At 39.0% G+C, this 72,089-nt stretch overlaps 3 protein-coding genes across 3 annotated transcripts in view; all 3 read right to left on the bottom strand.

Annotated features, from left to right (window-relative positions):
• LOC134532121 (protein takeout-like) overlaps positions 1 to 1,337 on the bottom strand; it is an 18,758-nt gene extending 17,421 nt beyond the window's left edge. Inside the window, exon 1 of the mRNA XM_063368440.1 lies at positions 1,236 to 1,337. Coding sequence (XP_063224510.1) covers positions 1,236 to 1,314 — 79 coding nt within the window. The 5' untranslated portion in view covers positions 1,315 to 1,337. The remainder of the gene's footprint in view (positions 1 to 1,235) is intronic.
• Positions 1,338 to 23,967: 22,630 nt separating this feature from the next.
• Positions 23,968 to 41,173, bottom strand: LOC134532120 (protein takeout-like). Its single transcript, XM_063368439.1, has 6 exons — positions 41,072 to 41,173; positions 37,532 to 37,624; positions 34,676 to 34,832; positions 33,366 to 33,499; positions 27,603 to 27,752; positions 23,968 to 26,208 (listed from the first exon to the last, which is right to left on the bottom strand). Exons 1-6 carry the CDS (start codon positions 41,133 to 41,135, stop codon positions 26,057 to 26,059), a joined length of 750 nt encoding a protein of 249 aa, XP_063224509.1. The 5' UTR covers positions 41,136 to 41,173; the 3' UTR covers positions 23,968 to 26,056.
• Positions 41,174 to 48,281: 7,108 nt separating this feature from the next.
• Positions 48,282 to 66,217, bottom strand: LOC134532322 (salivary glue protein Sgs-4-like). Its single transcript, XM_063368741.1, has 4 exons — positions 66,187 to 66,217; positions 61,953 to 62,171; positions 61,299 to 61,541; positions 48,282 to 48,340 (listed from the first exon to the last, which is right to left on the bottom strand). Exons 1-4 carry the CDS (start codon positions 66,215 to 66,217, stop codon positions 48,282 to 48,284), a joined length of 552 nt encoding a protein of 183 aa, XP_063224811.1.
• Positions 66,218 to 72,089: the final 5,872 nt, after the last annotated feature.

The raw sequence follows: 72,089 nt of genomic DNA, 5'->3' as shown, positions 1-72,089 counted from the left end.
AATCCACCTAAAATATACTTAATATATTTTTTGCGTGATTAGCTGCCAAGTTCTGAAAGTAATACTAACCACAAAAAAGTAATTGGAAAATAGAAGGGAAACTTTACATTTTAAAGTCAGTATTACTGGCTACATAATTTATAATTTATATTAGATTATTGTTAAACTTATTATACAACTGTGAATATTTATAAAAATGTTAAAATATTTTGTAACATTTAACAAAAAAAATTCGCTCAAAATCTGTAGGAGTAAATAAAATTGTTATTATAACATGAGAATCTTCAAAACTGTACTAATAAATAATTTGGACATAAAAAAATCGTGTTGGACATACGCCATTGCTAGTTTACACTGTATGTCGTATAGAAAACTTTGAAGATCGGACAAACAAAAGATGGATACGCAAACGCACAGACACACACAGAAAACCAAGCCCAAGTAAACAGATGTTCAAATGATGAACGCATTGACAGCACAGAGGATTCCGCAGAAGGAATGCCTTCAGAACAATATCACAGCAGAGACGAACACAGCGGACTAAAACGGTTGTGACTATAACGGTAAACACAAACAAACAAACAACCTAGGATAAAACAGTGACATACGGAGAAACCCAACGAAGATTCAATACAGATAACCTGGACTGCACGACGACGACAATACTGAGACGTACGCGCGAACACTACGGAATACTCTGCGCTGTCTATGAATAAAAAAAATTTGACATCGGAAGGTTTCGGCTTGGTTTCCTTTGCGAGTTTTCTCGTGTATTCATATTTTGTTTGTTTTTTTTTCCGAAACACAGTGTGAACTGAAAATGGAGTATGTCTAGAGACCGGAAAATTTCGCGGATTCATTTCGTGATAGGCTAAACTTCAAACACGTGAGCAATTCTGCTGGTTCTGCTGTCGGCTCGCAGTTTAACTGGAGCTCTCATGGGCCAATGGCAGACTATTAATGACTAACGAAGCGTCGAATCACGAGCTACCCAGTGGGAACGCCTCACAAGTTAGCAGCCGATGGACAAGCGTGTTTGCTTGAGAAATGCAGAGGATAATGGAAGCTATACTATGGAGGTCAGTGAATCCGCGAATATTTCAGGTCTCTCTAAGTATGTCGAACTTCCCCCATCGCAAAGGGTCACGCGACTCTGGTTCTGCGGTGGCGTCTGTAGCTGTTTGTAGCTGGGCTAGACTCGCGGTGAGGGGAGGGGGGAGGCAGGACGCACTCACGCATCGGGAGAGCGGCCTCTGCCGCCGCCAGTAGCGCCACCAGCGCCACCAGCACCATCAGCACCACAGGCAGCACCATGCTCGCACCCTGCACTGCCGCCGCAGACTCGCCGCGGCGGTATTTACCGTCGCGCCGGTCCGAGGTCACGGGCTGGACGCTGTGACGTCATTCCCCCCTCCCTCCCCCCTCCCAGGCGCTTTTCCCTGTTGAGGAGGTAAGGGCGAGAGTCGCGTGCGTGCAGCACACCGAGCACCGAGCACCGAGCACCGAGCACCGAGCACCGAGTCCGCAGACTGTCCGCTCCAACGAGGCCACTCTGACTTGCTCTCTAAACACTACTCCCCAATAATCATTCAAACAAAATCATTTTCTTTGCTTGCCTTTCCTTAATTTTTAATTAACTAGCTTTTGGAATATCGTACTGATCTCTCACTGATTAAAACGAGAAAAAACTCTCGAGTTTGAAATACAAATATTTTCTACGAAAGTAGCTCGGCTTCTGGGCTGTACCTACTCAGTAGGCAACTGCTACCCTGATGATGGCGACTGCAATGTCGACCGAAACGTTGGTGAATTATTCGCCAAGGACACGGCTAAAACCCAGAAGCTTAGCTACTTCAGACAATGGCCGTGGAAGCTTGCGAGCGTTATTTGTACGAAACTTTATACAGAAATGAAGAGCTTAGTACGACTACACAAAAAAATATAACCGAAAAAAGAAAACTTTATGTTTGAATGATGACTTAGCACACTTTTCTTAGATTTGATAAATTACGATGCGAATGTCTGCGAACCAGTCTGACGGTTTTGTAAATGCAATAAAATAAAACACCTAGATTTTTGGACTTCCGGTTTATTCTGACGAATTGTGAGTAGTGAGTATTAGCCGGCACGGCTCCAATGTCCAGGGCCAAGGAGCCAAGGATTTCACCGCCATTTTGGGTTGTGACGGCACGACCACAATTTGGTGACCTCTAGCCTTAAAAAGCCTAAAATATCTCAAAAGTCCCCAAAAAGAATAAAATTTCCCATTTTCGAGAAGGGAAAGTTTTCCGTTTTAGTCTCCAAAAATTACGGAAGCTTGAACTATCCTAATAAAAAACACAAGTTTCTTTAAAATTTAAAATTAAGACTCTGTGGTGTTGAAATTGAACGCGTTTTAAATTTGTCACTTCAGGTAATTCGTGTCACCTCGATAGTTTTTTTTTTTTACTTAAATTCTCAAAAAAAAAAAAATATTGAGTCCTGGAAAGTTTTATATTGGTTTTCTCCGTGAGTTCCTGGTTATGTTGGAGAAAAAAATATCATCTATAAGTTAGGTTTCTTAATTAGAATTGAAATTTTTTGGAAGTTGCTTTTGATTTGTGAATCCCTGCAAATATATTAACACTTATTTTATTTTAAGAAGGTGGCATATAAACTCACAAATAATTGTATTGATTAATGCTATAGTAAAGCTTAGACTTTCCACCGTATAAGGGACTACGCAAAAGTCAAGGCTCCACCTTATCGAGACCTAGAGAAGCCCTGTTAAATATGTGTATTAATTAATATAAGTATGCATGGAGTATTTATAATTTGAGGACATAAATAATTTTGGACAATTTTTATGACTCCATAATTAAATTCAGCTATGAAGCAAAATCTGCCGGTAAAAACCTGAACTACTTAGAATATGTTTTATTTAAAATGGAAAAATAACTCTCTCTGATGGACAGTTAAAATCCCTTTTTTAATATTTTTTTCTTAGATTTTACAAAATACGAACGAATGAACTAAAGCACGCACATTCATCAAAAAGGACGCATATTTGGAAACAAATTCATCAATAGGTTCCTGTCTAGATGATATTTCGAGAAAACCACCCCTTGAAGCAGAATTTAATTATTTCTTGATGATATCTCGCCACTGAATTGTTGACGAATTTTTCGTCTCCGTGGCAATGGGCTTTTTGCATTGTTGATGACTTCGGCATATTCATGGACACGGACATTGCTTTGATTGATTTTTTTTTTTTCATTAAAGACTTGGCAGTGGCGTAAACACGACCAAGGTCATGCATAATGAGCTGTGTGAGAGTGTTTTCCCCCTAGACTCCTGAAGCGAAGCTAGAAAGCAAAAAAAAATAAATTAAATTAAACGATTATCGTAATGTGAATAAAAATGACAGCTTGCGAAAGTGAATTAATTCCTGAAGCTATTACTTCAAGTTATAGGATTGTGACGTCTTACTGGTTGACGATTAACTAAACCACGCTGATTCTTTAGGCGAATTATGAAAATAATTATGAGTGCATTTTTACCATGCGAGCGCAGCATGCAACGAAATTTTCACAGGATGAAAAAAGACTGCATACAATAACCCTACATAGAAATAAAAATTATATATGTGCTTTTAAATCTTACTCTATAGTGATTGATATTGAATAGTGATCCTTACTAAAACATTTATTTATTGTTTGTATTAGTGATGGAATTTGCGTTTATAAACTTTTTTATGTGTATTTTACAGTGTATTCGTGTAAGTAAGGTAATGGTCTTGCATATACATAATTTATTTACAATTTTAGGTACAGCTGCTTTTTTATTTAATACATAATTGAAATTTAATAAATTGGAAAACATGCATCTATTTTTTATTTTAATTATTAATTAAAAATATCATTATTATTTTACTAAATGAAATAATTATTTTTGTATATGTTTTCAATCAATATTGAACACTATTTATTAAAATTTTAATTTGATCGAATTTAAACTTTACCAACTGTAATTATAATATAACACTAGTTCTTTTATTGCTTTATTTATATTAATTATTTGCATGCAATATGAGTTTTTTTTTTTTTTACGCCAAGTAAGTATCACTTATAACGCGAGAACGCAAGGAAAAAAGCACCCATTTTTTCGTTTGCTGTTGCTGCGTGCTTTGGCCTTGTGTTTCTTGCGTTTCTTGCGTTTCTTGCGACCCAGACCTCGGGTCAGCGTGACGGCGGCGAGGCGTCCTTGCACGAGCCTGGCTCCGAGACAGATACGAGTCCGCAGACGTCACGTCCGTAGCAGCGACGGGTTCCGCGTCTCTCCCACTGCGTACTCACTGCGAGACTGCCTTCATCGAGCGGGAATAAAGATCGACTTCCAAGTCAACATGCAGGCGGAAAAGAACTCATGGCTAGAGACCTGTAAAATTCGCGGATTCATTTCGCGATAGGATAGAGTCCAAATACTTTTGACATTATTTTGCTTCAGTGATTGGGCCACAGTTTATCTTAAGGGCTCTGGGGCAAATGAAAAATCTTTAACAGAAAAATTAGCGAATCACGATCACTCCAGTCAACAGGTGTTACGAGTCGGTAACCAATCAGCAGATGTAATTTGCGCGAGTGCATAGAGGATCATGGAGTCTATCCTTTAGGGATTTGAAATCGCGAATTTTACAGGTCTCTACTTATGGCTAGAGACGGGAAAAATTAGCGGATTCATTTCGTGATAGGCTAAACTTCAAACATGTGAGCGATTCTGCTGGTTCTGCTATTGGCTCGCAGTTTAACTGGAGCTCTCTGGGCCAATGTCAGACTATTGACCAAAGAAGCGTCGAATCACAAGCTACCCAGTGGAAACGCCTCACAAGTTAGCACCCATTGAACACGCGTGTTTGCTTGAGAAAAACAGAGGATAATGGAAGCTATACTAGAGGTCAATGAATCCGCGAATATTTCAGGTCTCTACTTTTTGGTACTTGGTGTTGGACCACACCAAGCCGCTCCAGGGCAACTGTAGCCCTCACCTGTTGTGACCATCAAGTAAACAGAAAAAAATCACAAGAAGAAGTAAAGTGGAGTTTTACCTAAAGACATCTTTTACCAGCAATGACAATTTTTATTTTATTTATTGCCTTATTTTAAGTGGCGAAGTTAAGGCGTACCGCCTTGTCTTACACTTAACCACATACATCTTTACTAACTCGGTATACATACCAAAAATTGTCACAATTACATTTAAATAAAAACTGAATTAACATATAAATACAAATATGAAAATAATAAATAATTAGCATATACGATACACATGAGCTACCTGAAGTATAAAGTATTATAAGCATACTATAAACATTGGCTTTTTTTATCTATCTAATACTAAAGTTATAAAGATTTAAAGATATTTAATAAACTAAATATTTATGTAAAAAACTAACGAAGACAAAAACAATTTATGTATATATATATATATATATATATATATATATATATATATATATATATATATATATATATATATATATCAACCGATTTTATTACAATAAATCATACATATACACGTACATTCACACATATTCAATCACACATATCTGATACCACAGCTAAACCTGATTATTGGAGCTAAGCAAGTACCTGAATAATGTTTTCTTCAACACAGAAAGGGAATTTTCAAGTCTGATTGACTCGGGGTAATTTATTACAGGTACGAGCAGTAGTCACTGATTATGACAAACGTTAGATGGATCGACCAGAAGAAGGCACAAGAACGGAAGGAAGGAACAAGGTGAACGAGGTTGCGTACGGCAGCAGATGGACTTCGCATGGTTTTACAGGACAAGACGAGCTGGAAGAGGAATGATACATCAAAGGAGGTGAAACAAGTACCTGCTCATGTTGCTCTCTCAGTTACAGGCAACAATCTTGGCATAGTGGACATGTGAGAATTTTCACGTGGATAACTCGATAAAGTTTTACAACATCCACCGCCACTTTAACAGTGTGGACACGATGGAAATGGTTTGTTTCAACCAACAAATGACAAAGCTTTATTCTAGCTGCAGTCACGGCGGTGAACAGAATGGATAAGTTATTCTCGGTAATGGCCCAATCAATGGTATGTTGCACCATTAACATGGCAGATTGTAACAACTAGGGTTAATTTCTACCCAGAGCATGTACCCTGTCAGGTTTTGCTTGGATAGTATATAAGACCAAAGTAGTGCTCATAGAAAAGACCCTCACGGGTTCAAACCTAGGGGGAGGAGGTGGTGAGGTTAGACCGGGCTTTGCCCGGAATAACTTGTCAGCCGGTGGCCATTCGCACCATCAGTGTGCAGACGTCATCTCGTTCCAGTAACTGGTTTGATCACGGCCGACTACATTTACTGTGGCTCCGTCAGGCTCAGGGCGCTGAACGACTGTCGCTGGGAACTTCCAGATGAATCGACAGTTTGGGCAATTCATGACAATGATCTCGTATCGATACAGTGCAAGCAGAAAAGTCCGAATTTTTTACTGGTTATCAGTTTATCAGGCGTACATATTAGAGATATATTCAATACGTTAATGAAAAATTACGTATGTGTCTGTGTTACCACCACTTACAGCATGAAACTTCCATATTTTAAGGGTTTTCCACTGCCGGTTATTTAATTTAGTGCTTTAATAAGGCTTTTAATTTCATCGGAATTACTTTCCATTACTTTCCATATTAAATACAGACAGAACAAAAGCTCTAAAATACTTCCACAAAAGGGAAAGAAGCAGGTAGGTGATTTTTAAGGCTGCTGGTGGAAACATTTTTTCCCCTTTCATTTTTTTCCCCCGAAAGAGAATGAAGCTGGAACCACAAAACGGGGCACCGCCGGGTAAAGGATTTGCTTGTCATTAGTCTGGGTGGATGCAAATGGACATTATTTTTACGGATTGGTTTAAGAATTTTCTGAAATTCACCAGGCCTACTGAAGAAGATCCACGGCTCATGATTCTAAAAAGAAATAACATATACATACAATAAATTTGGATTTTATTTAATCGGCAAGAAAACACCACACGATCGAGTTATGTTTGCCCCCACACTGCAGCCACAGGCTTCTACTACTGGATTTGTCTTTCACGGGGCCTGTGAACAAGTATTGAATTCGCACAGTCAAGAAGTATCTTCGCAGTAACCCATGAAGAGCAATAACTGCATTACAATTAATCAAACTCTATAGCGAGGTAGCACAACAGGCTTTTACAGTAAACGGTTTTCGTAAATGTGGAATAGAGCCAACAGATTGCCACGTCTTCAAAAATCATAATTTTTTGGCTGCAGACACAACATAGATGGTACTTGCTGAACCCGACACACAACTGGATGAGACCAACAAAGAAAATGATACACCTGAAAGAGAAAAGCTTCCATCAGTTCTGCAAGATACCTTGTAGGAAACACCAGCAGTGACGCCGCTAATGTTAGATCCACAACTAAGCACATCATTCGCAGTTACGCCTAAAGACTTGTTTCCGTTTCTCGAGGCATTGCTAGAGACCTGCAAAATTCGCGGTTTCGATGGCCTTCAGGATAGATTGCACATACCCCTGTAAACTCGGGAAAATAACGCAAGTTCATTGGCTGCCGACTTGTAAGTCGTCTCAGCTGGTTTGTCTGTGATTCGATCCTTCTTTGTTTGAGGGTTTATAACAGGTTGAGATTCATCCAGATGAACAGTAAGCCAATAGCAAAATTATCTAAGAAGTATATGTGTTTGAATTCTAGCTTATCACCGAATGAATCCGCGAATTTTACCGGTCTCTAGGCATTGCATTGCCTTCGTAGAGCAATCTTAACTAGCAGTCCAAATAAACAATGGGAACAAAAGAAAGAACCAATGAGGGTATCTGAACCTGCTACTGTTCCAACAAAACTGCAACAAAAAAGCTTAAAACTAAAAATAAGAAACACGCCAAAACTGATGATGATATGGATGAAGACCCTGAATGCTTTACTGCGGGGAATTTTGGTCTAAGTCAAACATGAAGATGGCTGAGAACAGTGTTCTATGTGCAAACGATGAGCTCATGAAGCCAGCTCCGGTTGTGATGACGACGAGGATGACTTTCTTTGCGAATTTTGTTCTAATGAATATTTGTGTGTTTGTGTGTGTGACTAATGAAAAATCAAAAATAATGAATAATTAAGAAACTTTGACTTCCTTTGTCGCAGTTGATTATTTCCTGAGTAAAATTTAAATAAAAATTGAATTAATATATGAAAATAACATTTATTGAGACTATTCCACTTTACTCGTTTGGTGAGTTTATGTAGGCCACTTTACCCAACCTGGATAGGTAAAATGGTCAATTTACCATTTCGGCTTTAAACATAAAACTACTATAAAATGTCTTGATATAAGTCAAAAAATAATGTGATATAAAACTACATTAGTTTAAGAGTATACATTAATTATGTAATGTAAAAAAGTTGATATTAATCCAATAGGCAGTCATTCAAGCTTTAGGGTGGCCACTTTACCCGACCATCGCCAATATCGATTGCAAAAAGTAGAAACATAAGCTATTATCAGGCAAACAAACCATTGGATTGAATTTGGTTGCCAAATATTTTGTGGTGAGGCATACCAGAAATTTGGCATCTCATACATTTTTATATAGAATAATCTTTTTTATTACAAAATATTAAGTGCCTTTCGTACAGTTTAAATATATTTTATTAAGCAATTATTGATGTAGTATATAAATTAACATTTTAAAACTAAAACTTTTGATCCAAGAATTGTTTTGCTGGTAGTTATGGGCCCATCCGACAGATAGCGTCACATGTCGCGCAAAACATGGTCTCAGTGTCCACTGTAAGGGCACGGTTAAACAACGCCGAACTAATTAAGGTGTACAGGTTTAATTAAACAAACATGAAAGTGTACGATCACCCGGCATTTGGTATAAAGTTTATTCAACTACAAAAACGACTGTCCACTGTGGTCGAATGAATGAGCTGCAGGATCATATTTATTTGAGCAAGAGTACCTCTGTTAGAGAACTACCGTCAGGATCAATTTTAAAACAATAGAATATTTCCCTGTTCATTTTTTTTATTGGAGACCGTAAAATATTACACGAACTTGTGCCAGGGACATTTTTCGCCAAGGACTGTTTATACACGTAACACTCAACAGCCAATCAGACGCTTGTGTCGAAGAGATGTCGTTCTTAAATACTTTGTCAAACATTTTAGGACGAATGAGTAGAGACCGGAAAAATTCTCAAATTCATTTCGCGATAGGCTAAAATACAAATAGTTATACCTCAGTGCTGTCTCTGCTATTGGCTCACAACTCACCTGGATGACACTGGGCCAATGGGAAACACCCAACCAAAGCTTTATCGAATCACAGGCTGCTACGTTGGGACGTCTCACAAGACAGCAGCCAATGAGTGGGTGACATTTGACCGAGTGTACGCAGAACTGTGGAGTTCATCCTGGAGGTCATTGACCCCCCGAATTTTTCCGGTCCCTACGAAATGAGAAATCGCCCTCGGACGAAGCGTGTTCAGACTGTGAGTAACCGCATGCAAACGTCGGACGTGTTTACATGAAAGCAGTTCGGCGTCCCGAGTAAATGCGCCCTGGGAGTTTCGCTTCTGTCTCCGTGCTTGTTCTGTGTTCTCCCGACCAGGGACAGGGCAGACAACACACCGCGTCCAGGTCACGTGGGGTCCCGTGACCGGCGGGTAACTACGTGGGGGGGGGGGGAATTTATTTCATGTATAAGTTACGCGTTAAAGGTGTTGTGTTCTGGCAAACCTGAAACACGACTTCAACCAGTCCGCAATCCGAGAAAAAAAAACAGCTAAACCCTCCTATCTTTACATTCCTGTACGTATAGCTTCAAGTGGCAACTAGATTCGTGTTGCTTATAGGCTATTAACTGAAATGTATTTTTGAAAACAGTTAATAATAATTTCTGAATAGTAAAGTAAGTCCTTAAAAAATTCAGAAAGTATAGTTTGTGACTGGACGTTAAAAATTGATTATCGAAGGGTTTTATTATTTAATTATTAAATTTATTCACTTTGAATTATTAAGAAGACATTGTCCTTCAGCAAGAAGTAGCAAATTTTACTTTCAAAAGTAAGACAAAAACAATAGAAATAAAGGCTGTTTTTATAGATAACAAGTTTAATAATTAATCTGAGAAAAGTAATTGTAGAAATAGTCCATACCAGAGCAAGATTATGAATTCTAACGGCTTAGTCAAAACTTTATAGCGAGAAGGTTGTTTTCATGAATCTATAAAATTCCTCTTTTTTTAAAATATAAATATTTTTCAAACCACATTCAATATTTCAGCACTTGCAATTATAAAAACTTGGGAAATTATGCTTTGGCAGGCAGCAAGTAAAAGGAAACCTTCACATATGCGTGTAATCTCTGGAAGGCTGGCGTGACCTTGAACTCGCTTGCGGGCACACCTCAGTGCTACTGGAGAGCGGGTTACCCCCTCTCCAATATTTTTTCTGCAAAAGGAAAATGGTAATTAATTTTGGTTTTTAACGACATCTGCCATCGGGGTAGCACACTTTTTAATTATTTTAAGTACTTGCTGAAACCAGAAACTCGAGGTCGCCAGGTTTTACTTTTCTGAAGCTGTCATTAGGTAATAGTTTTTAGAAGTTAATAGTCATCTGCTGCCTTTTTTACAACGATCCTTTACTATATCATATCATTATTATAATTCCTGGGTTTCTGGGTGGTTCCTCATTGACCACAAGGCCGGTCTGGACCCAAACACTCGCTGCAAGCACACACCCTCTTACCAAATAACAAGGTACACGCTTGCTTGTCCAGATAGGGCCTAACCTGCATATCAAATGAAAATCAGAAGAAATAACAAAAAATGCTAAATTTTAGATAATGGCAGAACATTAAGACAAACGAGTAAATTTGTAAAAACAATTTCAAATTCATTCAATGTAATTATATATATATCCTTACTAATATTATAAATGCGAAAGTAACTCTGTCTGTCTGTCTGTCTGTCTGTCTGTTTGTTACCTTTTCCCGGCTGAACGGCTGAACGGATCGTAATGAAATTTGGCAAGGAGATAGATTATATCCTGGGGATGGACATAGGCTATATTTTGTCTAAAAAAAATAAATTTTAAACGGGTTAAAAAAATATATCTTAATTTTATGTTATGTGTATCATAGATATACAAACTGTTAGTGTCATTCCTCTATGTCTGCCGAGCAATAGCTTTCAAGCCATTACGTTACGTTTTGCTATTGTAAGGAACTAAGTAGAGAGTAAGAAAAAAATAAAGATCTTGACAGTTTGTAGTGTCGCCATATTTGTTTCAATTTTCAATACCGTTTTTGTATATTACAATTAAAATTGCAGAAAAAAATAATGTTTTATAGACACATAAATAGTGAGTGTGTGTCATTTCTCTATGTCCAGGAGGTCTCGCCGCGTCAATATTCTCCTTAAGGCGAACCCGTCCGCTTAATAAACAGCTTTTATCGTTGAATGATTTCATGATTTATTTCATGAAAATCTGTTCTCATAAAAAAGTTAGTTTTATAGACATTCAATAGGTGTCTCTCTCTCTCTGAAGATCAATCTATGAATCGTTACAAATTTATTTCCTTTATTTTTTTAGTTTGATTTGATACAATATGATTTCACTAAAAATCAATTTCTACCCATTCATATTTTCATTTCCAAACTACGATGTTTCACTTTTTCCACGCGGAGGGACTCCACGCAATGTTTTTGCATGCAATTAAAAACTATTTTTTAATGATGCCAAAGAAGTAAAACTTCTCATGCGCGTACCTAAGTACACGTGCCCATTTTTTTTTAAATTTAATTTCTTCTATATATATATTTTCTCCCTACCTAGGAAACTCATAATTCTTTTAAATTTCACGTGTATGTTTTCAATGTCATTCGAGTTGTACAATTTTTTTTTTGTCAAATTGGTCATTATTTATACTTTGTTTTATTTTGGAAACATACGTATTTTAAGTATTTTGACAAATAAAAAAAAATTAGTTTCACTGACATTCTTAGGTTTTTATTGTGTGGATAGTTTCAAGTTTAATATTATGTAGGTACATAAATTCTTAAACTTATAAATTTATTCGAAATTTATTCATAGGTTGGTAGAGCCTACTAATATTTTCTATTTGTAAATATTGTAATTTTTTTACAGTACCTACTTATTTGCAAGGAATTTGGTTTAGTGTTTATAATTTATCTGCTGAGCGTCAAGAGTCTTAGGGCTGCCGAGACCGAAGACCAGAAATATTTATCAATTATGTAATATATTGTTGAAAAATTTGAATTTTACTATTTCAGGAAAGTTGATTTTTTTTATTAATTAGAATAGTTACGTGTAATTGCCATCTTCCTTTATTTCATATTAAACATTATGTTTGGTTGAGTGTGAGATAATTATATTTATGTATGTTTTAATTTCAATTAATTTCTTATATATATATTCTTACCTACCTACTTCTATTAAATTTCAGGCGGATGTTAACATTGTCATTCCAGTTGTATAATTTTTTTTTGTCAAATTAGTTGTTATTTATACTTTTTGTTTCATTTTGGACTAGGTTTTTTTTTACTTAATTCAAAGTTTTGTGGTGTGTACAGGGAGTGATATCCTTATTAATTTCTATACTCCTTTGGATAAGCGGAATATTGCCACCACAGTTTTCCATATAAACAAATCCTATAAATGTTTGAAACATTATGACAAATAAAAAATAGTTTCACAAACATCCTTAGTTTTTTTTTGGTGTGTATAGTTTGATGTTTAATATTATGTATGTACGTAAATTCTTAAACATACAGTTATTTATTAATTTATTTAGATAAGTATTCATATGTAGGTAATAAGCTTTCTATTTGTCAATATTGTTATTATGGTAGATAGGAGTACAGTAAATGCCTACGTTCTTATATTCCTTTATATCTCTTTCAATTTGGAGTGTTTACGAGCCATTCGGGGTCCTCAACATCACCCCCCCCCCCCCCCTTCCAGGTGGTTAAAGACCCCAAATTGCGAAAGTTTAAAAATCTATCTCTTTCGATTTTAAGTGTTTTCGAGCCATTCAGGGTACTCGAACCCCCAGCCCCCCTCTGGGAACAAAGCCCCAAAATTTCGACAATTTCAGGAATTTCAAAATTCTATTCTTTTGAGATGGAGTGATCCAAACATCCACTTTCCGCAAAAGTGAAAGCCCCAAAATTTCGAAATATAAGAATATATATAATTGGATGTTGGCATGTATGACGTCGATAAACTCTTACACCGTTTGACCGATCGCCATGAAAGTTGGCACATTGAAGTGTTTTTATCATGGAGAAGGTTTTTATACTAACCATTTTTTTTTTGTAAATCGCCGCTAGATGGCGCTGTAGCGCATCAACTTCTAAACCTTTCAACCGATCGCCATGGGTAAACAGAAAACCATAGGTCACAGATACACAAACAGTAATTATGTGTCATTTCTTAATGTCTACCACACTGGACATATCGCTATCCATTTTGCTGTAACTCGCGGACAATATATCACCCGGGGTTCAGCCCGGGCAAAGCCGGGTACTGCAGCTAGTACTAAATAAATATGTAGATTACATAAGTTTTACCAATGTTTATTTGTATATTATTCAAAAGGAGTTATAATTTTTTAGTTACTAATGGTTTTTAAAGTGTCACTAATTCTGTAATTGCCAGTTGGAATTCTTAATCCAAACCGAGTCATTATGTCTGAACCAACAAAAATGGTACTGATCGAACGTCTAATAAATAGAAAATGCAAATATGTTATACCTATAGGAATATAGCATATTCAAAATAATTTAAATGCCTGACATTTTTAAATATTAATTTAAACACTTTTTCTGCATACTTTCAATTATTTTCTAATTAAAATCATTAAGTGCAGAGAAAGTTTAAAATTAAATAATACGAAGATCTTCATGTGTTGTTACATCTACATGTTGATGAAAAAAAAGCTTGGCATTAATATAACTCGAAGGTATTAAAAGTGGACACCAAGTTTAATGTCATTACATTTTACTAAAGTATGCTATAGTAATTCAGAGACGTTTGTTAACTTGAAAATCAGATCCGGACAGCTGAAATATCTCGCTGAATAGTTTCACAAACATATTTCCCAATTATATTTTTTATCAGCATCTTTTCTTGATAAATTCTGATTATAGTTGGAATATCATTTATTAAATATTAAAGAGTAGAAGAGATAAACTACTTCTTTGCGAAACAGCTAATACCATGAAATTGCATCTATTTGTAACATATATACCACGCATTGCTTGACGAGGCCTAAAATTGATGATTTTTTAATCATAAGATTATGTTGGAAAGTATCAAAGGCTTTGCTCATGTTGAAATAAATATATTTTATTTACATCTGGATTTATACTGGTACACACATAGGATATAAAAATAAGCGTGTTTTATAGACGATATTCCTGATTGAAAACTATTTGGTTTTGCAGAAAAAATATTTTTAAGAATAAAATGTATGTGCCTATAAATATTTTTCGTTAAAAACTTATAAAATACTACAAAACCAAGGTTTCTGACTAATATTTTACCGTCAAGAAAAAAAAAAAATACCGATAAAAAGTTTAACACACAACATCGGTATACAACCACTCACTGACTGATACACACTTAATTCAAATATTTTATGTCCAAAAGCAAAATGTTTTAAATGTTTGTTTAAGCTTTATTTATAACATGTTGGAATGATAACGCTACAGTTACTAAAAACTAAAACGCTACAAAACATTAAAAAATGTTTTTTTTTTTTTTTTTTTTTGTTTTTTTTTTTGCAAAACTCCGTTCCCCCGGAGAAACCCCCGGAATGGCCACCGCATGGGGAGCCCAGGAAAAGAAACGGGCTCCCCATTTGGAAGCCACCTGGAAGGTTTTTTTCTGTTCCACCCACCGTTTCTTTTGGTAGCCTGACTTGTTGCAAGGGATTGTATTCCTACCAGAGAAAATGCCACCATTTTGTCTGGGCAATCCGCCTTGGAGGAGCCGGGGCGCGAACCCGGGTCCTACAAGTCACAAGGCAGGCGCTCTACCACCAGAACCAGAGTGGTAGAGCGGATACTTGCAGTCTTCTTAACACTGACATGATGTTATTCCACGAGTTTACTGTAGTTTCGTGTGTCATCAACACGTGCAATAACATCTAACCCCGATAACGAACAAATATATGTGTTCTTATGTTGTTCGTTCAGCATGAATAATGTAATTTCATAACAGTGAAATATAATTTGTCTAACTAATATATATATATATATATATATAGAGAGAGAGAGAGAGAGAGAGAAACTTTCATAAACAAATATAAAAAAAATCAGATCCACATTAAATTTTCATGTACATTGAAGTAATTTTTTATCACAACAATAAACAAAATGTTTAAATCAAAACATTATATACTTTCATCTGAAATTAAATTATGTAAATATTTCTATACAACAAATGTTTTGAGGCGAGAGTGATAATGTCTTAAACTCTGAAAAATAACAAAATATATATTTGGCACAAGATAATATTTCCCAGGCTTTGTATAGTTAAGTTATTTTTTACTACTCTGAAAAAAATATGGCCACCGTAAGTAAATAGCACAGAAATTGCAGAAAGTGCAAACCAATGCAGAGAGAAAACAGGCTAGTATTATGAGCACCATAAACTAACAATTACTTTAATTTTACCAGGTGACTCATACCCAAAACGTTCAAGGAAAAATATCAGAAACATTAGTGAACAGTACAAGTATAATTTTAAACAAAAAAAAAATATTCAGACTTCGAAATTTACTGGCCATTAAAGAAAATAACAAACACAAATCTTATTCTTAGCTCTCCAATAACCTCTATACTCTTGTTTCTTTCTCTCTGTCTCTCTCTCTGATGTCATCGATCCATTGTGGTGTCTTCTTGATGGTCTTTGCTGCTCCATACGAAACCTCCTAATAGCACGGAGTATTTATACCCTAAATTCCTCCCCCCTCCCTCATACCACCTGTCAACTTCTCTGGGATGAAACAGAAACTTTGGGACGTTTACAGAAATTTATAGAAGGTTCTTCAGTGTATTCCTAACAATCAAAGGGAAGCCTAAGATGTACATCAAGTTCTGTCCCTGCCCGAACATGCCCGAATATTCACGTTCGGCCAACCTCGGGTTTATTTATATATATTTATATTTCTGTGTTTATTTTAATGTAGCTATACTAACCTAACTAACCGTCCATAGTGTTTTGAAGTGTTTTAATGTAGCTAACCTAACAGACCACTTTTAATATTTGAATTCATTTTCCTGCGCAAAAATAAAACAAACCCCGAGGTTGGCCGAAGGTGAATGTTCGGGCGTGTTCGGGCAGGGACAGAACTTGATGTACATCTTAGGCTTCTCAACAAATCAATACACTCACGAGTCTTCCGGTTGTATTCTTCTTATTGCTAAGATCTCGGTTGGTACCCCTGAGTTTTGAAGTTGTTTTTGAAGGAACCCTTTACTTAGTATATGGTTTTTGCTTGGAAGTTTACAGTTTTTTTTCAGCAAATAGCAATAGCCTAAATATGACGTGGCGTCCGAAGATGTGATGATTCCACATGGTAAACAGGTTAAGCGATATGTTTCTCTCATGCCTTTAAATTTTTTAATGTAGAATATTGAAATGAAACCTATCGTGACAACACGGTCTAAAGACTAAGACGACGTTTATGTTTAGTGTTTTCCTTCACTCGATATTGACATTTATTATGCGAACTATACACACCGGTTAAAAAATTAAAAATTGTTAGTTATATTTCTCAAAATAAGAAGTAAAATGAGTTAATAATTAAGTAAAACATACCTATGCAAATCAGTAGGATTTAATACTAATTCGATTAAATTATCATATTTAATATAATGAATAACCTAGATAAACTGTCTGATAAATGAAATATTATTAACATATAAATAAACTACATTAAAGCAAACACAATTTTTCTTGTCTCCTTTAAAATTTAAATTACTAGATTTTTAAACTACACCTAACAATAAAAGATAAATTTCATTAATTTCAAAATTCCGCTATATTTTTTAATAATAAAATGTATTTGTTATATATTTCAAGCAAAGTGTTGAAAATAAAATATCAACAAATTATTCACCAGGTTGCATAATTTTTAAAATAAACAGCTGCAATTAACAATTAATTGTTTAAATTGACAGCAACATGTTTGTCCTACCCCGAAATGCTTGCTTTAGCCAGCAACTGCGTTGGCTGGTTTTCTGTTATAATTCCAGATATCGTGTGTATGGAGTAACGAATTCTTTCTTCTCTTCCACTATACAAACTTTTATATCCATAGATATAACAGAAGGTAGACCAGAAAATAATAAATGTAATTTTTGGCAAAGGAGCACACAGTCATGAAAATGTAAAAATTGTATCAATGCAAAATAAAAATCTTTTGAATTTGAATTTGATTTTGACAAGAAAATAGGCGCACCGTGTGTGGTGGTCTGTAGTGGGAACTGCAACCAGCTAGGTAAATAAATAGGAAAAAATTGGTTGTCTGTAAAGTCGGTTTACGGACGATAGTTTAACGTGACAACGTCATAACAAAACATTTATGAAATTATTGCATACTTTTTATGAATACAATTGAATCATTTTTATTGAATTATCACTATTTTGTATGGATACAAAGACGGAGTAAAATGAAATCTACAATTTAATTGATAAATTTACTTTTATTTGCACTCATTAATTCAAAAATGTTTATAATTTTAAAGAACAGATTATTTTAACTATAACTTTTATACATGTTTGCTATTTAACTTCTTCCAATCTGTGTTATTCATTTAAGGATAGGACGATGATAGGAAAAGTAGGAAACGAATGGGAGTGTTTCAAGTTTAATGTGCCTCGAAAAAGTCGAATCGATGGTTGTTCCAATCGAGTGGAAGAGAGATAGATGCGGCGCAAGCGTACAATGAGCGTAATGGGACTAAGCGTAAAGGGATAATTTGCGCAACGGGACACTTTTTCGTGCATGCAGCCGGCATTCCACGATATATTAGACGTTGTCACGTCAAAAAAATTAATGGTATGTGTCGAGTAGTCCTGTAACCAACAAACTTTCAGAGACTATTGAACTAGGCTATGGGTGGTCGAGGTTTGCATAAGGCTTTCGTCGCTCGCTGAAAGCCGTCCAGTGGAAACGTGGTCCCAGTTCTTAACTCGCGATACTTCCATTGGCGTACGTTGGCGTATGCCGGCGGTGATGAGTTTAGGAACACGCCCATTTTTAGAGACCTGAAATATTCGCGGATTCATTGACCTCTAGTATAGCTTCCATTATCCTCTGCACTTCTCAAGCAAACACGCGTGTTCATTGGTTACTAAATTGCGAGTCGTCTCCACTGGGTAGCTTGTGATTCGACGCTTCTTTGTTCGTTAGTCTCTCATTGACCTAGAGAGCTCCAGTTAAACCGCGATCCAAAAAAGTTCTCTAACTTCTACATGTTACCTACCGTAACGCATACATAGTGTAAACAATCTCCCATCTTTTTTTTTTTTTTAAGTCTGTGAAAAATCGATTGAAGCAAATGATGAATAAATGAATTGAGGTTATTCGTAGAGACCTGAAATATTCGCGGATTCATTGACCTCTAGTATAGCTTCCATTATCCTCTGCACTTCTCAAGCAAACACGCGTGTTCATTGGTTACTAAATTGCGAGTCGTCTCCACTGGGTAGCTTGTGATTCGACACTTCTTTGGTCGATAGTCTCTCATTGGCCCAGAGAGCTCCAGTTAAACCGCGATCCAATAGCAGAACCAGCAGAATTACACACATGTTTGAATTTCAGCCTATTACGAAATGAATCCACGAATTTTTCCGGTCTCTACTCGGAAGTCACCGAGGCTTTGAGCGTGTGTACTGAGGCTCCAGCGCGAAAGACAGTTTGGAACCTAGTCTCCGATGCAGTCAGTTTGCGTTGCAGCGAGGCTCCAGTTGCACTGGAGCATCATCAGCGCACTAGTCCGGGCTAGATCGTAAATAAGCTCAGCAGCAACACGAGACACGATCTACTGAGCCGTGTGGGCTGAGCTAGATCACTAAACCAGTCTCTAACCTGCCACGGAGAACATGTTTCAAGTATTGGTTACATAAATTAAAACTGACACGGTACAAGAATCTACCATTCGCATCAGCAGGTAGTTAATTTGCAATCCATTGCTCTCGGCATGCGACCAATGATAAGTGTTCACACGCGCAGTCTGTTGCCATGTCGCTGCGACCTTGAAGCATGCCTGTGTTTGCCACAGACTTATTGTGTACCTGGGCAGTGTTTGGGTTTGTCGCCCTCTCCCGTAAAGACATAGTTTTTGTACTCCAGTCGGCACAAATATCCCTTTACACACACTCATCACCACAAACTGAAGAAAATAAACCTGGGGCCTGGTTTATATCTCACTCGATAGGACTACATCACCAAAGCTGTATGTAGTTAGATTATAAAAATTTATTCTGATAATTATGGATGGTGTCTCAGGGCAAATAAAAATATGTGACAGAATTTAAAAAGTATTTATATCACTAATTTTAATATTAAATTTTTTTTTTAAACCAAAATATATTTATTCAAATTTTCGTTTGATAGTTATTAAAATTAAATTATAGCATAACACAATAGTAATAGTCTACGTTAATCAGTAGTTTCGTCTTCTCTTTATTTATTTCGCTTTAGATGTGGCTCCCTTTACAGTTGAGTATATTGTGGCCCGGAGCAATCTTCCTCTTCCCCCCCCCCCCCCTCAAAGGTGGACGACTCGCTGAGTTCCCACTCGCTGTCACCCTCTACTCGCTCCGCTTGCAGAGTTTTGAACCAGCCCACTCGTGTTGCCTGAAACATTCGAATTCGCGTGCTATTTGCCATATGGCGTTAGTATGTTTCTAGCACATTCCTCTGTTGGAAAACATTTCCACAACTGCTTATAAGTAGTTTGGAGCACTATTTATTTTTTCTAAAATATAAGTTTCACTTGTGTTTTAGGTGCTTTCAGAAAATTTGTCACAGGGACTAGTTAATATAATAATAATTATAGGAGTTGATGGACATATATTCTGCGAGAGCGCCGATACAAAAGTTAGGTTTGAATTTCCATATACCTCACTCTAAAATATTCTATAGTCCAAACAACATCTTATGTTAACCGAACGTATCTCAAGCTAGTTCATTTATTTGTATTCGTTTTATAATTCATCCCATTCATTGCAAATCTCACTTTCTTCACGCCTATGAGCTACTACCCTCATGTTCTTGGTTTGCCTCTCCAGGGAAAACTAATACAAATATATGTATTTCTTTCGAGGAAACACGTGTATCATTCTACCATTGTTAAGCGCCTTCGTGCGTACATGTTGTTTTTGCAGCGTAACTTGATGCCTTGACGCCTTAAGTGCTCCCCAGGGCAAGGTCTGAGAAAGGAGAGCATAATGGCGGAATTATTTCGCAAACAATAACTACTTCCTGCTATAGTTCCCATTTCTTCAAGCCTTTCTTGTACGTGTGATGAATATGTAATTTTTTTTTTAAAAAAAAGTGTAGTTAATATTACAGAGCGATAACACTCGCTATCATAAATGAATCTAATTTTGAGGTGCAATTATTAGGTATAAAATAAATAACAGGATACGAAAAATAATACTTAAATGCAAAAGTATTCAAAGAACAAGTGAATTATCGATAACACGCCCGCTGTTGAGGGAAAAGGGCTCTGAGCGGAAGTGACAAGCAGGGCGTAACTTTGAGATCAGGCGTCTTGCAGAGGCTGATCACGGCAACGAATAAGAACGAACACTAATCAAATGGAAAACAGCAAGAACAAGCAGTAAGCACTTAAACAAACAAACAAAAAAAAAAAAAAAACAATAATTTGGACGGTGGTAGGCTGAACAGGAATTTAGTCAAGAAGTTATGACATTATTACACATTTGACTACACGGTATCACCAAAACATACCTGTCGCAAAAGCAAATAATAATTTACGTTTTTGCCATGACTTACCTGAACACGTTCGCTACTGCACATGAACAACTGGACTTAAATTGAAGAACTGATAAGAATAATGAAAACGAGCAAGGGTTTAAAGGCGCGTTTATTTTGAAGAATTAGTCGTGTAATATATGACTATGTATACTAGTGGAATGGTTTATGATCGTAGTGTAGGAATTATGAGGCATCGGGTGCGAATCATATGTTGAATTCAGACTTACCAAAGATGGTTATATTTATATTTGTCCTTAAGAATTAAGGGAAGCGCCAATCAGAGCACAGTAGAATGTTTGGTTGGCTCGAAATAATGTTTCGTTGGGAAAGCGAGTTATAATGTAGTACGAAAGGAGTAGAAAATACGGAATTACTAGAATCATGTAAATAAATTATAAACTACTTAGAAGAACATTGCACGAAATGATTTTAAAAAATCTCGGATTGTAATATTTACCTTGTTTTAAGCTTATGGAAATGGATAATTCTGAAGAATTTCTGGATAATTTTTGCTATTACATAAGTATATAAATATTTACAATTCATTAATATATTTTCTTACTTATAAAGTCATTTCATGGTGGCTTGGAATAGATTATAAAAGCTTTACATGAACTTAGTAATATTATATTATTGTAATATATCCTCGATTCTGATTATAGTTTACGAGCTGAAATGTCGCAATTTTTACGTTCAATTGTAACCATGTGCTGGTATTTTAGGTAGGCACGTGACAAATTTCACCATGAGTAAAAATTTTATTTTAAATAAATTATTAATCGGCGAAGATAAAAAAACTTAATTCACTTAAAATTGCAGACGATACCTTCGAATACGAAAATTCTACTTAAATAATATGGCTGCTTACTTGCCCGTTTTCATGGGCTGCAAGTAAAGACCATTAATGCAATCATGAACTGGATACTACTTAACCATGTTTTCGCTAGCCTACATGATAGGTAGAGACCCGGAAATTTCGCGGATTCATTTAGTCGCAAGCTAGAATGCAAACCTTCACACTCTCGCACTGTGTTCATGATTGGACCGCAGTTGTTTGGACACGCCCCTCTAAGACCGTGAGCCAATGATGCCCAGCTAGGAGAGAAGTAAGCGAATTAGGTAGTGCCAAATAACAAGGATAAAAATGTGCTCGCTAAGAAGTCAACCAATGGGAAAGTAAACATGGGTCGAGCACACCTAAAACTTTGAATTCTATCCTGAGGCCAAAATAATCCGCGAAATTTCCGGGTCTCTAATGATAGGGTTAAAGCTGTTAAGGTTTTTAAATTGTGAGCCCACCTTAAGCATTTCGGGCGCAAAAGCCACGCACGCGCAGACCCACGAGGACGAGTGACATAGCGAACAGATGAAGTGATAGTGAGGGAGGAGGTGATAACAATGCGCTCAGAGGAAGCAGCAGACATTCATGTAATGTACATCTACCCGGTGTAGTTTATGTAAACTCATTGCAAATTCTGTATAGCAAGTATAAGGTCCATTTGGTCGAAAAAAAAAAACAACTACCGTATGTCCGTAAAGTAAAGGTCCTGTTTTGTACGCTTTTTGTGGCGAACCGAAATGAAACTAAATCTTGAAACTTGCGCAACATTGGACAGTATCGTAAAGACAGGCCACATCGAACAGCACTGAACAGGTATGCAAACTTGGAGAGTTTACTTTGGATTTGGCGAAGGTTTCTATCTGGTTTTCGTTGCTTTCTTGCGACAGGTCGAAAGTGCACTATGACTTTACGGACATACTGTATATGTAGTCGATAATGAAGTGGAGTTTTTAGCATGTCGGACACACACGGAAATGATGCTCATGTGGTGTATGATCTACCCTCACCCACCAAATCCACTTTCCTTTTTTTTGTGTGTTTTAGATTATTATTTCAAATGCTATTGAGGAGTGATTTTTTCAATACATATTATAATTTGAATAAAAATTATTAGTCGATTAAAAAATGAATGGCAGTGATAATTGAAATTCAATGAATGGGACTGTTCTTTATTGAAAGCGGTTTATAGTAAATATTTGACGAATAAATAATTTGGTCGTTTATTAAGCGAAGTGGAACTATGTCGCAAGAAAATGTATTACTAATTGTTTTATAATTAATTTTTTTTAGCTAGGCTGACACAGTACCTTTTATGTATTCATTTTATGTTATTTGAAAGGTAATTTAATAAACTATTATTACCGAATAGTTATATATTTTTTAGTTTATGTTTCTTTATGTTACAATAAATTATTATAGTATAGAAAAATGACTAAACAAGATTTAGTTTCTGCAAAAATACCTGCCCATTAGAGTCATCGGATTTTCGTTAAAGCCAGTATTTGTATATTAGGTATTCCACTTGGGATCACAAGCAATACTTACAAAAAACTGCTGTTCATTTTTGTGATTTTTCTGGGAAATTTTGAGCGAATGATCACTAAGTTTTCGTTTAAAAACTGTTGACATTTATATAAATATGCATTAACTATAAATTGAGAAAATTTTATTAGATATACATTGTATTATAAATATTGAAACACGTTTATATTTATTTTAACTGCTGTCATGTTTGGATAAAACAATAAAGTAATTTCATATTACACTTATAATATTATTATCTTTAAAGTAACTGTAAAATAAAAGTCTTGCAGCAAGGGTATTCGCAGCTTAGAAATATTATCGTATTTCAAAATGTTTAGTGTGACTATACATTATCTACCTGAATTTATGCATACGTAGAGTCTGCGAGTCAGCAGATTAAACTGCAAAGCATGTGAATTATATACATAAATACGACGAGAGGTAAACATAAGTAAGGAAGATAACTCTTTGCATGAATTAACAAAAACTTAAAGTACTTTCCTTTCCTTTATTTTTTTTAACAAATAAAACAAAAGTTACATTCTTAAATAAATTAAGAGATATGACAGTTTCCCATTCTACTTTCACGCTTACTTCAGTGCGCTTTACTTACGTTCATGAACTGAGTAGACACTACCTTTACTTCAGCTTATAAACCTTTCACACTCAAGGAGATTAGACTACAAAATTTTCGAGTTTCAAACCATTTGAAATCTTTCAGCGCAGTGCTTCATAATACTGATGATAATAGAGTAAAGCTCTCAAAAACCAAAATCTAATATATATATATATATTGGTAATTTATTCAGTTAGTTTATGCAATGCAGTTGTGTAAAATGGAAAACTGCCAGTTCTCTCGCATGACAATATAAATGAATGATCACTCTAGTGTAGCAACTGCAGTAACTGTAGCAAGAGCTGAAAAGAGGAAGGACAAATAGCTCATAATCTGTTATGGCTTCACAAGGTAGCACTTAAGGGGCCCGCCTCGTCAGGGGTGTATGTGTGTTAGTGAGGCGGGGTGATAAGCGCGACGTTCGCTGGTGCTTCCAGCGCGGTATAGCCTCTAAGCGCAAGGCTCTGAACTGGCGCGCAGTCTTCTCGTCGTCACAGGATAACTGTGAAATTTGAGCGGTGACCGTAACATTATGTGGCGGAGAAATGAAGATAAAGGTGTTATGCAAGCTCCTTAAGTACTTTCAAGAATCTGTACTGATTGTTTTATGCCTAAAAATTACTCTGAAAACACGCGTTTTAGGCATTTTAACGCTTCTAAAAATACAGTTTAAAAACTTAATCCGAAATTAAAAGTACTTTTCGGTCCTCAGCGAACTCTTAAATGCTATTCGTAAATAGGCCCCACTCGGATATCTTGAGTAGTTTTGAAATCGCGTTGTTTTTCCTGAAGCTCTGCACACCGTATGTGTGCCCAGGTAGGCGGGCCCCTTAACAGACTTTAATACGAGCAATAATCGTTTGTATGCAGAACGCTACTAACCTGACGTTTAAAACACTTACGGGTGTTGCAGTAACTTTTTTTTATGGTATCAACATCTCATCTATAGTCTATATAGGTGGTTTGTACCTATGTGTTCCTACAAAAACACTTTGATCCCAGAGAGAGGTGATGTTGCAACATGGTTGGCTATCTGGTAAACCCACAACTAACTCGAAGATATGAGGCAGTGGCGTAGTGAGAAGGGCAAGACTGTGGCAAGTCCTGGTTGGTTGAGAGACGTACCAAGACTGTCCTGAGAAAACCTAGAAACGTTTAGCACATAAAGAAGATATATTTTTTAAAATTTCTGTAGGAGATACCATATGCTATAATTTCACGGCATGTTTGACTGCAGGGTAGACAGAAAAGTCCTATAAATACTCGGGACACACGATAGGTTCGGGTGCTCAGTTCGTAACGAACAGTCCAAACGTAAGTATTCCACACACACACGATCAGTTTTGTGGTTGCTGTTGCTGTTGAATGTAGCGTTTCATCGTAGAAGGTGAAATAATCTATGGATGTTGCAAAATTGCAGTTTAACTGTTAGTTATAAAAAGGAAAGGAAAAAAATAGCAAAGTTGCCAAAGGAGTATAAACAATGGTGAAGAACTGATTGATTAGACCGGCAGTTTGGACTGGTGAGACGCTGTTTCCACACACGCGGCTGTTCGGACTGAGTGCTTTAGAGTCCATAGTCCGATCTGATGGGAAGCCACCAGTTCCGACTGAACATTCCACCGTGATTGCACTCCACGGCAGTTTTTCGGGACTGTTCGTTCGGACTGATCGTATGTTGTGGGGGCTCCATCTTTCACCGAACCACTAGGAATCCACGCGACAGCTGGATTAATGAATACCGAATGGGAAGAGATCTTTCCGCGTTTTGTAAGCTTAGCAATGGTCTAGTCGTACAAGGTAGTAAGTAGCCTACTGCTGTTCGGCCATCCACGGCCTCGTGCGTTGAAGACAAGACGTGTTGTGGGCGGGGCAGCAGGTGGTGAAGACACGGCGTGCTGCGGTCAGGACACCAGGTGGTGAGGCAGGACCCCGCCACCAGGACACAGAGGGACGTCGTCCCTCGCCTAGTCGGTGAACAGGTCCTTGTAGGGCACCAGGTCCATGCAGTTGGCCACGATCTGCTTGATGGCCTCGCCGATTGCCTGGGCGATGTACGGGCCTATCTCGGTGTTCAGCACCTCCCAGTTCTCGTTCAGGAAGCTGTTGGTGCTCTCACCTGTGACACGTGCACAAACACACCCGTACATTCCACTACACTTCTTTTTCCCAAGGGACTTGACTACATCAGCCTATAGAACCCCCCCCCCCCCCTCCCTGATAACATCTTATGTACGTAAAATATCCACAATTGAGTCATCAGCGATATCATTAAGGAGGTGCCTCCCATTTCAGGTCATTATTCACATATCAACGTTTAGACTTTTTCAATAGTTTAACTTTCACGAAATGATAAATATACATAGAGCATACTTTTTGCATAATTAGCTGCGAAAGTTACATTTATAACGTTTTTGGGTTATACAAATAAGGAGTATTTAATTTACTGCAGAACTGAAACTTTTAGGGTTAAATACAATGCCGCTGGCTACTTCATGATATGGTTTGCATTTCTATAACAAAAACTCATTTCTTGTTTCTTGGCTGTCAAAATCGTAACTTAATTGAAAATTTTGAAATACCAGGTAAAATAAATTAATATTTTCTGAAAGAAATTCAAACCATTTCTTGAAGTAGCCAGTGGCATTGCAGTTAATCCTAAAAAGTTTCAGTTTTGCAATGAATTAAATTATCCTTGTTTGTGCAACCCAAAAACGTTAAAAATGTAACTTTCACAGCAAATTATGCAAAAAGTATGCGATGAATACATTTTTAATTTCGTGAAAGTTAAACCATTTAAAAAGTCTACAAGTTCATCTGTAATTACTATAAATATAAAATCTTGACCTGAAATGGGAGGCACTCTCTTAAGAAAACTACTCTTAACATAACACAGCTAAGAAACTTTTGGGATTAAATCGAATTGATCATGCTGTGAGATACCACACAAACATGTTCATGAACATTTTCATATGAACCGTTTGATGCCCGGGGAGGTGACGTCACAGCAAGGTGAGGGACCGGGGAGGTGACGTCTATTTATTTTATTTATCGTCCTTATTGGTGGCGAAGTTAAGGTGGTGCGCCTTTTCTTACACTTAACCACTTTTCTGCAATTACATAAAATAGTGAAATATTAAAAATTAAGCATGATATAAGCAGTTGTTGACTACATATTATGAGAACAAATAAAAAATTTATCTTAATGTTAAAATATGAATTATTACAAAAGATTCAACCATAACTAATTTAAAGTAATTAAAAATTAAGCTTAGACATACTTAAAAACGAAAGTTATTAAACATACAGCAATTAGTATCAAAAAAAATAGGCGCTACTACATTAAAACCTGTCACTCGCACATTCACACACAGATTCAAGCAATAGGGTAGCGGGCGAAGTGGTCATGGTAAGAAGCAGTTGTCACAAAGATTTTTTTTTTTAGCCCGTACTTAAAGGAAGCTAGGTTTTTTCGTTTGTCTAGTAGCTTGGTCTAGTTTATCCCAGGCTCACCCAGCGTCTTGTCGCCGTTGAACAGGTTGTCCAGGTAGATCTGCACGTGACGGGCCGAGTGCTGCAGGCTGCTGTTGCCCGCCTTCATGTGCTGATCACCGCCCCGGGTCACCAGCGAGTAGTCCAGCCCGTACGAGATGTCCACGTCGGCTGCAACACGCACTCCCGCCCGTGACGTCACCCCTTCCCCCCCCCCCCCCCAGGAGCTCCGGCCGTCTCACTAGTTCCTTTGAATATACATACTGTATAGAAGTCGCCAGCCCAGGTTTAAATTTCTAATACGGTTTTGAGGTAGTTGGTTAATTCACCGCCGCAATCGCCACCATCTCCAGGGCATCGACTTGTGGTGGTCCCTGGCGGACAAGTGTCGAACTCTTCAAACATACCCTTCCCCACCCTCCCTCAAACACGCGTTGTCCTCCACCCACCCTCTACCCCACCTCTCTCATCACTACGGTTTTGTGACGCACAAACTCCCGTTGAACGACCTTGAGCTGTAGTGAATGTTGGGTGGGGGGGTGAGGGGGAATGACAGCGGGCGACAGTGCTGCGCTCTAACGTGCAAATAACAACCTAAGACGATACAGGGCGTTACGACAGCGCACTGTAACGGTGAAGTTCCCAAGCTGCTCATCATACGCTCCTGAAAAACGTAGAGTAAATCCTATTCACTCGCGACTTCTATACAGTAAATTATATTCAAAACTAATACTCTGTACTTACCCTGTGCATGACTACACCTTACCACCTCTGAAGCTGTGCGTGTTTGCCGACCCACCAGGCGTTATTAATCTTTATTTTGAACTTCACAGCGATATTTTTGCACGATGGTGAACTCTATGATAGAAGCAAAATACATCTTTGGTAAGTTTCTACGAGCTCACTGGTTATTAAATATCGTATATTGAGTTATCCTACTGTTTCTGAAAAAAAAAATGAAGATTAATTTGCGAAGCTTGAGAATTTTCATAAATATGTCATTATGAATACATGTATTATTCTGTATATCCAGATCTTTGTTAAGACACGGATGAAACATTTTTTTTTCCATTGTCAATACTTCCTAATAAATTAAAAAAAAAATTATATTGTATTTCAAATATATGTACTGCTCTAGGAAATCAATTAATTTTTTTTCTCTCTGTAGGTGCCTTAGGAGAGCACAATAAATTTTGGAATTTGCATAGGTTAGTTTTAAAAATGAAAATTTTTGGAAAAGAGACCTAGAGTTCAAATGTTAAAAAAAACTAGATTTAACACCCTAATTTAGTTTTCTATTTCTTATGTAAGTTGTTTGAAGTTTACATCGATTTAATTGATTTCTAAGAGCAGTAAATATCTTTGAAATAAAACTAAATTTTTTTTTGTCTATCAGGGAGTATTGACAACGGAGAGAAAAAAAATGTTTTATCCGTGTCTCAACAAAGATCCAGAAATACAGAATAATACATGTTTTCAAAATGACATATTTATGAAAATTCTCAAGCCTCGCAAATTAATCTTCATTTGTTTTCAGAAACTGTAGGATAAGTCAGTATACGATATTTAATCACCAGTGAGCTCGTAGAAATTTACCAAGGATGTATTTTGCTTCTATCATAGAATTCACCATCGTGCAAAAATATATCTGTGAAGTTCAAAATAAAGATTAAGAACGCCTGGTGGGTCGGCAAACACGAATAGCTTTAGAGGTGGCAAGGTGTAGTCATGCACAGGGTAAGTTTACTAAACAATAGTAGAAACAAAAGTAGGTGAGAAAGATGTATGACCTTATGGGTTATTTCAAATGCATACGTATAACTTACACATTATTCAAAGCTGAAAATGCAACAATCTGGGTTTATGAATGAGGGGTATTTTGTAATTTGTACACGTATCACGTGCAGGTTTTTTTTTCTGTGAACATTTATGATACACAATACATACTTATTGATTTGAAAACGAACTAGTGGCATGTTAGTTTGTGGTATAATGTTTGAACCATTAGAACTTCTGTTTTGATTAGCATGGAATAATTGAGGGGTTTGCAGCAAGAACCAGTTAAGTACAGAATTGTAATATTTGCTTAACAAAGATAGAGTAGTCTGATTCTTGTTGAAGGGTCGTTGGCAAAAAGCAATATTTCATTCAGATGATTCCACACAGGCCTAGTTCTTGTGCCAAAGGAGGTGAGCTGTTGTATGTCTAGTATCTATACACACACTAATTCATTTTTGACCAGAAGTGGACTTTCTGATTTCCGCAAAAACCCTCCAATTACTCGAAAAAGTATATTCAATAAAGAGTCCCACAGTAAAAAAAATTGTCTTCGTTACTCTGTCTGCCAAAGGCTTTTATCTCACAAACAATATGCTGCAACATTCACACATTTTGTATTACTTTTAACAAAATAAATAATTTTAATATTTTTTTTATTAGAACATGATCCAGTAAAAATGTGTCAAAATTAACAAAAATATGGGCTTTCTTTATTTAAAAATTGTTATATTAACAGTTATTTTTTATATTTAAAATTACTCCATTATTTTCAGGTAATCCATTGTGTTATTTTGTATTTATAGAAAGTTATTATAAAGGTTATAGAAGTAAATAAGTAAGACCTAGGAAATGAAATATGTTACTAAGATACAGCATTTGAGTAAATGCTTAAGCCAAACATCCCAAAGTACTTTCGTATGTAATGATTTACAGGTATCCTACAGACCTTTTGAACGTCACCCGATTCGCAATTGCCTGGTTAATTATAAAGTTTAAAGAATGTATTACTTCAATTTAATTAGTTACGTATGTATACTTTTCATATTAAGAAATCACAGGATTGCCAGGTTTACTTTATAATATTTTTTAGTAATTGCTATGTTTGATTGGTCAGTCTCATATTAACGGATAATTCACTATCCCCTATTTATAACTATTAAAAAAAGCTAATTGAGTTATTTTTAACTTGTTTTTTAGCTGTGTCTGAAATGATGTGTATTAATTTCTTTACAACATTAGAATCGCTCCCTTGTACATTTACAGAATATAATACAGTACAGGCATTCTTAAATTATTCTAATTTTCTAACTGAAAAAAGAATCAGAAATATTCATAAAACTTAAAACTTGATTCACGAATATTTATTCAATATCTAAAAAAAACTATTTATTTTGTTTGAAAAGTAAAATTTTAAAGAAAAAAAAATGCTGTTCATATTTTGGTTTCTTTAAATTAGTTTTCGCTACTTCATGTAGACAGTAGGAGTGACGGACAGTTTTCGAACTACACAATTAAACAATTAGTCACCAGACACTTGGAGTCAAAGGCGGTTATGCGCGCTATCTAGACACTGCGAGGTGAACTACGAGGGCCGTGGAAACCGACAGCGCCTGCCATCTAGCGGCAGAGAAATGAACTACTGAGTCTTAAAGCGATTGCTATTAAGTTCTTCTTTGCAAGAAAATGTCTAAATAGAGAACAGTTAAAATGTGATATTTTGAATTTATTAAATTTTTTTAAAAGTCGAAAATCGCAAATTTCATGCTGCCTTTAAAGCTATGAGCTATGGCTTATTATTATCATTGGCAGAATTTATTTTATTATTTACAACTGGCCACACGGAATTTTGAAACCCAAACCCAAATTAGGTTTTCTTTACCCAGAGTTGTATGGAATATGCCAAGTTATTGATAACTCAATTGCACTAGATAAAAAAAAATATGTAGATACTTTTTGAATCTAGCCTGCTGATCAATTATAGGTCTAATGCGAAATCATAGTATCTCTATAAATGATAATAGAGTCGTAGTTCCTTCTTGAATTATTACAATCCGGCCACAAATTTTGATGGAGGATTTCAATACGAGTAAACAACAACCGCCACAGTCTGTATTGTTTATAGCTGGCGTGCTGTGTATTTCCTAGAAGAGCTAATTAATTTAAAGGATATTGAGAATCCACGATTTACTCCTTAACAGAGTATGAAGCATGATTCCTTGTTGGCTTTGAGCCAATGTTTATTTAGCGGCATAGTAAAGGGCTGAATCAAAATGTTCAAGAGACATTAATAGGGCCATGCATATTTCGCGAAAAGATTCCGAGACCAGCTGAAAGTTAAAACACTGTAGCATCGTCTGTGTTTCGTGATTGGGTGATTTTCTTTCATGTACATGACGATTGTTAAAACACCGATCACAGTAATTCAGAGCAGAAGCAAACGCGTCCTTAGTGGCTCGGTCGAACAAGGCAACGACTTATCTCACAGACGACCGCCAATCACAAGGAAGAAGTCGCTGGTGCCCGTATACCTTGTTGCAGTCTAAAAGGCGTTCATATTTATTTGCAAAAAATGCCTGACCCTATAATAGATCAAGACTGATTCTATGGTTCAATGACCTCCATGATAGGCTGTTCATTGACTGCTGACGTATTGTGACGTCTGAACTGGATTTCTTTGGATTCACCTCTCCTTTAATTGAGAATTTCACTTGGGCTCGTATACAGGCTGGCGTCTTGCAACTACTTCCTGCCTGACGAGACAGTCCCGTCGCAGTGTTGTACAGCCCTGCAGATAAAATTTGGTCTAATCGTAGAAGTAGCATAAAGGAAAATTGGTCTGAATTGTAAACTGTGGCGATATAAACACGTGTATTTTACTGGTCCACCCCACAGAACAGATGATAGTTTTAATTTCTTGGACATACGCCATTGTAGTTTGGCACTGTTTGTCATGGAAAAAATTCAAGAATGCAATTTAAGAAAAAAAACGTAAACCAACATAAAACTAGTTTAAATAAACAATTCCTAACAGATAAACCCAAATATGTAGCTAAACAGATATTATGGAAAACAAAGACGATTTCACAGGCAAATAAAACTGTTTTGTCATAGGAAACCTTCTGTTTTCGTCGTTGTTGTCGTCGTTAAATAGTCCATATCGTCTGTTTATCCTCATCGTTGTGTTCGTATATTTGCTACGATGTCCAGGTTTCTTTTATCTGTCTACATTTACTGTTATTGTTGAACCTGTCTCGTCGTTGCTAGCCCACTGTGTACGTCTGTAATATCATTATTTTTTTTTGATGAACAAATTCCTTCCACGTAATTCTTGTGCTGTCTGATGTTTAGTTTGAATGTGTTTTGTGAGCTTTCCTCGTTGTGTTGTCCATAACACCTGTACAGGTTCATCGTTGTGTCTATCTGTTTCGACGTTACCTGATTTAGGCTTGTTCTCTGTGGGTTTACGATTTTTTCATTTTTATATCTTGATTTACGATCTTGAATTTCTTGACGTGACAACGTCTTATAAATCGATGAACGCCAGCTGCACGCACGAAAAAGCATGACTCATTGTCACGTTCCGCCTGAGCCGAGCGTGCAAGAACCGGCCAACCACCGTGCGAGAAAATCTTCTATAATATCAAACAGGTTTAAGGCGGGCTTTTTTGAACTAATTGTTCGTGATTATATTCGAACAAAATTATTTTAATTGAATTTTGCAAAAACCTGTAAATAATATGTAAAAATTAAAAAAAGAATTAAATTTTTGATCAATGTTTTCTTATGAAGTTTTCACGTAAAATTATCTTCCGTGAACCGACTTTACAGACAACCCCTCTTTATTTTATCCCATGACAAACAGTGCAAAACTGCAGTGGCGTATGTCCAAGGCAGTCCCGTATTACGTGAATCAGTGAAGGAAAGTAGGTGGTATCTGCCCGAGTGCTACGGCAGTCTGGGAAGGTGGTAAGAGGAGGGGGGTGCCAGGCGCGGCGCGACACTCACTCATGTTGATGTTGCCGTCTCCTTTCCCCTTGATGGGCAGCACCAGGATCTTGCCGTCCACCTCGTACCGCGTCAGCAGCGATAAGTCCGGGATGTGCAGCTCGATTGTTATGTGCTGCTTCTGCAGGTCGAACCTGCGGGTCCACACACACACACAGCCGTGCAACAGTGGGCTAACTACATATCACTCTCTACTCACCGCTAGTCCGTGAGGTTATCAATCTCTCCTGCAGTCATTCATAAAAAAAAAAAAGGTTGGGTTGTCTGTAAAGTCGCATTACGGACAATAATTTTACGTGATAACGTCATAAGAAAATATTAACGAAATATTGCATACTTTTTTTTAATTTTCAAATAATATTTACAATTTTTTTTACAATATTCAATTTAAATAATTTGTTTAGATATTATCACGAACAATTAGTTAAAAAAAAGGCCGCCTTAACCTGTTTGATATTATAGAAATATTTTCTCACACGGTGGTTTAGACGGTTCTTGCACGCTCGGCTCAGACGGAACGTGACAATGAGTCATGCTTTTTTCGTTCGTGCAGCCGGCGTTCATAGATTTATAAGACGTTTATCACGTCGAAAATATTTATTTATAATTATTTACAAGTGAATTACCGTTCTTTGTTTTAGGAAATAAAAATGTCATATCGTATTCGACAGATACGTAAATTTATTATTATGCTTCTTCTTAATGGTTGTCACAAAGCGCGAGAAAAAGTGAGATGTGTCTTGATTTTTTTCACATAGTAAAAGGTTATTTTGTAAATATATAAATACACGCTAACAGTTCAAATTAACACTTTAAAATATCCTCTAACTTATTTTTTTCAGCCAAGAAAGCATTGCAATTGTGAAACCTATGTTAAGTAACATTATATGCAATTGTAGACAAAGAAGACCGCTAAGAGCCGGTTACAAACGAACGATATTGCACTGAATGCTCTATATTAGTCCCACTATTAGGAAAACTTGCAATTGCACAACGTGTGGGATTATTTATAATTTTTAATATTTTTAGGAAATAATAGTTTTAAAATGGTTTAGCATAATTGCATGGCTGTAAAAACATATGAAAATAAATTATAGTGGATGCGCATGAAGGAATTGGTAAAACAAATGTTTTAGTGAAGAATCCTTGACTGAATTTTAACAAATAGAAGATGAAATCAAAGTATCACGGGGGACAGAAGGAGAAACCACTTGCAAATGAAGTCTCCGGGAAGGCTCTGAAAGCAGAGAAGAGGCCGTGATGGCAGGCCAGGCCTAGCCCAAGGTCAACTAGAGGCAGTAGAGACTCACCGCGCCTTCTTCAGCTGCACACGCTCCAGTCCGTGCACATTCAGGTCCCTGAACACTATCTGCAGACCCGTGGGCGAGCTGCCCTTGTTGGCGTCCTCTATGCGGATCTCTGTGATCTTCAGGGGATCCACCACCGGGATCTTGTACTTGCGGTCTCCTGCGGACAGAGGTCAGAGTGCCAACCCAGCCCACACCCGGCCGCTCCAACCTGCTCCAGCCTGCTCCAGCCCACTCCAGCCTGCCCCAGCCCACTCAAGCCCGCTCCAGCCCACTCCAGCCTGCTCCAGCCCACTCAAGCCCACTCCAGCCCGCTCCAGCCCACTACAGCCTGCTCCAGCCCACTCCAGCCCACTCCAGCCCATTCCAGCCCACTCCAGCCCGCTCCAGCCCACTCCAACCCATTCCAGCCCACTCCAGCCCGCTCCAGCCCGCTCCAGCCCACTCCAGCCTGCTCCTGCCCACTCCAGCCTGCTCCAGCCCACTCCAGCCCGCTCCAGCCTGCTCCTGCCCACTCCAGCCCACTCCAGCCCGTTCCAGCACACTCCAGCCTACTCCAGCACACTCCAGCCTTCTCCAGCCCACTCCAGCACGCTCCAGCCTACTCCAGCACGCTACAGCCCACTCAAGCCCACTCCAGCCCGCTCCAGCTCACTCTAGCCCACTCCAGCCCGCTCCAGCCCACTCAAGCCTGCTCCAGCCCACTCCAGCCCGCTCCAGCCCACTCAAGCCTGCTCCAGCCCACTCCATCCCGCTCCAGCCCACTCCATCCCACTCCAGCACGCTCCAGTCCACTCCAGCCCACTCCAGCCCACTCCAGCACGCTACAGCCCACTCAAGCCCGCTCCAGCCCACTCAAGCTCTTAATAATATCTTTAGCTGAATACAGGTTTCAAAATAACCAAATAATCCATCTTAACCAGATGTTGCTCTAAACGCATATATTTCATCTGGCATAGGTTATATATATATATATATATATATATATATATATCACTGCCATGCTACTAATAGGACAGTTATAGATAGAGAGTATTAGTCAGGGAAGCTAAATTTATTGCGATCCACATAGATTAACACTAAAAAACGTCAGCCAACAACAAACCCAAAACCACACACACATACACAATTATGTATACATATATGATAATACATATTATTTAGGAACCAGATGAAATAATGGTAAGAGACATGAATATTTCGAGTAATTGAAAACCTGACGGCTACAATTCACAATTATGTACTTGAATTATCTACTTTATATCTCAACTGTGTTTATTATGAATTGAGGAGGTTGCTGCAAAAAGGACCCATGCTCCAAAACAATCTTGGTGGTCAACACACTTATATTTAGCTCCTTTTTCCACTAAATCCAGAATAATTCTTAGTTCACTTAACAAACTTTCACTCATTTAAAATAAAACTATTAATACATAAACACATAAAAAATAGTAGGTAATCTATTTATCTGAAAACTTTCAACAATTTAATTGGTTCTCTTAAAAAAGGGCTCACAGCATCATCACATAAACTTTTCATACCAGCAAAAAAAATTAAAATTTATGGATAATATTTGGTGACCATAAAGATTAAGATAAGTATAAATTATTTTTTATATTCTCCCCGAAAAGGGCTCATGGTGTCTTAGGTCCTTATTGCAGCAACCTCCTCAGTTATGATTTGAACTCTCCGAGTGTTTGGAGTATATTAAAGCGGATTGCAGGAGTCGTAAACGTGAGATGAAATAAAGACATTTGTCGGTCTCAGAACCAGCTGGTGGCTTACCGAGTACAGTGGAGTAGCACCGTGTCTGCCGTGGTAGAGAGCGCTCCCAGACGCGAAACTAAGACCTTCAGGATCCGACCCGAGGCCGAATACACGACTCTAAACTGCCGGCAAACAGCGATAAACATGTAGGCTCTCCGCGCAAGGCCTCTGCCAGGCCGTCGCAACACCTCGGCCGCGAAGCCGTTGCGTCGCACGAAACCAAAAAATAAACAGATTTTCTCCTCTGCGGTTATGAAATACGTTAAGTGTTGAGTCATTAAAAATTCGTGATGATACATGTACTCCATTATAACAGGTTAAGCGTGTGCTTAATGGTCAATTATTGCGAATTCTATAAGAAAAGTTTCCGTCGTGACAACGTCTAATAAATCGATGAAGGCCGGATGAACGCACGAAAAAGTGCCCCGTTACACACATAGTTCCCGTAACGCCGTGTCCCGTTACGCTCATTGTACGATTGCGCCGCATCTATCTCTCTTCCACTCGATTGGAACAACCATAGATTTTACTTTTTCGAGGCACATTAACCTTGAAACACTCCCATTCGTTTCCTACTTTTCCTATCATCGTCCTATCCTTAACAAAATAACACAGATTCGGAGTTAAATAGCAAACATGTATAAAAGTTATAGTTAAAATAATCTCTTCGTTAAAGTAATAAAGATATTTGAATTAATGAGTGCAAATAAAATTAAATTTATCAATTAAATTGTAAATTTCATTTCACTCGTTCTTTGTATCCATACAAAATAGTGATAATTCAATAAAAATGATTCAATTTTATTTATAAAAGTATGCAACCATTTCATCAATGTTTTGTTATGATGTTGTCACGTTAAACTATCGTCCGTAAACCGACTTTACAGACAACAAATTTTTTAGGAAAGTTTTTCTTAGGTGGTTGTGTACCTATATTTTTGAGCTTTTGGTTTATGGACACTTCATTAAAGAAGTTTATCTTCTGTGAGAATTTCTGAAAAATATTGAAAGCACTTTTTTTCCCTTTAACATAATTTGTTACAGGTGGTAAGAAACACGCAGCGGAAAGGAGATACGGATAACGACACACACCTTTGATTATGGATGGAATGGCTGCAATTCCATTCTTGAGCGTGCACTCGTCCAGGTTGGGATCCTTCCTGGAGCAGGACTTGATGTAGGGCGCTGTGAACAGAGGCGCGCCGATGTATTGGCACCTGAATGAACTAATAACCTGTTTAAAAATTAATTCTCTAAATAATAATAAATGTTTTCTAAATACTAAAATACCCAGGCTAATGCATTTTCTGTCACTTCCTGGGTAGATGAAATTAAGCATGTATTAATTTGTTATTTCATTTTCAAACACTTTAAGTTTGGATGGTCATTGATCATTGAAGGAGTATATCGGAGAATAATTTGAGGAAAATAGTTCAGCAATTTCGCCTACAAAATACGAAGCACGAGGACCAAATTAATGTTATTTTCCTCAATAACAGACACTATAAAACTGTAATAATACATTTAACGAAGTGGTTTAGAGACCCGAGAATTTGTAAGACAGGCTTCAATAGAAAATTAGAGAAAAAATGTGGGAAAATACTACATATTACAATTACGAGTCGCGAATTTCTGCACCGTAAAATAATCAAGCAAGCAATGCATTTTCTTTGTATTTCGCGGTCATTTTCATAGCACACAAAATTATAATTTTTATCATTAAAATGGCGAATTAGTAACGTTTTCAAAAATAAACAATATTAAGAAATCACACAGTATTGTGTCAAATAGTTAAAATAACTTCACTCATACCGTTACCAAAAATAAATAATTTGTTGCAATTATATATATTTTTGTGAAAGTACAAAACTACTTTACTGAGCATTTTATATAAAAATTAATCTAAGCCAATAAGAAAACACGTTGGCGCAACCGATAATTTTGTAATCAGATTTAATTCTAAGCATTCATTCCTGCTCGTGAATTAGACTCTCTTTAATGACCATGACCCCAATCATCCAAGCGAGCACTTGAATACCGCCCAGATAATGAGGTTTTGACAATGACTTCTAACAAAAACAGTCAATTGACACTTGATATCTCCCAAGTGTATGACAAGGTTCAAATTTAAATTAAGATGGTAATTTATACGGAATGCAACAACGTTCTTTGTTTTTAAATCTACTATTAAATATATTGTATATGTTTTGTCTTCTATGCATGAAACAATAATTTACTTTCGAGTCACTTAGAGAACTGTAAAATCTATCTTCAAAAATAAAAATAAAAAGGCTTTTGTACACAAATAGTTGTACTCAAGAAGGCAAGCGCTCTTGAGACAAACGTTTGTATGTAAATAGAAAATTTGACGCAGTACTTGCTTATATGAACATATGAGAAAATATCAAACACATAACTGCAATTAAATTCTGTTAAAAAAGTTTTGAGTGATTATTACCACAGAAATGGTCCAACTGCGCTCCCAGCTACCCATGTTTATTTTGAGAAACCAGCAAAGCTGCTACTCACTACTTGCGTGCGCGATCTAACTGGTAATTAAAACATTTACAAGTCATAACGTATTTAACTAACGTTTTTTGTTCTTTGATTATATGTGTGTCCTTTGATGTTCTTGAAAGTAACACTTCCTATGACACAGTACAGCTAAATCTTACAGTCTTCGACTGATAATTGGCTGCCACTTACGTGAAAATCCATCTTCAGCTTTGAATAGAAACCACAGCCATTTCCACACCCGAGAGATTAATTACCACCACTGGCCAGAGGTTTCTTAAACACGCGTAAAATTACTGATGGTTCAATTAATAAAACAAAAAAAAAACATTTAACTTAACTGCTTCTTGGATCCTGGCTCCGAGAAGACTTACATAAAAACTGCCTTGTTCCTGACGTTTCGTCATGCCTTGTTGCAGGTATCTTGTGTTGTTGATAGACATTTGACATGGTTAACTGCTTCTTGGATACTGGCTCTGAAAATACGTCCGGAAAAACTACCATATGCCTGACGTTTCGTCATGCCTTGTTGCAGGTATATTGTGTTGTTGATAGACATTTGACATGGTTAACTGCTTCTTGGATACTGGCTCTGAAAATACGTCCGGAAAAACTACCATGTGCCTGACGTTTCGTCATGACTTGTTGCAGGTATCTTATGTTGTTGATAGACATTTGACATGGTTAACTGCTTCTTGGATACTGGCTCCGAAAATACGTCCGTAAAAACTACCATATGCCTGACGTTTCGTCATGCCTTGTTGCAGGCATCTCGTGTTGTTGACAGACATTTGACATGGTTGCAACAAGGGCAGCCGGAAACTTCCGGCACCTAACACCTACATCCAGAGGCCAACAAGCAGTTACTGAGTCCGACGACCGGAGCCTGGCCACGCGCTACTTCTCACGAGTGAGAAGACAGCAAAGGGAGATGGCAGGAGCTATACAGCGTCTCGCATCCCTGGTTTGCAGCGCGCACTTGAGCGGGCTTGAGCCGTGTCTTCGACATGCTCGTTCATTGCCAATTTCCGTTGTCCTTGTTTCGGTGCACGGTGTACTGCCAGATGTATGTCAGCGAAAGTTTTAGACACTAATTTATAATGTAATGAAAATTAATTAAAATAAATCTTAAATATTCTACTTACTAATGAAGAATTTTGAATGAGAACTTTGGAAATCCATTTTCTTGCTGTATTTCATATAAAAATAATACCTAATAATGTTTATTCAATTTGTACTTCTCAAGAGACGTAACTAAAAAACACCATCTTGAATTCAACCATTTTTACCTACGAATATTTTTGCATCATTTAACACTAGAAAATTTGTTTCGCCTTGGAATGTTCGACTGCAACAAAAGGTTTTTCCTGTGACATAATAATTAGTTGATTAACATTAAATTATATACATATATTTTTAAAATTATGAAACAAATAAAAAATATTAATAAACACTTTCGTAAGGTATTAAATAATCAAGGTCCTCTATTACTGAGAGTAACTCTAGTTCTAGAAGGATCTCTAGTACTGGAAGATCCTCTAACACCTGGAGGTACTCTAGTACTGGGAGGGCCTCAACACTTGGAGGTCCTCTAGTACTGGGAATAACTCTAGTCTTAGGAGAACCTATGGAACTGGGAATAACTTCAGTCGTAGGAACACCTCTGGTACTGGGAGGGCTTCTAGTCTTGGTAGGGCCTCTAGTACTTGGAGTATCTCCTGCTCTGGGACGGCCTCTAGTCCTAGGAGAACCTCTAGTCCTGGGAGGGCTTCTAGTCCTTGGAGGGTTTCTAGTCCTTGGAGGTCCTCTAGTCCTGGGAGGTCCTCTAGTACTGGGAGGGCTTATAGTCCTGGGAGGTCCTCTAGTCATGGGATGGCTTCTAGTCCTCGGAGGTCCTCTAGTACTGGGAGGGATTATAGTCCTGGGAGATCCTCTAGTACTGGAAGGGCCTCTAGTCCTGGGAGGTCCTCTAGTACTGGGAGGGATTATAGTCCTGGGAGATCCTCTAGTCCTGGGATGGCTTCTAGTCCTCGGAGGTCCTCTAGTACTGGGAGGGATTATAGTCCTGGGAGGACCTCCAGTCCTTGAGACACTCGGGTGGCTGCTCCAGGCACTCACGCAGCTCGAGGGCCGACGCAGCGACCACCAGCAGTCCGGCCAGGAGCACCGCCGACACAACCATCTTCACAGCTGCTGTCCTCACGCCGATACGGAGCGACTGACGCCCAGACCAGGGCGTCGCGGCGTATTTAAGCGCGCGGCGCGCAGAGGTCAAGTCCGAGGTCAGCGCGCAGTGGCCCAAGGTGGACCGCACCGTCTCGGGGTCATCAAGTCTCGCGCGGGAGCGATCAGCAGACACACACTGTCCGGCTCGCGGGACCGGACCACGAGTTCCCTGTATTGTTCTCTGGTCTGTGTGCCCTGATGACGGGAACAGGAGTCTAAGTTACCGAAACGTCGCAATTTTTTGTATTAGATAGCCTAATTTGTTGGCCTGTGGTCAGAATGTATGGGCGTCGCTGAATTGTTTTTGTGTTGTCCAATTTATCTGTATTGTATCATCATTGGGTTCGTATTTGTCGCTGTCCAAGATTGTTGTTTGTCTGTATTTTCCGTTTTTTTTTTGTCCCAACTTTTTCGTTGTTGTCAGCCCACTTTATTCGTCCCTGCTATGATCCTGTTCTGACAAATCACTCTTTTCTTTTCTACTGAATGCTACTTTCGCTGGCTACCATTTAAGGTGGCTACTAACTCAAGTAGCCAGCTCGGATCATGGAATAGCACGTTGCAGCCTCTTGCCGCTCTCGTTTCATGTCAGGTTCTCGCCGAAGCACAATTCAAGACACCGACCTACAAGTGATGAATCAATAGTGGCATTCAGCGTCGAAACCCCGTCCAAAAGTTACAGCTTCACAGATTCTCTCCATGTCAAGCAGGTTGCTTCATCTCAGACCAACCAGAATGCCGGTAAACCATTAAAACCAAGGTAAGGCATTAATGCACTGCCGTCATTTCCATTTTTAAAGCGTCCAAGTTCTGCTAGAGGCAAGTGATTAGTAGAGACCTGAAATATTCGCGCATTCATTTCACGATAGGCTATAAACCGAAAAGTTTGCATTTTTGCTGCTTTAGTGATTGGACCACAGTATTTCTTATGTACTTCGGACCAATGGAAAAATGTAAACAAAAGAAGTATCGAATCACGAGCATCCCAGTTAACAGATGTCACGAGTCAGTAACCAATGAGCACATGCAATTCTCCCGAGTGCATAGAGGATCATGGATTCCATCCTAGAGGTAATTGAAACCGCGAATTTTTCCGGTCTGTAGTGATTAGTCAGTAGTCACTTAAACATAACTTACGTCAAATGGCTAGATCTCCAGAGCCAGATTTTTTAAAAATTGCGTTTCTCAAAGATCCAACGTAGCCGGGAACGCACGTAAAGGAATTAATTTAGTTTTTACAGTTAGCATCTATCATTTATGCAGTCGTAGTGACATTACAGATCATTTCCGTCATGAAAATTGTTTAGATGTAAAACAATCGGAGTGAGTGGTATCATGCAGATTGTATTATATTTCTGGGTCATAATTTGAGTTCTGAAACTAAATAGGAAGAGCAAACGATTTTCGTATTCAAAAACAAAACAATGTGAATAAATACGATATATATACTTTTTGTAAAATATATAGATAGAGACTGGAAAAATTCGCGCTTTCGATGACCTCTAGGATAGACTCCACAATCCTCTACACGCTCAGGCAAATGCAACCTGCTCATTGACTATTGACTCGTGACACCTGTCAACTGGGACGCTTGCGATTCGATACTCTTTTGGTTGAAGGTTTTCCATTGGCTCAAAGTCCTTCAGATAAACTGTAAGCCAATCACAGAAGCAATATAAAGGTAAAGTTGTTTGGATTCTAGCATATCGTGACATGAAACCGCGAATTTTTCCGGTCTATACATATAGATACATACATTGTAGTATAGAAGTTCATAAAAGTACAAATACTATGTTATGTATGGTCGATTTTTTAAGTAGCGATAGCTGGGACGCACAACTCCACCCGTACATTGAACTGCTCCTTTAAGTAGCGATAGCTGGGACGCACAACTCCACCCGTACATTGAACTGCTCCTTTAAGTAGCGATAGCTGGGACGCACAACTCCACCCGTACATTGAACTGCTCCTTTAAGTAGCGATAGCTGGGACGCACAACTCCACCCGTACATTGAACTGCTCCCGTGGAGGCGAGTACACGTGGTGGTCAGCGACATCCCAGGCAAACGCCTCGCGCGATAACAGGCTGGACAAACAGCCAGGGAAACAGGAGGCCACATCGTCCAGCTCAGCGCAAGTGTCGCGGGCATTGTCTTGTTCACGCTGTCAGGCGCACCGGCTTACAGCCTGGTCCGGGCCTAACCTTTCTGGCGAATACATCGTTAAAGAAAAATTGGTTGTCTGTAAAGTCAATTAACGGACGATAGTTTAACGTGACAACGTCATAACAAAACATTTATAATATGATTGCGTACTTTTATGAATAAAATTGAATAATTTTTATTTTAATTTTAAAAGAATAAATACTTGAAATTATACTAGTAATCAGATTTTTAAAATGCAAGAATAATTAACCTTTCTTGCCGAAATTGTTGTTGTAATAAGCAATGAAAACCACATTAACTTTTCACTTCACTTTATAAACAGTCGACGAAACAGTTCACGTGAAGATGACTTGTAATTAATTTTAAAAACTGGTGTTTAGCTGTAAAGTTTAAACATAATTATGAACAAGTTTTAATACAAATAAACTGTAATCAAATATCTATCATCAATTAATTATATGAATCACCAAAATATTTTAATCAATTGTAACATAAACTATTATTACTGCACTCGCCGACAGCGTAACGGGACACAGCGTAACGGGACGCTTTTTCGTGCATGCAGCCGGAGTTCATCGATTTATTAGACGTTGTCACGTCAAAAGAATGATATGCTTGTGATAAACTTGAATCGAACTTCACCTTCTTATACTTTAAAGTATGTTGCCAAACCTTCATATTTACGAACTAAGTATCTGGTAATTTATTGTTCTACATACTGTACTTCTGCAATGTCGTCATGTCATTTAGGATATTTACCCTACATAAGGAATTAAATTTTTAAATATCACATAAGAGTGTGTAAATAAAATAGTATGTCTTCGTCTTTGACACCGCTACAACCCGGAAGCCAAAGAAGTCCAGACAATGGCCGTGAAAGATTATGATCTTTATTAATGCCTGCGATGTTTAAAATATTGTTCTTCGGTATTTTTGACGTTTCTCCTCTTGTGAAATAAACAAACATGACTTTGCGTCTCTCATTTTGTCGTAATATAGTAGAGATACTTGACTTATGTCGTCGTAATCTGGTAGCTACACCTGGCGGAATGTTTGTTCTCAAGTGTGTGTATAGTAAAAAAAAAATTAAAGTAGAACTTTTCTCTCGTTTATTTATTAAAAAGGAATTTTACGGTCTCGAGTTAGGTTTGACTTTTGTGTTTGCATCTCCAGGCATTCCTAATTTCGTTTACAGGAAATCTAGCACACCAATCTGCTTCGAGCGCTGACGTCACAAAGGTGCAGCCTTGGAAAATAATCCCCCGATCTTTTTCCGCTCATAAATCATCTCATACGTCGTCCTTGTTTTCACACTGGGAAAATAAACATGATTGTACAAAACAAACTTACGTTCCTAAGAAAGCTAACGTAAAGACAACAAAACATTGTAGCTGCCACAATTAATTCTGTCAATAAAGATAGTATCAAATGTTTTGCAAAAGACTATAAAAAAATTATGTAGTATTCACAAAGTGGCTAATTAATGACAGAATACATTTTGTTGTCACAAACAAATGGAATCTTTGAGAACAAAAAAATATCTACAGCTACCAAAATATATAGCAAATTTTATAATCGGAACAGTAGGTTGGTAAGGTCATAACACTGTATACTCCTGTGAGCTGGCATGGATTGGCCATTAAACTGTCACAAAATTCTGTTTACAATGTTCTGCTGCTGGTAATGAGTTTGATTTTCACCAATTTTTCCTGTTGTCACTTTTTGATCGTTTTCTCAGGTGTATAGTTTAAAAGACTTTTTAAGAGCGAACGAGTTTTATTATAGCTGCGGTTTCTATATACTTGTGGCTTCTTGCACGAATATCTCTCTCGAACCGAGATACAGTTTTCGTTTCAAACGTTTGTCTACATAATTTACAGTTTTTCCTACAGAAACACATTCAGCCAAATCGGCTGTTTCTTCAAACATTGAAATTGTAATAATTTGCAGAAATTTTGATGGTTTATACTAGTTAAAAGTACAACTACACTCAAAACAGACTAAAATCCTTCCACGGAATTATTTTGTGCTGACGAGGCATGTAACATAACAAGGGACCGGAAAAATTCACGGGTTCAATGACCCGCAGGTTGAACTCCATAGTTCCACGTACACTCGGTCAAATGTCACCCTCTCATTGGCTGCTGTATTGTGAGACGTCCCAATTGGCTGCGTATTGTGAGACGTAGCAGCATGTGATTCGATAAAGCTTTGGTCGGATGTTTCTCATTAGCCCAGAGTCATCCAGGTAAGTTGCGAGCCAATAGCAGAGGCAGCACTGAGGTATAAATATTTGTATTCTGGCCTATCTCGAAATGAATTCGCGAATTTTCCCGGTCTCTAACAATTACTAGAGACCGGAAAAATTCGCGGATTCATTCCGTGATAGGATAGAGTCCAAATACTTTTGACATTATTTTGCTCCAGTGATTGGGCCACAGTTTATCTGAAGGACTCCGGGGCCAATGAAAAATCTTTAACAGAATAGTTAGCGAATCACGATCATACCAGTCAACAGGTGTTACGAGTCGGTAACCAATCAGCAGATGTAATTTTCACGAGTGCATAGAGGATCATGGAGTATATTTTTACAGGTCTCTAGCAATGGCGTATGTCCAAAAGCTTACACCAAGTCATGCACTCCCATTGCACAAATGTTTGAGAGACAGCTCTGAACGGTTGCACGAGCGGGAAGCTGTTGGTCGAGGCCCGCACCAGGCGCCAGGAGCTGCCAGACCGGTCCGGCGACGAGGTCCGGCGAGGCGTCGCCCTTGGCAGACCACGGCAGACGGGAAGCCCCCTCACGCGCGGGCGAGTCTCTTCCGGTGCCAGCGCCGCCTTCCAGTCCGTCCAGGTACCTCACCCGCTCCCACGACACCTCTGTTTCATCCTCCAAGTGTAACACGTCGTGGGTACAGACCGGCAAAATTCGCGAATTCATTTCGCGATAGGCTAAAATACAAATATTTATACCTCAGTGCTGCCTCTGCTATTGGCTCGCAACTCACCTGGATGACTCTGGGCCAATGAGAAACAACCGACCAAAGCTTTATCGAATCACAGGCTGCTACGTTGGGACTTCTCACAAGACAGCAGCCAATGAGAGGGTGATATTTGATCGAGTGTACGCAGAACTATGGAGTTCATCCTGCAGGTCATTGAACCCGCGAATTTTTCCGGTCCCTAGTTATGGGATATGAGAGGGTTCAAAAGTAATAAAAAAGCCAGTCATGGAGACTGTCAACAGAAGTGAAAATTTAAAACTTTGTTTTTAAATGTGTAATATGACATCATTTCAACGCCAAATGTACGTAAGAAAATTGATTATTTGTGTTACATCAGTACGATGTCAGCAGGATATCATTTATCCTGACATAATTTTTAGACACAACAGATGTACAGTGGAATGTAAAAATTATGTACAAATTTATTACCTAGCTATGACTTACCAGTGATGTCAGATCTAGGTCATGTATTCACGTGGTAAAATAAAGTTCACTTACTGTTACTACAGCATGTCGGTGATGCGAACTCACAAGATTTTACCCATCCAAAAAAAGAGTCCAACACGCACATGATACAGTCGAGTATATACAATGTATTAGTGTATAAATGCGTTTACAAGTACACAGGCTGCTGCGCGTCGCCAGTCTGGCGCAACACGTCACTAGCATGTCTGTGACGCGAACCCATAAGTTTTGCTCCTACCAAAAATCGCCCAACGCGGCTAAAGAAGTTTTCACGACCAAAATCCATTTAAAAAGCTTACTCACTGGCACTTAATACGCATGGATAAATTGATTGATTGACAGAGACCGGAAAAATTCGCGGATTCATTTCGCGTTAGGCTAAAATTCGAATAGTTATGACTCAAAGCTGCCTCTGCTATTGGCTCACAACTCACCTGGATGACTCTGGGTCAATGAGAAAAACCCAACCAAACCTTTATCGTATCACAGGCTGCTACGTTGGGACGTCTCACAACACAGCAGCCAATGAGTGGGTGATATTTGACCGAGTGTACGCAGAACTATGGAGTTCATCATGCGGGTCATTGAACCCGCGAATTTTTCCGGTCCCTATTGATTGAACATCGAAGAATATTTCTTCTTTGCGGATCATTGATGAATAGAGAGCGGAAAAATTCGCAAGTTCAATGACCTCCAGGATAGACTCCACTATCCTCTACACACTCGGAGCGAATTTTTCAGGTCTCTATTGATGAACGAATTCACAATATCGTGCTTCACTAATTGGTTAGCTGTGAACGTGAAAAAAAAATGTTTTTGCGTCCTACATAAAGTGTAAAGTATCTATGATGAAAAAAAGCAGTTTTAAAACAGACGACGCTGTAGAGGTATTAAAACCAGTTCATACATCACTATGAACAAGGCTTATTAAACTGCTCCTACAGACTGTTTAAACATTACTGGTAAGCACACATTTATGAGTAACGATTTAAAATTGTGCATTAAAATTTAAGCTCAGAAACATTTTGAAGTTAAGCAGTGCTTATTGGGGCCATGCAGATTTCGCGAAAAGATTCCGAGATTAGTTATAAGTTAAAACACTGTAGCATCGCCCTTGTTTTGTGATTGGGTGAATATCTTTCAGGCGCATGTCGATTGTTACAACACCAATCACAGTAATTCAGTGCGGAAGCAAATGCTTCCTGAGTGGCTCGGTCAAAAAAAAGAAACGACTTCTCTCGCAGACGGCCACCAATCACAAGGAAGAATCCTCTGGTGCGGGTGTACCTTGTTGCAATCTAATAGGCGTTCAGATTTATTCGCGAAAATTGTCTGCCACTAGTGATTATGTTAGGTCATCTTGCACCAGTTGCTTTTGCGAGACGTCTTTTGACTCAGGCTGAAAGTGAGCAGCTTCTGTGTTGTTTGAAGTGACCACCGCGGAGTGTGCAGTGGTTGCAGCTGTGGCTACTCGCCCCCGCGGCTCTCGGCTGTGAGCGGGGGACTCGCCTCGCCGCTGGCCTCGGCTGCGGGAGGAGACCAATTCGCTGACGGCCTCGTCCCGTCAGCTCGATGAGAACTCGCGGTCTTCCCCCCAGCCGAGCTCCCCTAGCTGCTCACGCCGGGACACGAACGGGTCGTTACCACAACGCCGAAATACCATAACGTCGAATGTCAAAACTTATCACAACGCCGACAGCTAGAAAACTGCTGTGCACCACAACGCCGAAATAACAACTGAATGAATTTGTGTGTGTTTCTTAAATTTACCTTAACGCGTAAATACCACAATCAAACCTAACTTTACATAACCTAACATAACCTAGAGTAATATAACCTAACCTAACTTAACCTAGCCTATCCTAACCTAACCTAGCCTAACCTAACCTAGTCTAACCAAACCTAGTCTAACCTAGTCTAACCTATCCTAGTCAAACCTAACCTAACCTTTGTGGCAGTCCTGCAATGACATTTTTCGGCGTTGTGGAGCGTCCCCGATACCCGAACCAGCTGCGATGTCTGCCCCATCGCTGCTGAGACACCTCGACCTTCTCTGCTCAGCCCGGAAGCCCTCGAGGTCAGACGGACTCGTCTGCCTCCTCGTGCTCGTCCAGGGGACTCGAGTCAGTCGCGGATGTCGTCAGGTAGTCACTACTCGTACAGACTCAAACCAGCTTCTTAAGGGGCCCGCCTCGTCAGGGGTGTATGTGTGTTAGTGAGGCGGGACTGGCTGGTGCTTCTAGCGCGGTGCCTCCTCTGGACTGGCGCGCAGTCTTCTCGTCGTGCATATGAGCGGTGACCGTTACATTATATGGTGAAGAAATGAAGATAAATGTGTAATGAAAGTCCCTTAAGTGCTTTCAAAAATCTGTACCGGTTGTTTTACGTCTAAAAATTACTCTGAAAACACGCGTTTTAGCCATTTTCACTCTTCTTAAAATACAGTTTGAAAACTTAATTTGATATCAAAAGTACTTTTCGGCCCTCGACGAACTCTTAAATGCTTTTCGTAAGCAGACCCCACCCCTATATCTTGCGAGTAGTTTTGAAATGCTCTGCGCACCGCGTGTGTGCCCGGGTAGGCGAGGGCCCACCCCTGCCGCCACCTTACTCCCTCTTCAACGCTACTAACTCGTCACTCAACTATTAGTGGGCAGCAAGACGGGGAATTTACCCCTGACTTCCCCGCATAATTGCGAGTGATGGGTAACCCACCGGAGCGCATCTTCCTTACCAAAGACACCCGGTCTTTTTCTGGGTCTGGTAGTGTGCCCAGTCCTACCAGACCACTGGGACGGAAGTCCCCACCCTTTTCGGCGTAGCCCCTGTTAGAAAACCAGCGGTACCACGAGGAGGTAGGGGTCGCCTTGTTCCAGAGAGGCTATTTGAGACGCTTCATGGAGCCATTCAGCAGTTATGTTGGAGGCTAGTCCCGGATACTAGGACTCAAAAAATGAGCCCCGACACCTCAAACGACTGCCTTCCTTCTCTCTCAAGGGTGGGCAACGGCAACAAGGCCAGCCTCCCAGCGCAGTGCAAGCAAGGCAAGAGAGTCATAGTTACTCCCGCCTGCATATGTTCCCGGGAGCCTCGGCGCTGGTGACGTCAATGCCAACACCTCAGTAGTGACCCGGCTTCCCCGATGATGACATCTTTCGGTCGGCGCGGTGGGCAGAGTTTCAATGGTCTATCGTAGCGGCGGTGCGGTCTCTCTCGACACTAGGGTTTGTTTCACCCTTTCAGGGCCAACGGTTTTTATAACTAAGGTCCGGAAAAATTCGCGAATTCATTTCGTGATACGCTAAAATACAAATAGTCATACCTCAGTGCTGCCTCTGCTATTTGCTCACAGCTCACCTGGATGACTCTGGGCCGATGAGAAACAACCAACCAAAGCTTTATCGAATCACAGGCTGCTACGTTGGGACGTCTCACAAGACAGCAGCCAATGATTGGGTGATATTTGACCGAGTGTACGCAGAACTATGGAGTTCATCCTGCAGGTCATTGAATCCGCGAATTTTTCCGGTCCCTATTTATAACAGAGAATATTATTTCTTCCGCTCGTCCAAGCTGTGCGGAAAGCATCCGTGCCGGGTTGAAATGAACGCGAACGTTCTTATTCACCCTCACTCCAGCTTCGCGGATCGCCTAACCCACAGGAGGGACTCTCTCACTGGGAGTACTGCGGGTTGCGTCCATCCAGGGGTGTGACGAAACACACTGTACGTCGCGGAGAAAAAAAAAGAGTAATGGGTGGGTAGAAAACACAAGTTACAATTGGATATAGTTTGCTAGTTTCTGATATTTTTGTATCAATCTCTTGAAAACTAAGAAGACAGAGCTAAGTCGAGAGTGGTCCAGCACTTATAAGCAGCCGGGTTGGTTTTCTGGTTGACACATCTTTATTTTATTTTTCTATTGTTTCCTTAAAATGATAGAGGAATATTGTAAAATATTCCCTACCAAAGACCTTGAGTTAATTTATTATCTATATGAACATTTACTTTGTTCATTGCCAGTATGTTACATATATATAAATAATATCTCAGAACTGAAAGTCTAACCGAGAACAGTTGACAAGCAGATTAAAAATGGTTATGAGTAATTTTAAAATAAACTGGTTAATGTTTTAGTTGTCTATATATTTTTTTCAAAAGTTACAAAATCCCCACTCTGCAGCAAATGATTAAATAACGCGAATACTTTTTAAACGTAACTATAAATTACCCAAATTAAAAAAAATCAAAATAAATTCTAACGAGCTCTACTTTAACCAAAAGGTAATTTAAAAAAGTTTAATATGATGAAAAACATTTACGTTTTCTGGTCTAAAATGGCCTAAAGTGGTTCGCATGACTGACTCCAGCCTTTCAAGTGAACTAAACTACTGGTTTACTGAAAACTATAAAGAAAGCATATAAATATATTTTATTCAAACAAAGTCTTACTAACACCGTAAAATTTCCTCAATAACATAAAATACTTTCATTCAACAAATATGGGTTAAAAACTTTATTCCCTATAAACGTTTGGTACATCGCAGAAAAAAAACGAAGTTAAAGGTAAATTACATAAATGTATGGTAAAACGTACGAAAAAGTTCTCATTGTGTTATTTATTTTTATCTAACTGTTTTCGTAAAATGATAGTATCAAAATTTACATTGCAATACGTGAACGCCTGGGAGGTTTGCAGCTAGCACTACACCCAATACACGAGAGCTGCTAGTAATCAGGCGCAATGTTTCTTAAGTGCGGTACATTGCTAGAGACCTGAAAAATTCGCGCATTCATTTCACGATAGGCTAGAATACAAAAAGTTTGCATTTTTTCTGCTTCGGTGATTGGACCACAGTATATCTGAAGGACTTTGGAGCTATGGAAAAATGTAAACAAAAGAAGTATCGAATCACCAGCATCCCAGTTAACAGGTGCCACGAGTCAGTAACCAATGAGCAGATGCAATTCTCCCGAGTGCATAGAGGATCATGGAGTCCATCCTACAGGTAATTGAAATCGCGAATTTTTCCGGTCTCTATACATTGCTATGATAGTATTTAAAAATATATTAATAATAAAATTTATAAAATGCTAACGGGCCTAAATGCACAATAACTTAAAACAAAAATATGCACACGTACCTAATATAAAATATTTAAACTGTAAAATGATTTGTATTTTAATTTATGTATATATAATTGCTTTTTTAAATTGAAAAATATAACTGGGTTGAGAAATTATGATTTCAAAAATATTTCGTTGGTCTGTAAGCAATAGGTATGTGTGTTAGTAAATGACTACAATTTATGTAAGTATTTAGATTAAATATTTAAAAATTACCTTCGCAAACAATTTTGTAAATTTTTGTCAACTCTAAATGATAAAATAAAAATAAAGTATTTATATTTGTTCTTTTTGTAATTTATTTTTATCGTGGCAATAGCTGTATTTTAAAACAATTAAATATAGTTCACTAACAATAAGTTTGTAAATATTATGTAATATTTGTAAGTATTTGACATAATAGTTCAATTCAAAGTCACGAGTAGGAAAATTTTTCAGCATAGGAATACACTTGATTGGATTTCCAGTTTCAAACAAAACTCGATATTTTTTTTGCAATTTTGTAAGACATAAATTATTTAAAATGGTTAAAAAATTTATACAAATTTTAAGTTAATGATATTGTATGTATAAGTTATTGTTCATAGTGATATGATAAAATTTGAACGTTTTGTAACCGAAACTGACAAACACAGTTGTAACAAACACTATAGCACAGTTCTAGTATTCACATTTCTACAGTCGGTCGAATGTAATCTGAAGTAAAACTTAACTCCTATACAGTAAGAGTTCATTCAAACATTCATTCTTCTAATTTACTGTGCACTGTTCAAAAGCACAAGCAAAATGCCATCTTTTGAAAGAAGAACCATATTCCACTCAACTCTTTGATACAGCCATGTGGTTATCTGTAAACTTTGAGAAAGCGTTGAAAATATATTTCTTTTGAGTACACACGGAGAAATAACACATTAAAAAGTACATTTTTAAAAACTTAAAAACACTTCTGAAGGTAAATGAAGTAAATAATTTAATAAATATATGTAATGTTTGCTGAAGCGTTTATGTCAAGTTTTGATTCAAAAAACATTTTTGACGTGAATACGTCTTTAAAATTGCTTTCATAATGGGAGGCAATTAAAAAAAAAAAACGAATGATAACAAAATCGGGGGATAAAGTTTGGTGTTGCAGCTACATATCTATCATTTCCATCCAATATTTAATCACACCACTGGATAGCTAAAGGATCAGGGAATTCGTTACGCCAAGTGAGGACTGTGGGGCATCGCGCGCGGTGGAAGGGGAAGCGCCGCCATTTTGAGCTCATTTTGCTGCGTTTTGAGATTTCCATTTAGTGTAACTTTTGACTCGGAGAAGCTAAGATGTTCGTTTGAGTTTCAATCGTCTGCTCTCGTCAGAATCTATCGATTGCATATATAAAACATTAGTGTAGAATAGTTATATTTAAGGACCGGAAAAATTCGCGGTTTCGATGGCCTTCAGGATAGACTGCACATTCCCCTGTACACTCGGGCAAATAACGCAAGTTCATTGGCTGCTGACTTGTAAGTCGTCTCAGCTGGTTTGTACGTGATTCGTTCCTTCTTTGGTTGAGGGTTTATAACTGGTTGAGATTCATCCAGATGAACAGTGAGCCAATAGCAAAATCATTATAAAGGTATATGTATTTGAATTCTAGCCAATCGCCGAATGAATACGTGAATTATTCCGGTCTCTAGTTGTAGTGAATATATATGGTGTCAAAATTAAAATAAAATTATTATCTGTTACGTACACGTATTCACGCACAACACACGGCCGTGTCCACGACACAGCCACACCCCATTTTTGTTTGTCTGTCGCTTATCTATGCTTGGATCTTGACATGGAAGTCTTTGTTGTGCAGTATTTGCGGTGCTCGGATTGGCCGGCCGTCCGGGGACGCAGACGAGGGCGCAGACGTGACGTCACAGACTGCGGCGGCGCAGAGGCAGGCGGGTCGCAGCGCCGCCCTCGGCTAGAAGGCGATGTGTGGATCGCTCAAGTCGCGGCGCGCTCCAGCGAACGCAATTGCTTGCGCGCGTTCTCTGATGATCACGATTTTTTTGACGTGACACGTAGCCGAGAGCCGTGTAGTGGCTGTTAGGAAAATATCGCCCTTCTTCAGTGTATACCCGAAAATGGAAGGTGAAGGTGGCAGCTCGCAGAGGCGCGGTAAAGTGATACATAGCGGAGAGCGGGAAATAATAAAAACCGTGATGCAGTTTTGTGATGAAGAAGCGAAAAATAAATGTCTTCTCAAGCCTTTACAGAGACCGATGGCAAGAGCAGCGAAGTACACGGGTATGAGTTAACGGTCCATAGTCAAGATTCGTAAAGTCAGCTAAGAACGACCACATGACCCACAGAAATCGCCAGGAAAAAACAGGTATTTTATTTATTTAATAAACAATAAATAACTTTGAGAACACAATGAATTGAGAAGCATAGTTTTAAATTGATTTCACATACTAAATGACCTAGTTTTCCAAAATAAATCGTGTCTGGTTTTCGCTAGTTACTGAGTTAGCAACATTTCAATTAATTTTGATTAGCATAATAATTAGCAGACACCGTAAGTATATTTGACGGAACAAAGTAAAACGTTGCAGGTTTAGATAATAGTTTGTTAATTTTCCTGACAGATGAGTACAAATTTTCGAGCACAACCACTGCAATTTACACAATGTTACACTTATGTAGTACAAGTACAAATCATAGGATTTCTCACTTTTGGTTTGGTAACCCAGCACTGTTAGCCAAAGGCCTTACCGCCCTGGGGCCCCCACGGACGTGGATACAGACTTACATAGTGTAGGAAGTCACGCGCCGAATGTTTTCTGTGCTGCGAGTACAAACCTGGCCGCTGACCTTGACAATGATGTATCGCTTTCTCTTCGCCCTCCCCTTTACCACAGACAGGACTAGGGAGCTCAGACGCCAAGTTATCTGCCGGGCACAGTACAAATCGAATTAAGATGATATATGTATGAAGGACACAGTGTTCGTTATAAAGTGTAATGGGAATCACATGTCAACTGTTAATAATCTTAAAATAAAAATGGCTGACCTACAAGCTTACCTGCTGAATTTCAAGAAACTAGCGACGGAAGCTTTTATTTGTGTAATAGTTAATAGTGGTTAGTTTGTAATATAAAAAGTAATATTTCAGCTGCATCGGCAGTAGTTTTCTGTGAGCCTGAAGCACGTACCAGTATGGAAATGTGTCAATTAAGGCCACGTACGAGTTGCGGGAAACTGTAATAAGCACGCGGAGTCCGCTAAGTCTTTACGCAAAGTGCGCACGGATCGAAGGTTCTTTGCCACACTGATGCAACTGCGTCCTTCGCCTTTCAGCCGAGAGCTAAGTGGCTTCGAGAGGTGCAGACCACAGTAGACTTGCATGCCGTTCTCGCCGTCAGCGCGGCTCCTATTGGTGGACTCGGCAGCACTCCTCGGCGGAGAACCAACCAGGTACTCGCTGACGAGAGACGCTCCACAGCGGACAGCGACTGTGGCTGGAGACTGCACTCTGAGACAAAATTAAAGGGAAAAAAGAGGGGGTTGTCTGTAAAGTTGGTTTACGGAAGATAATTTTACGTGATAACGTCATGAAAAAACATTTATGAAAAATTGCATACTTTTTAATTTTCAAATATTATTTACAGTTTTTGCAAATTTAATTTAAATATATTTTTTAAATTTATCACTAACAATTGGTTAAAAAGCCCGCCTTAACCTGTTTGATATTATAGAAGATTTTCTCGCACGGTGGTTGGCCGGTTCTTGCACGTCCGGTTCAGGCGGAACATGAAAATTTTTCGTGCTTACAACCGGCGTTCATCGATTTATAAGACGTTATCACGTCAAAAAATGCGTGCCTGTTCTTTATTTACGTGCGTTAGAAATTATACTTACTTGGCGTAATAAATGTTTTTAAATTTAATTTTGCATGCTCATGATAAATAGGAATAAATACTGAAGTTATCTAAATATGGTTGGTAAAGTATAAATACAACAAAATAAAAAAAATCTATATACACTCTGTATTAAATATTGACATAAATACGCGTTTAAAATTAATTATATAATTTAATAAAACAAAGGAAATAATTTGAACTAAAAATTCAAAATCAATAAATAAGCTGAATGTTACCATTAATTAATTTTAATTATTTACTAAATAATATTGCAATAATTTGTAGTGAAAATGAATCATACATGCGGGAATATAGCCTCGCTTATATAAATACACTTGTAAATACGCTTGAAAAATTTATAAACACAATTTTATCACCAATATTTACAATAAATGAAGGGTGTTTTTGATGTGGACTAAAGTAGAAGATTTAAAAAGCACATATAGGATTTTTATTTGTATGTAGTTGATTTTTTTTTTTCATCCTGTGAAAATTTCTTTGCATGTTGCGCGCGGAACGTAAAAATTCAATCCCATATTTCTTTTTTATAGCGCGTTTAGAGAAATGTAACTTATATTAAACTCCGCCGAGCAGACGATTGCCTGAGCTGGACCATTTCTGCCACCAGAAGCGCTGTCCGTGTCCGACAAGAAGCCACTGTCTGGGCTCTCGCCTCGCGGACCGCAGTTCGTTATTTAACAAAACCTTCCCCCCCCCCTTCTCTTTCTCACCCTCCCCTCACTTCTCCTCCCTCTCCAAACAGAAGGAAGCGCGCTGTCATCTTGGCCTCTGTCGGCAACACGATTTCGGAGAAGTTTGGTTGTTCATTAGTCAACCCGGCGTGAGCCGAAGATAAAACTCATTGTTTTTAATGAGCTTCAAAATTGTTGCTGGTATCATCTCCGGGTTGGAACATATAAAAAAAAAACAACGGGAAAAAAATATTGCAGGCCCATGTGTGTAAGGAAGATAAACTGCTATGGTTGAGACCATGTACTTTTCGCGAAAATATAAGCTAAAATGTTTGTAGCATTGGTTGGTTTTGGTTTTATTTCAGGCACATGTCTGCTGTCAGAAAACCAATCATAGCCATCCAGTGGAGAAGTAAACGCGTCCTGAGTGGCCCGGTCAAATATGTATCTCTTGCAGACGGCCGCCAATCACAAGGGAACAATCGCTAGAACGGGCACACCTTATTGCAGTCTAATGAGTAAGCAAGATATTTTGAAAACAAAAATGCTTGCATTTAGTTGTGAGTAGAGACCTTCAAAATTTGCGGTTTCGATGGCCTTCATGATAGACTGCACATACCCCTGTACACTCGGGCAAATAACGCAAGTTCATTGGCTGCCGACTTGTAAGTCGTCTCGGCTGGTTTGTCTGTGATTCGATCCTTCTTTGGTTGAGGGTTTATAATTGGTTGAGATTCGTCCAGATGAACAGTAAGCCAATATCAAAATTATCTAAGAGGTATATGTGTTTGAATTCTATCATATCACCGAATGAATCAGCGAATTTTGCAGGTCTCTAGCAATGAGTTAGTCAATCAAATATACTTTGGAATCGAGCTAAGAATATAAAAGAAAAAAAAACCGAATAATAATTGGCTCTACAGCAGGCTGCCGTCTTTTTTTCCAGTGTCTAGACGCCAGACAATAAAAAAAAGAGGGTTGTCTGTAAAGTCGGTTTACGGACGATAATTTTACGTGATAATGTCATAAGAAAACATTGATGAAAAATTACATATTTTTTAATTTTCAAATATTATTTACAGTTTTTGCAAATTTAATTTAAATAATTTGTTTAAATATAATCACGAACAGTTAGTTAAAAAGAGCGCCTTAACCTGTTTGATATTATAGAAGATTTTCTCGCACGGTGGTTGGCCGGTTTCTTGCACGCTCGTCTCAGGCCGAACGTGACAATGAGTCATGCTTTTTCCGTGCGTGCAGCCGGCGTTCATCGATTTATAAGTAGGGACTGGAAAAATTCGCGGTTTCAATGACCACTAGGATAGACTCCACGATTCAATATGTACTCAGGCAACTATCACCTGGTCATTGGCTACCGACTCGGGACACCTGTTTACTGCGATTCTTATGATTCGATACTTCTTTTGTTGAGTGTTTGCCATTGGCTCAGAGTCCTTCAGGTAGATTACGGTCCAATCACTGACGCAGCATTAAGCTAAACGAGTTTGGGTTCCAGCCTGTCTCGAAAGGAATCCACGAATTTTTAAAGTCTCTATTTATAAGACGTTATCACGTCAAAAAATCTTTTTAGTCACTGTGGAAATACAAGGATATTTCTAAGAACCTCTCAGGAGTTTATGTGCCATTTTACTGCTAACCGCCATTGAAGATGTCTGCTGCAAGGCACGCCGAAACGCCGGGCATGAGAGCAGATGTCTCATTCCTACAAGACGTGACGCTGCGGTCTAAGAAGTTATGTTGTACGATGGAGTAAGTGTGACGCAACAACTTCCTTACATGCATGCAGCGTGTAACACCATGCTCAAGCAAGAATCGGCATTACGCGCGGGTCGATGTTATTAGCTAGTACCTACTTTTAAATAAGTAGTTTCCAAAGCATTTGACCTGAATGTTGTAGGAGCGAGTTTCTGCCTAGCAGTGAGTGGTATCTTAATTAAACTACACTTCATATGATCTGAGATTTTTTTTTTTTGTAATAAGTATTTGCGTTTCATAAGTACGTATTTTTCCTCCGGCGTAAAAAAAAACATTCGTGGAAAAAGGTTTACTTGGTCAATGAAGTGTAGTTTGCTATTTAAATGATGGCACTTGGATAAAACCTTGCATCACTGCCTAGAGGCATAGTTTTTAATGAACTTTTCTTAGGATCGCTGACGTCACTTGGTTTCTTGTGCGCGCTGGAACCAGTTTCGCTGGCGCCATTAAGTGTCTGCGCGTGTCCGGAGCGGCGCAGACCGGCGCATACCGGCGCAGACCGGCGCAGACCGGCGGAAGAGAGGACAAACCTCGTCTGTGACAGCGGTCTGCGTCAGCGGACACTGAGAAGAAGCTCGCTTACAGCTACTGCTAGCTGACAAACAAAACTCCGTCGTACAACATAAAATATAATGATCACTGTGATTATAACTTATAAGTTTAATTTTGTTTTGTTTTGACTATTTACCACATTAATCGTACATTAGTAAAGTATTTCCGTAGTCAAATTTTGTTTTGAAAGGTCATTGATACAAACGAAAAGATTTTGGAATTTATACGTAATGTGAAAGGAATTTGTTTTATGGTTATCGGGTACTTTATCTTCAAGCGAAGGGTATCAGTAACAAGAAACTTATAAAATATAGGAAAATAAAACTATAATATTGAAATGTTTTGAAAAAAGGTAATTTGGTTGTAAATTTACAGTTATAGTTACTAGACTGATAAAGACCTTCCGTAAGTTACCTGTTTGTTTCCTGTGTGGACACTAGACATACAGGATAGCTGGAAAATCTCTCAAGCTACGGAAAAATACAGTTTTTGTTTTCGCGCGTTGGTGTTTTTCCGCAACGTAACATGGGATTTCTTCAAACTGCGTCACACACGTGGGCAGTCTTCATTCGGCTGCAACATGCTTGGGACTGTGTTTTGTACCAGACTGTATTTTCCCAAGGACTCAGCGTGCTTTTACAACGTGATTATCACTCAGCTTTGAAAATTTTATCGCAAAACCGGTTCAGCGAGACTTCTACACAATGAAGAAGCAGACTCACTTTGTCAGTTGTCTTGTGAAATGTTGAAGTTGCTCCGGTGTTCTCGCTGTTCTATTGCTGTTCTCTACCTGGCGTGTCCTCCTTGGATTTTGGAAATCTTTGGTGGACGCTGTCACCAGTAATAGCTCCGTCACCAACAACGGAATTACGTTTTCTCTTCTCGACCATATCGTAACATGACTCAATAGACATCGTTACTAAAAGCTCAATGAAGATGACAAAGATGGTTGATGATCATGGAATAGTCGACATGGAAACTGACTGAGATATACAGTTATTGCTCAGGCTGAAAAAAAAATACGTGGAAATTTGTTGAGAAAGTATATTTCAAATTGATATAATCTTCTGCAGAATGTTGGATAAGTGTGAAAAAACCTCCACCTTTGAATATACGGAGAAAAGATTCCACGAAGAAATATTTTTTTTCCAAACCAGTGATTTATCAAACCTATAGTACCAGTAGTTTACAACCAGGAGTTTTTAAGATATGGACGGATGGGTCAAACTAAAAACTGTTTTAATCTAGGCTGGGTCCTCCAGTAACTCTAAGTGAAGTCTGAAACCATAGCTGTGGGGCTAATATAAAACCCAAGTAAATTATTGCTTGATAAATTAAATTAAGCCGTACCTTAAAGTGAACACACATTCCTACCCAATGGGGCGATTGCTGGCACGTTAAAATGCGATGAACGTCACAGCTGCGACATAGTCGTTGGTGACGTCATTACTAGAGACCTGCAAAATTGGCGATTTCAAATCCCTAAAGGATAGACTCCATGATCCTCTATGCACTCGTCCAAATTACTTCTGCTGATTGGTTACCGACTCGTAACACCTGTTGACTGGAATGATCGTGATTAGCTAATTCTTCTGTTAAAGATTTTTCATTGGCCCAGTGTCCTTCAGATAAACTGTGGCCCAATCACTGAAGCAAAATAATGACAAAAGTATATGGACGGTATCCTATCACGAAATGAATCCGCGAATTTTACAAGTCTCTAGTCATTACAAATGGCCGTCATCCTGTCAGACGCATGTTTCAGTCACTAAACGCATGTCAGTCACTCTCAGTATGAGCTTAACCAATGTGACAGCTTGTGACATGTGAATCGCGTTAGGTATATGAAGCATATCCTCACACAATATACGCTATCAAGCTTAAAATGGCCGGATTAACGATAAACGTTCGACTAAAAATGCGGGAAAAAATGTTTTCCAATAGTCTAATTTATAATTATAGTGACAACCTCAAAATCCATTAAAAATATATATTCCTCTACATTCGTATCGTCTATGGTAAGCAAATACAAAACAATTCATGTAGTACAACAGCTTGTAATTGCAGTAAATAATCTTCAATAGCTGACTGTGCCGACACAGGTGTGCTGACGCTAGCGGGCTGAGACAGATAGGTTATCGAAGGTGAGCTGACGCAGGTAGGCTTTCGCAGGTGGGCTGTCGCATACGGGATGACGCAGGAGGGCTATCGCAGGCGGGCTGACTCAGGCGTGCTGACGCAATTCGGCTGACGTAGGTTGGCTGACGCAGGTTGGCTGGCGTAGGTGGGCTGTCGCAGGCGGGCTGACTCAGGCGTGCTAACGCAATTCGGCTGACGTAGGTTGGCTGACGTAGGTAGGCTTTCGCAGGTGGGCTGTCGCATACGGGATGACGCAGGAGGGCTATCGCAGGCGGGCTGACTCAGGCGTGCTGACGCACTTCGGCTGACGTAGGTTGGCTGACGCAGGTTGGCTGGCATAGGTGGGCTGTCGCAGGCGGGCTGACTCAGGCGTGCTAACGCAATTCGGCTGAAGCAGGTTGGCTGACGCAGGTAGGCTGGCGTAAGTGGGCTGTCGCAGGTGGGCTGTCGCAGGCGGGCTGACTCAGGCGTGCTAACGCAATTCAGCTGAAGCAGGTTGGCTGACGCAGGTAGGCTGGCGTAAGTGGGCTGTCGCAGGTGGGCTGTCGCAGGCGGGCTGACTCAGGCGTGCTAACGCAATTCGGCTGAAGCAGGTTGACTGACGCAGGTAGGCTGGCGTAGGTGGGCTGTCGCAGGCGGGCTGACTCAGACGTGCTAACGCAATTCGGCTGAAGCAGGTTGACTGACGCAGGTAGGCTGGCGTAGGTGGGCTGTCGCAGGTGGGCTGTCGCAGGCGGGCTAACTCAGGCGTGCTGACGCAATTCGGCTGACGTAGGTTGGCTGACGCAGGTTGGCTGGCGTAGGTGGACTGTCGCAGGCGGGCTGACTCAGACGTGCTTACGCAATTCGGCTGAAGCAGGTTGACTGACGCAGGTAGGCTGGCGTAGGTGGGCTGTCGCAGGTGGGCTGTCACAGGCGGGCTGACTTAGGCGTGCTAACGTAATTCGGCTGACGTAGGTTGGCTGACGCAGGTTGGCTGGCGTAGGTGGACTGTCGCAGGCGGGCTGACTCAGACGTGCTAACGCAATTCGGCTGAAGCAGGTTGACTGACGCAGGTAGGCTGGCGTAGGTGGGCTGTCGCAGGCGGGCTAACTCAGGCGTGCTGACGCAATTCGGCTGACGCAGGTTGGCTGACGCAGGTAGGCTGGCGTAAGTGGGCTGTCGCAGGTGGGCTGTCGCAGGCGGGCTGACTCAGGCGTGCTGACGCAATTCGGCTGACGCAGGTTGGCTTACGCAGGTAGGCTGGCGTAAGTGGGCTGTTGCAGGCTGGCTGTTGCAGGCGGGCTGACTCAGGCGTGCTAACGCAATTCGGCTGAAGCAGGTTGGCTGACGCAGGTAGGCTGGCGTAAGTGGGCTGTCGCAGGTGGGCTGTCGCAGGCGGGCTGACTCAGGCGTGCTGACGCAATTCGGCTGACGCAGTTTGGCTTACGCAGGTAGGCTGGCGTAAGTGGGCTGTTGCAGGCTGGCTGTTGCAGGCGGGCTGACTCAGGCGTGCTAACGCAATTCGGCTGAAGCAGGTTGGCTGACGCAGGTAGGCTGGCGTAAGTGGGCTGTCGCAGGTGGGCTGTCGCAGGCGGGCTGACTCAGGCGTGCTGACGCAATTCGGCTGACGCAGGTTGGCTTACGCAGGTAGGCTGGCGTAAGTGGGCTGTTGCAGGCTGGCTGTTGCAGGCGGGCTGACTCAGGCGTGCTAACGTAATTCGGCTGAAGCAGGTTGGCTGACGTAGGTAGGCTGGCGTAAGTGGGCTGTCGCAGGTGGGCTGTCGCAGGTGGGCTGACTCAGGCGTGCTAACACAATTCAGCTGATGCACGTTGGCTGACGCAAGTTGGCTGGCGTAGGTGGACTGTCGCAGGCGGGCTGATTCAGACGTGCTAACGCAATTCGGCTGAAGCAGGTTGACTGACGCAGGTAGGCTGGCGTAGGTGGGCTGTCGCAGGCGGGCTAACTCAGGCGTGCTGACGCAATTCGGCTAACGCAGGTTGGCTTACGCAGGTAGGCTGGCGTAAGTGGGCTGTTGCAGGCTGGCTGTTGCAGGCGGGCTGACTCAGGCGTGCTAACACAATTCGGTTGACGCAGGTTGGCTGACGCAGGTTGGCTGGCTTAGGTGGGCTGTCGCAGGCGGACTGACTCAGACGTGCTAACGCAATTCGACTGAAGCAGGTTTGTTGATGCAGGTAGGCTGGCGTAGGTGGGCTGTCGCAGACGTGATGACGCAGGAGAGCTGACACCGGGAACACGCGGCACCGCGTGTGTTTCGCTTACATTCTGGGCGAGTCATTTAAATGTTTCCGCAAACACTTCTTAATGCCACAACTAAGCAAGTAAAATTATTATTAGTTAAAATTTTTTTAGCAATATATGATGTAAGACTTTTTTATGTTAATAAAATAATTATAACAGTGAAGAAACCTTATTAAGTCATTGCACTTGAGTTTTGCGTATATTTTATAATACGAAATTAAATTCAACTAAATAGCATATATATATTTTTATATTATATTGTGCTGTTAAATATAACAACTAAGCATTCCAAATTGAGGCGTGTTATTTGTCTATTATTTATTGTTTTCCTTTTATTAAAATATAGCTAGATATCACTTTGTGTTTCTTAAAAATTAAAAATGTTTTAATTGAAAGATAAAAAAAATGATTACAGCACTTATTTAGTGTGTACATGCCGTAATAATTTTGCTTGCAGCGACTCAAACGTTTCTGCGTGTTGTTTGCAAAGACGGTGGCTTTTTTAATCGGCAGCCGTGAGTTCTCGCCGGGCAGGTCGAGGAGGTAGTTGCGGAACAGCCTGTACTCGACCTTGGGGAGGCGCCGGGACGCCCGCCGCCATTAAGGCACCCGTCCGCCTCCAGCGCCGCCGCCCGCTGAAGCCCGGCTCAGGGTTTCTGCCCTCCGCACCTCAGCGAACCCTCGCCGAGTGTCTTCTTGCGGTCAGCACGACACTGCTGGCTGAAGCGTGTGGTCAGTTCCAACAGGTGTACAACAAGCATTGTTCCGGATAGTTTCTTTGTGCAGTTGACGACAAAATAGCTACCAGAAGTCGTTTAAAAATTCTCTGGTATTCCCGTGTCGCGCTTAACGCATTTTTTTATCGAACTGACCACGAGGTGATGCCGGCAGATATTCCTGTTACTTTGAGGTTCCATCCCAACTACGATTTCTAGTTATTTTTCCTTCACTATTCTAGAGGTAGATTTTTTTGAAAATGGGTGAACAGAAGTTAAGTTCTATGCTTGTATGCATTACCTACTTGTGGAAATAGAGAAAACCCCACCCTTAAAGTTTAACATAACACAAATAATTTTTTTGTATGTATGAGTCAACATCTTTTCCCAAATAGGAAAAAAATAGTGTGGCACATCGAATGACGAGGTTCGCAAAGAAAATAACCACAATGTGCAATCCTTTTATAGTAAAACATGGAGTCTTTTTTCGAATAAAGTTATGAAAATAAAAAAAAGGAACTTAACACGGCCGGGTTCTTGTTTTATTATTATTAATTCTGTCGAAATGATGTATGAAAAGGTTTTTTTTTTCCAAAAATAGACCTTCAAAGTGAAAGTAAATATCAGCAATATACGTTACTTGCCAGACGTTTAAATGTGAAAGGTGACGTGAAAAAACAGAGTTATAATTCTGACTCTGAAGTAGAGCGAGTAGTAGGTTGGAAGTTTTCCTGGAAAGTTCTGCAGGAAAGTCATTTAACAGGTCATCCATGTATCTAGAAAAAGAATTGATGTCATTGTTGGTAAGGTGACAAGTTAAACCTTTGTAGAAAAAAAGAGGTAACATGCTAACTAGCCTGATAAAAATAATGCAAATATGAATAAATTGCTATTTCATATTTTCAGACTATATTTTCAGACTCCATATAAAATTCACAACGGTCAGCAAAAGTCTGAACGCTTATGTTTTGAAAATTACAATCTACTGTTTTTGAACTGTTACAGAAATTTCAGACTGACTTTTTGGAAACTACAATGGAGGAAATTAAATATGTCTTACAAAAACCTACTATGATAAATTCATAACTTTTCCAACCTCAGCTTCAGCAAACCAAAATCAGACGCTTCAAGTAAAATAATACATTTTCTCACTCTATATTATATTATGTCTATTTATTTAGTAAAACCGTTTGTTATTAATCACATACGTTTCTTACGGAATAGAAAACAAAGACATGTTAGAAGTTAAGGGGCCCGTCTACTCAGGGTGTATCTGTGTCAGTGAGGCAGGATGATAAATGCGACGCACGCTGGTGCTTCTAGCGTGGTATCGCCTCTAAGCACAAGGCTGTGAACTGGCGCGCAATCTTCTTCGTGCATATGGGAACTATGGAGTTTGAGCGGTGACCGTATGGCATATAAATGAATATAAAGGTGTACTGCGAGTTCCTTAAGTTTGTGACTGTGTGTATTGGTCACGAGACGTTTCGTGTTAATTTTCTATTTTAAAAACATTCGAGGACACGAGAGAAACATAACCTTAACTGTTTACCATGTAGAATCATCATCTTGTGACATCAAAAGTCATAGATGTGTGCTATTTAGGACAGTACCCTTCAAGCAAAATCATGAAAGTTTCTTCCCAAAACAGCTTCAACCTCAGGGGTACCAACCAAGATCTTAGCAACAAGAATACCACCGGAAGACTCGCCTGTGTGTCGATTGTTTGGACTAAAGTGAAGAACCTTCTAGAACTTTCTGTAACCGCCCCAGACTATCTGTTTCATCCTAGAGAGTTTGAGAGTCAATGGGAGGGGGAGAGGTAGGATTTTAGGGTGCAAATACTCTGGGCCTTTAGGTAATAAATACTCCGGGCTTTAAGGTAACAAATACTCCGGGCTTTTAGGTATTTCAGTATGGAGCAGCATGGACCATCAAGACGACGACGCCACCATAATTCATTGACATCGGAGAGAGAAGAGGTTATTGGACAACTAAGAATAATTTTCGTGTTCGGTATTTTCATTAACGGCTAATAATTAAATAATAATAATTAATAATCCCTAGTGATAAGGGAACAGGGGGTGTGGTGGGAGCAGCCTGTCGCCTCGGCCGGGTCTCCTTGGGACGTGCTGAGGTCAGCGCGCCTTGCACACCCGGGCATGCGCCCCGCTTCCGGCCGCCCCACGCGTGACGTCAGCCCCAGGGACACCTCCCCCCCCCCCTCACCCAGCGGTCTGCCGGCCGCGACGAGCGCCATCTTCAATCCCACAGTCCGTGGGCCGCAAGTCACCACGAATAACTAGGGACCGGAAAAAATTCCCGGGTTCAATGACCTCTAGGATGATCTTTATATTTCTTCGTACACTCGGTCAAATGTCACCCTCTCATTGGCTGCTGTCTTGTGAAGGTGCCCTAACGTAGCGGCCTGTGATTCGACACAGCTTCGGTTGAGTGTTTCTCACTGGCCCGGAGTCATCCAGGTGAGTTGTGAGCCAATAGCAGAGGCAGCACTGAGGTATAACTATTTGAAAATCAGGCTGTCGTGAAATGAATCCGCGAATTTTTCCGGTCTCTAGAGATTGTTTACACTATGTATGCGTTACGGTAGGTAACATTTAGAGGTACGAGAACTTTTTTTCCTTTGTGACAGATGTCCCGCGACTGTCATTGTGCTGTTTGTGTCGCTAGGGTTGGAAGTTTTAGATATTTAATAATTTAATATGCTTTAAAATGTAATATATATTTACACACACGTACATATACAGTTAGTCGCTGCCTGATGGCGAGTGTGTCACTCTGACAAGATACGATGAGAGAAAATTGCTTCCGATTTGGATTTACCAATGATAATGTAGCTACTTACTTAAGTGGGAATCTATAATTATCGTAAAAAAATCATTACTTGAAGAAGTTTTGCTGGTACTAGTGCGTAATTTCTATTGTTTCTATTAAGTATACTTTTTATACTTCACTTAATGTTTCTTAGGCACTACTTTACAGGTATTAAAAGTCACAACTTATAACACAATATTTAAGAGAGAAAATCTTTGTGTTATTATTTCAATAAAACTAACTCACTTGTGTTCATCCATTTATTGGCTCTTCCGTGTAATTATCTGTAAACTTAAGCTAACATAATTCATTCAACGAATGCGGGAGTTTTTGTCCACTTAATAAATAATCTTTTAGTGAACATATTTAAGGTTCATCTTGCCGGATACCAGTCATCCAAAAAAATTATATGTTTTCTACTGCGGCAGGGCCGGATTCAGAGGTCTGGAGGCCTCGGGGCAACAGAGGAGCGGAGGCCTCCTGGCCCCAAATTATTTTCCAAACAAAATGAACAATTTTTTTCAGTCGAGTTTTCCAATAAATAATTTATTGTGAAATCAAGTAGATTCTCTTAGTAATTAAAAAACATACAAAAATATAATCAAAGACAAGAATTATATGAAATTAAATTTTAGTGTTAATGAATATTTCTGTTAGTATTTAATAATAATATAGTCATGTATGTACAAAGTACTGTAGGTGAAGGTAAAACAGCGAAAAAAGAATATCAAAGGAAAAAATGTTTACTAGTGTTTACTTGTCGGAATTTGAAAGATTTTTTTTCCGAAGTCTCTATTGTGGGGGCCCTCCGTTTGTGGAGGCCCCGGGACTTTCACGCCGGTTGCCCTCCCTTAAATTTGGCCCTGTACTGCGGTTAGACGACTAAAAAGTTACTATCATACAATTGTTTTAAGTTCCCGTTCTCTGAACAGTTTAAAACTTGCTTCTTCATCAGCGCAGTAATAGCTGAGGATACGTTTGTTGGCACATCGTCGTAAATTCACGTGCAGTACATTGCCTGGCATAATACTCTCGCTAACGGTAATTCCTTTTATCCTTCAACCAGCAACGATATTAACTCTCTCCTCTTATCCCTAGGTTGTTTCTCTAATGAGAGATGGCTATCAGCTATACGGCTTTTTCGTATGATAATTAGTTTCTGACCTTGAAAATGTGATCTATTTTAGATAACCTCATCAGTCGAGTAATTTCATCACTTCCCACGTATAAACCAGAATATCAATTAATTCATAGGAAAAAAAAGATTATATCTGACAAGCATTGTGTTTAACTTTTTTTTTTCATTGACCTTGGTATATTCAACACAACTCCTTCTTACGACGCATTTCGATAGCAGTAAAGTGTTAAAAACCAAGTTATATATCCAAATTCATTTTATTGCTAGTTTTAAATATATTACTCTGCCTACCACCAAAGATGCACAAAAGATTAATGCATGACACCAGTTCTTGAATTTGACCTTAATGCCGACAATCTTACGATAACAATATTTACGCTCTGTGGAATAATGTGACGAAGATAGAAACGCAGGCCACACTCAGGCTTCACCATGACTCATACTTAATGAGACCTGATTCCGAAATAAGTAGGTCGGGAGCCAAGGACAGTTTTTGAAATCTCGACGTAGAGTCCGCGTATGTGTAAACTCTGCAACGTAAACCTTTTGACGTGACGTCTAATAAATCGATGAACGCCGGCTGCACGCACTTAAAAGTGTCCCGTTACACACATTGTCCCGTTACACGGTGTCCCGTTACGCTCATTGTACGCTTGAGCCGCATCTATCTATCTTCCACTCGATTGGAACAACCATCGATTTGACTTTCTCGAGGCACATTAATCTTGAAACACTCCCATTCGTTTCCTACCTTTCCTATCATCGTCCTATCCTTAACAGAATAACACAGATTGGAAGAAGTTAAATAGCAAACATGTATAAAATTTATAGTTAAAAGTATCTCTTCGTTAAAGTAATAAACATATTTGAATTAATGAGTGTAAATAAAAGTAAACATATCAATTTCGTGTCACTTCTTCTATGTATCCATACAAAATAGCGATAATTCAATAGAAATATTTAATTTTATTCATAAAAGTATGAAATCATTCGATCAATGTTTTGTTATGACGTTGTCACGTTAAACTATCGTCCGTAAACCGACTTTACAGACAACCAATTTTTTTTCCAGTTACTTTCCCACGCACATTACATAAAATTACCTTCTAAACTTATAGGAAGCGTATATTTGACGTGTGAAATAATCACGAGGGTTAGTGCCACGAGCTTGATTGTCAGTCGAGCAACATGACATCTATCCTGTAGCTCGTGAACTACGAGATCCCTCTCACGACCTCATATAATTGCCCTGCATTGCGATTCGCTGTGTAAGGAAAAGCGAACGAAAACCATTAAAACAAAAATCGGCGCAGTGAGTCAATGCAACAATTTGATTAGTATCCAAAGTTTAATAGTCTATAGATCAATATACGATCCTCACGTTGATTCGTTTAGACGCATATTCGGGTCTATAAGTTTATGTCATGAGTTACATTTTCCTATAAAAAAACATGCAAGATGTACCACTTAAAAGTAATTCCTATTTCTTTTTAACACTGCTGTTAAATACATTTCTCAAACTAATAATAATAATTCCAGGCAAAATATTTTTTTATTTGGGTATAATTTATCTGAATGTCATTAAATTTATCATGCAGAAATTTGCTGCGTTAATGCTCAAAGTCAATTGATTTCAGACACGAAAAAGTTCAGACAAGGTTTGCAATGAAGCAAATTATTTCCTGGCCCTTTAGAACTACATACTAACTTTTGGTGAGTATTCCGTAAACAGCTTTATTGAAAAAAAAAATGTATATATTTTTCTGGTACAGACAGTACGTAGTCATATTTGTTGTTAGCATGGTCAGGGGCCCTGATTTTGTCAACAAACTTTCATGCAAAACATGTGCTCATAACTACTAGCAAAAAAAAAAATTCAAAGCAGTCTTGAGGACTGCCGACAGAAGTGAAAACTTAAAACTATAAACCAACAGTTGTTATTTTTGGATACAAATTAATTGTTTGATTTTAAGTTAAAACTTGTAAATCAAAGTAACTATTATTAATATTAATAATGGAATTAAGAAAATACAAATATAATTTGAAATAAGAAATACTAACTTTGTAAACTATAATTGTGTAACATAAGAAAATATATCTTTATAAAAATAATATATTTTTTCGCAATTTTTACGAAAAAATATTATCACACAACAAATTTGTTTTATCACGTTAGTAAAATAACTCCTAAATTAATATAAAATACGCATTGCATAGTAATTGTAGGTATTAAAATAATAAATAATGATGTTCTTAATTTTCAGGTTCTATTGCTACAAAGACTCCGTTTTCTTCGTTATTCAAACTATAAATCTATATCAGAATTTTAATATATTTGATACTCACTTTCTACTGCACAGTAATCGTATACTTAAAATTTAAAAAAAATTTAACAAAAACACAATTTTAACACTCATAGGAACAGATATAGTGTTGTCGTTAACACGTCACGTGACCATGTCGATGACGAATTACATGAATTTACTCCCTATCCAAACCTTCTCATAGAAGTTTTCAATTAAAAAAATCATTGGCACAAAGATACGTATCCAAACTTTAGTGGGATATATTATGATTATATTTGTGTATCAACTGATAAGCCTAGCCCAAACCTGACAATTCTCAATTGAAACCAATAAAAGTCTGCTCCGGAGGTCGTTGAGAGAAAATTTTATTTTAGGCGCAACTTTTAGAGCTGCCAAATTACTTTAACTTCCTTACTTAAACAAGTTCGTGCCATTTTAAAAATGTAAACTATTTATTATGTAAATAGTTTTTTCACAAAAATAATTTCCAAAATGTTCAATTTGTGAAGCCTGGATTTTCCGCTAGTTTCATATTTATTTGAAGGGTTTTTTACAAAACACAAGAAGGAAATAAACGTATGTTTATAATATTTTATTGAAAACAAAAATTTCGTTAGATAAGTATACATATGTATACCTATTGTAGCTACACGACACCTATCAAAATCACCGGCATGATTTGGCTGTAAAATGTTATGATGAAATGATCAATTTTCGGAGAATATTTTTATTGAAATCCAAATTCCTGAAACACTCTATTCTATAAATTCAGTTTTTTTTTACCACTCTGGAAGACTTGGAGTAAGTAAACATGGCGAGTGGTGTGGCTGTACACCACTCAACTCGGTCCAACCAGGGAGTAATTAAACCACCGTGTCTCAAGCTGGGAGGTATACTGACCACCACGGAGCCAAAACACCTGACAAAACCAACTAGGTGTTATATAATCTTCATGGAAGACCACACGAGTGATGGTTGTCAGACCGCAGGACACGGGAGAGAAGAAAAAAAAATAAAATTACACGCCATTTCCTTACTCACCCCACTCCGAACTCGTCTTGCCTCGTGATGCCTTCCGATAACCTTGAGAAACTGCAGAGGTTAACACGGAGTTGCCGTGTGAGGTTTTGTCTCCACATGATGTGTAATTATGTCATCTTCTCCGACACACATCAGAAATAATTGGCGCACGATAGTTCTTCGTGCATATGATGATGATGATTATAGTCGCGTCGGCAACGAGGTAACAGAGACAGAAGCACCCTGCACAAGTGAGGTGTATCGGAGGTGACTCTCAGAAATGAGCCATCCCACTCTGGCCAGCGTGATCGCGGACAGCAGGCGTTGGAAACATGAACCAAGATTGTCGGACAAAAGATTCGAACCCTAGTCCCCTGGAATGCGAGTGAATTTCCAACCAGTGTGTGAGTTCCCACCGTGGACATTCAGCTTTCTGGAGTTTTGACACGCGTCATGGAGGTTTTTAGCGAAGTTATTTTCCAGTGGCTAGCCATTTACTCCCGCAGCATAGAGGTGAAGAAATGACGCAAAATCCCTTACTTCGTCTAGGAACATATGCAAAAAAAAATTTAAAAAAAATAGTGGTATGGCCGGGTATTGAAATCTCGATCTTCGGTTCAAACCGGTCAATGCGTCCTTATTCCAGGACGAAATGGCTGGTCAAAGAAAGCCACAGGAATAATTCTCTGGTAGTATCATCAGAAAGGATCCAGTTTCCTTTCCACGTGAGGGTAAATGTCGTGTGTCCACAGTGACGCCCCCGTAAGCCCCAAGGAAGCGTCGCAAACCGCGAACAACTGCCGGGAATTACCTGGTAGGTATAGTGTATCGCC

This window comes from Bacillus rossius, chromosome 5 (assembly GCF_032445375.1).
Source record: "Bacillus rossius redtenbacheri isolate Brsri chromosome 5, Brsri_v3, whole genome shotgun sequence".
NCBI lineage: Eukaryota > Metazoa > Arthropoda > Insecta > Phasmatodea > Bacillidae > Bacillus > Bacillus rossius.
The sequence above is the reverse complement of the archived record's forward strand: the minus strand, read 5'-3'. Positions and strand labels throughout refer to the sequence as shown.

Coding starts and splice junctions, on each gene's coding strand:
- LOC134532120 (XM_063368439.1), bottom strand. CDS start 41,135: ATGGTTGTGTCGGCGGTGCTCCTGGCCGGACTGCTGGTGGTCGCTGCG. Junction 37,625..41,071: donor TGCGTCGGCCCTCGAGCTGC/GTGAGTGCCTGG, acceptor CTCTGTTCACAG/CGCCCTACATCAAGTCCTGC. Junction 27,753..33,365: donor AGACGGCAACATCAACATGA/GTGAGTGTCGCG, acceptor TGCGTGTTGCAG/CCGACGTGGACATCTCGTAC.
- LOC134532322 (XM_063368741.1), bottom strand. CDS start 66,217: ATGGCGCTCGTCGCGGCCGGCAGACCGCTGG. Junction 62,172..66,186: donor CGCGGCCGGCAGACCGCTGG/GTGAGGGGGGGG, acceptor CGCCTGCGACAG/CCCACCTGCGACAGCCCACT. Junction 61,542..61,952: donor ACCTGCGTCAGCCAACCTAC/GTCAGCCGAATT, acceptor CGCCTGCGACAG/CCCACCTGCGACAGCCCACT.